Raw genomic sequence first — 70,999 nt, 5'->3', positions numbered from 1 at the left:
GGCGGTGTTCGCGAAACCGGCCATCCGCAGACCTAAGCGTACGCTCGTGAGGAGCATAAACGGAGGGCGGTGTTCGCGTAATGGGCAGGCCAAACAGCTGCGCTTTCACTAGCGAGGCGCTTGAGAAGGATGTAGAGGGAGCAAGGAGGACGAGGAGCAACGGAGAGCCCGAGGTCCAACTGGAGGGCGGTGTTCGCGTAATAGGCCCTCCGCAGACCTCAGCCTACTCTCGCGAGGAGCATAAACCGAGGGCGGTGTTCGTGTACTAGGCAGGCCAAACAGCTTCTCTTTCACTAGTGAGGCGCATGAGAACGAAGGAGAAGGAGAAAGGAGGACGCGGAGCAACGGAGATCCCGAGGTCCTCACCGAAGGGGGTGTTCGCGAAACCGGCCCTCCGCAGACATAAGCGTATGCTAGCGAGGAGCATAAACAGAGGGCGGTGTTCGCGTAATGGGCAGGCCAAACAGCTGCGCTTTCACTAGCGAGGCACTTGAGAATGATGGAGAGAAAGCAAGGAGGACACGGAGGCACGGAAAGCCCGAGGTCCTCACCGAAGGGGGGTGTTCGCGAAACCGGCCCTCCGGAGACCTAAGCGTACGCTAGCGAGGAGCATCTGAATGATGTAGAGGGAGCAAGGATGAGGAGGAGGCAAGGAGTGTCTGAAGTCCAAACGGAGGATGGTTTGGACTTCAAACCATCGAGGAGCAGACGAGGAGCAACGGAGAGCCCGAGGTCCTCACTCAGGCCCATTTACGCGTAACCCAAGGCCCATCCGGCAAAGCGCTCACCTGCGAGGAGCAGGAGAACGGAGCAGAAGGAGTTCGCAGGACTAGGAGGCAAAGAGAGTCCGAGGTCCTCACTTAGGCCGGTTTACGCGAACACTGCCGAGAAGGAGACGACGATGATGATGATGATGATGATGATCTAAAGTTGAGAGTTGTTTTTCTCCGGCGGTTCGGGGTCCTTCCAGACCCCAGTGTTTGTCATCGTAACTTACGAATGTGCATTGGGGTTGCGAAATACCCCATCGCCATTACTAAGGGGTCACAGTGTACCCACGGAGTAGAGAGCACTACCGGTCCTTACTTAGGCCGGTTTACGCGTAACTTGGGGCCCATCCGGCAAGGTGCTCGCCTTCGAGGAGCAGGAGAACGGAGCAGAAGGAGGAAGGAGGACCAGCAGGCAGGGAGAGTCCGAGGTCCTCACTTAGACCGGTTTACGCGTAACCCGGGGCCCGTCCGGCTAAGCCCTACCCTGCGAGGAGAGGGAGAACCGAGGAGCAGGAGGTAGGAGGACTGGGATGCAGGAGGCGTCCGAGGTCCTCGCTTAGGCTGGTTTACGCGAACACTGCCCTCTGCAAAGCTAAGCGTACTCTAACGAGGAGCGTGACAAGGATGTAGAGGGAGCAAGGAGGACGAGGATGCACGGAGAGCCCGAGGTCCAACTGGAGGGCGGTGTTCGCGTAATAGGCAGGCCAAACAGCTGCTCTTTCACTAGCGAGGCGCAGGAGAATGATGGAGAAGGAGCAAGGAAGACGAGGAGCAACGGAGAGCCCGAGGTCCTCACTTAGGCCCATTTACGCGTAACCCGAGGCCCATCCGGCAAAGCGCTCACCTGCGAGGAGCGGGAGAACGGAGCAGAAGGAGAGGTCGCAGGATGGAGAGGCAGGGAGAGTCCGAGGTCCTCACTTAGGCCGGTTTACGCGAACACTGCCGAGAAGGAGACATTGATGATGATGATGATGATGATGATGATGATCTGAAGTTGAGAGTTGTTTGCTCCGGCGGTTCGGGGTCCCTCCGGACCCCAGTGTTTGCCATCGTAACTTTCGAATGGCGGTTCGGGGTCCCTCCAGACCCCAGTGTTTGCCATCGTAACTTACGAATGTGTATTGGGGTTGCGAAATACCCCATCGTGGGTACGCTTTGACCCCATAGTAATCGTGGAGTAGAGAACATCCCTGCTCCTGTCGAACGCCGTTTTACGCGTAACCCGAGGCCCATCCGGCTAAACGCTCCCCTGTGAGGAGCAGGAGAACGGAGCAGAAGGAGGAAGGAGGACTTGGAGGCAGGGAGAGTCCGAGGTCCTCACTTAGGCCCGTTTACGCGAACACTGCCGAGAAGGAGACGACGATGATGATGATGATGATGATGATGATGATGTGAAGTTGAGAGTTGTTTCCTCCGGCGGTTCGGGGTCTCTCCGGACCCCAGTGTTTGCCATCGTAACTCACGAATGTGTATTGGGGTGGCGAAATACCCCATCGTGGGTACGCTTTGACCCCATAGTAATCGTGGAGTAGAGAACATCCCTGCTCCTGTCGAAGGCCGTTTTACGCGTAACCCGGGGCCCATCCGGCTAAACGCTCCCCTGTGAGGAGCAGGAGAACGGAGCAGAAGGAGGAAGGAGGACTTGGAGGCAGGGAGAGTCCGAGGTCCTCACTTAGGCCGGTTTACGCATAACCCGGGGCCCATCCGACAAGGTGCTTGCCTTCGAGGAGCAGCAGAACGGAGCAGAAGGAGGTAGGAGGACTAGCAGGCAGGGAGAGTCCGAGGTCCCCACTTAGGCTGGTTTACGCGAACACTGCCGAGAAGGAGACGATGATGATGATGATGATGATGAAGATGATGATATGAAGTTGAGAGTTGTTGCCGTGGCGCTTGGGGGTCCTTCCAGACCCCAGTGTTTCCCATCGTAACTTACGAACGTGCATTGGGGTTGCGAAATACCCCATCGCCATTACTAAGTGGTCACAGAGTACCCACGGAGTAGAGAGCTAACCCAGTCCTCACTTAGGCCGGTTTATGCGTAAACCGGGGCCTATCCGGCAAGGTGCTCGCCTTCGAGGAGCAGGAGAATGGAGCAGAAGGAGGAAGGAGGACCAGCAGGCATGGAAGGTCCGAGGTCCTCACTTAGGCCGGTTTACGCGTAACCCGGGGCCCGTAAGGCTAAGCCCTACCCTGCGAGGAGCAGGAGAACCAAGAGGAAGGAGGTAGGAGGACTAGCAGGCAGGGAGAGTCCGAGGTCCTCACTGAGGCCGGTTTACGTGAACACTCTCGAGAAGGAGACGATGATGATGATGATGAAGATGATGATGTGAAGTTGAGAGTTGTTGCCTTGGCGCTTGGGGGTCCCTCCAGACCCCAAGGTTTGCCATCGTAACTTACCCGATCGATGGAGGGTTACAGCCGATTAGGTGCCTTTGTCCGACGCTGTGACGAGACCCGCAATAGCAGGGGGTCCACCTGACCCCCATCCGCCCCCACCCCGAGCCGGGGCCCTGTTTCGCGACGAGACCTGGGTCTGCGCTGCCGGGGTCTGTGTGACCCCCCCCCCCCCTCCCTTTTTTTTTTTTTTTTGGTCCAGGGCGCACAAGGGTTAAGCACCAGTTCAAGCACCGTTTAACCACCAGCACAGTTTCAAAATACAGATTTGGCACCGGTTTCGGATAAAACCTAAACGATACCCACCCCTAGTCATGGTGTAATTATTTTACATGTAGTTGTTTTTTTCCTGTGTAATAATTTTCAACATTGCTATCAATACATCTTTCAAAAAATGCCTCTCTGTGCAAAATGGGTTCAAAAACATAAACAACTGTGTGATACTGTTTGTCCGTGATTTGGAAAGGGGGGACAAATGGTGGCAGGATCACCCTGATATTTTTTGTATCCCACTGTAACTTTACTGTATAAAGAGCTAACATCTCCAAAATGTTAGGAGTAGTTAGTCATTATAAGAAGCGTTTGTGAACTAAAAATCAAGAAGGTCGGGTACAGTGTGTCCGTGATTTGGACAGCCCAGCGTGTGCTCCCAATGCAGGGGAAACAAATTCTGTCGGGGAGACCTACCTTGACATTTGTGCACATGAAGCCAAAGGCAAGATATGCTTCATCACATTTTCTAGTGTTTAGCTTGGAAGGAAGTTGGTTTGGAAACAAATCTGGCGATGTTTCATCTTCTCCATTGTGTTTGTGTGGGAGCCCCGTCAAAAACCTGTCCATTATGCCAGCAGTGTCCAAGCATTCTGTTTTTGTTTTTTTTTTAATCATACCGGGCACATACAAATCGACCTTTATGAACTACAGATAAAATATAGTTTTTTAACAACTACCGCTGTTTATGCTTTTTAACATCTTTATTATGGAATACAGTGGCTTGCAAAAGTATTCGGCCCCCTTGAACTTTTCCACATTTTGTCACATTACAGCCACAAACATGAATCAATTTTATTGGAATTCCACGTGAAAGACCAATACAAAGTGGCGTACACGTGAGAAGTGGAACGAAAATCATACATGATTCCAAACATTGTTTACAAATAAATAACTGAAAAGTGGGGTGTGCGTAATTATTCAGCCCCCTGAGTTAATACTTTGTAGAACCACCTTTTGCTGCAATTACAGCTGCCAGTCTTTTAGGGTATGTCTCTACCAGCTTTGCACATCTAGAGACTGAAATCCTTGCCCATTCTTCTTTGCAAAACAGCTCCAGCTCAGTCAGATTAGATGGACAGCGTTTGTGAACAGCAGTTTTCAGATCTTGCCACAGATTCTCGATTGGATTTAGATCTGGACTTTGACTGACTCCAGCATCATCGCTGGCCACGTGGCCGCCCACCAGAACTGTTAGTCAGCCACTGGCCACGTGGCCGCCCACCAGAACTGTCCCATCTCAGCCGCCGGCCACATGGCCGCCCACCAGAGCTGCCCCTGTTTGTCCCAAGCAGTGAAAGATGAGAACACCAGTTCTCATCTTTCACTGTGAGTCCTGCGTTTGGGTCCCTTCTTCTCGTCCTCTCATCCACACATGACACTCCCTGACAGTAAGCAAAAAGTAAAGCTTTTCTTAAGTCTTCCTCAAAACCATATGAACCAGTCTTTATGTTTGGTTATTTTCCACCAAAATCTCCTCATGCAAACATGTAAAAACTTAGGTTGTGGTGGAGCAGTCGCTCGTTTTATAATGGATTCAAGATGGCAAAAAAATAAATTAAATTAAAAAGTAAATAAAAAACATAGTTAAAGAGCTTTGTGTATTTCTGCAATATAATCCAATTAATAACTCTAAAAAAGAGATAATGTCCTAGCAGAAAATAATTTTTAATTAATTCATTCATTTGCTTATATTTACACTGTACCATGGCAGCAAGATATTAACAAACACAGGTTTACTGTTAAGTGTGAGTGCCAAAATATACTGCAGGATTACCTTTCACACCTGCTGAATCAAGTGTCAAGAATGCAGTTTGGCACAGCCTGTAATAATAATGAGTTAACACACCTTTTCACAATCACGCTTCAGCCCTGCAGCGGTTTGTGTTGAACAGCACTTTGTAGGAAGTGTCGCTGGGATGCCAACCACCAACAGACACGTCCAACCTGATCCTCAAGTTCACTCTTGCTTCTCATAAGAGTACGAAATAGAACCCTATTACAATAGCATATTGTAGCAATAGCTTTTTGTTGAGTGTCCTCAAAACTAAACTCCACTGCAGAGGTGAAAAAGTTAGATTGAGACTTTGGCAAATGAGGTGAACACAAACAAATTCTGTGGTGATCAAATGAACTTGAAGTCTGTCTTTACGTAGGAATGAGTCCTTTTCATTAAGACATGTGGACCTGTTTTGGCACAGCTCTGTCCCCTGGGGAAGGTGGTATATCGTGCTAATGAAAGATGTCATAATATCTTTCTATATGCCAGAGGTAGGAACCTCCAGGCCTCGAGTGCCGGTGTCCTGCAGGTTTTAGATGTCACTCTGGGTCAACACACCTGAATCAAATGATTGGTTCATTATCAGGCCTCTGGAGAACTTCAAGACATGTTGAGGAGGTCATTTAGCCATTTAAATCATCTGTGTTGGATCAAGGACACATCTAAAACCTGCAGTACACCGACACTCGAGGCCTTTAGTTGCCTACCCCTGGTATGTGCTCTTCATCAATTAACTTAAAAGTTGAATGAAACCACGATATTTGTAATGTAGTCTGCACCTCATGTGTTGTGGTGGTACTTTTAAGAAGTACCAATGTGAAAGTTAGTGACGTTAGCCCCCTCAGTGTTGTCCAGTGTCCAACATTTCAGCAGTTCAGCAGCCTGATGGCTTGTGAAAGTTTCCCTGAACCTGCCGGTGCAGGTCCGAATGCTCCTGTACCTTATGTGTGACAGCTGGAGCATGAAGGATGTCTGGCCAGGATCAGAGAGGATCCTCTGGGCCTTCCTTCTAAAGCGCTGTCTGTAGACGTCTTGGATGGCTGGCAGTTCAGACCTGGTGATTGTTGTGCTTCTCTGACCCCCCTCCTTAAAGCTTTGCAGACCAGAGCATTACAATTGCCATACAGGGTTACCAGACAGGCAGACAGAATACTCTTGATAGAGTGGCGTATCATGCTAATGAAAGATGCCCTAATATATTTATATACGCTCTTCAACAATGAACTTAAAAGTTGAATGAAACAATGATATATGTAATGTAGTCTGCACCTCATGTGTTGTGTTCTTATCTTTATAATATAACCAAGTCTTTTTCTAAATGAAGTGTAGTTGTTTTTCAAGTACCACAGTCCTCTTAAAACCATCAACATCTTCGTCCTTTCTGTTTTTAACCTCAGTTATTGTTAAATGCACCTGGGGGAAATCTGACAGCAGGAAGTTTGGATATTGCTGCTCTTGCATAAGATTACTGTAAACAAAGAAGAATGTACCAAAGCTTTGAGGATAGTGGCCATGGATAAACATTGGCAACAACAACTTGTTAGTTGGTATGTTGAAGTTTGGGTTTCTCTGGATCTCTAATCAGATGATCTTTTTATCTGTCTAAGCGAGTGACTGCCAAGAACCGAGACCTCAGATGCTCAAAGCGCACGTTCTACCAAGATAAGAAGAAAAAAATATAACTGCTATGGCTCAGGAACAAGTCAAGATTCAGCTGCATAAGGAGATGCTGATGTGAAGATTCCCATACTTCATGATGAGCCTGGATGGAATTATAATGTTGAAAGTTGAGCTGTAGTCAATAAACAGCATCCACACATGTGTTGTTATGGTCCCGGTGAGAGAGGGCTAGGGTTGCCAACTGTCCCATTTTAGCCAGGAGGTCCTGTATGATGAGCAAAAATTGGTTCCCTTAGTCAACCTTAAATCTCCCATATATTGACCGTTATCTGCAATGTCACATACATTGTATATTTACATTGTACCCAGCTGATTGCGCATTGTGCTTCTGGCATGCCAGAGTGTCCCTTATTTGATAGTTAAAAAGTTCATCTGTGAATCTATTTGGCCTGTATGAAAACTGAAAAGGATCAAGTGTAGCAGGCAGTGAAGATGTGATGTGAGCTTTGACTTTACACTCAAAGCACTGAATAACGATAGAGATGAGTGCTACTGGGTGACAATCATTCAGTTAGCTCACATTAGGTTTCTTTGGGACAGGGATGATGGTCGTCCTCTTAAAGTATGAGAAGACTACAGACAAAAACAGGGAGAGGTTTTTTAAAGTATTTACACACCTCTGCCTGAGGGATCTGAAAAGGACAGCTGTCCTCTTCAGACAGAAATATATATATATATATTGCAAATCTTGCATCAGCTGGAAAACCCACAAGAGTGTGATGCAGCTCATAAAACAGTGTAATATTCCATTCCCGTTTTTTTCTTGAAATAAACAATCAATTCATTGTATCATATGTACTTGGGGATTTTCACAGCTCAGCATCCAACATCAAAACCTGCTGGGGCAGTCCCGGCAGCACACATTTATACACAGACATCAACAACCTTTGTCTCTCAAAACTAGGTGCCTGCTGATCCCTCGCTATCTCCTGCCTCCCTATCTCGTGTCCTTGCTGCCCACTTCTTCGCACACTATGTTCTCCTGGCTTTGGCTAAGAATTTATTTTATTTTATGTATTATTCACATTATTTTATTGTATAATGTTTTCAGACGAAAATGCCGTCAAAGCTTTTTCGTCTGAAAACGCTCCGCGTCCACACTAGCGTTTTCAGTCTTATTCAAAGAGTTGCGCGTGCACACTAAAACGGCTGAAAACGCTGACGTTGCAGTTCCGCGCATGTGTGAAACGCAAGACGACTCGACCTGCGTCATTTCCCTCTGCCGTTTATTTACATTCCGGCTCTTTGAAACGTGGCGGCGAAATGGCAAGACAAAGCCCCGCATTTTTCAAGTGGACTGATAATGAGGTGGAGTTGTTGCTCCGAGTCACCAACGAGTACAAGGTTTCCAAAGCAATACGCCGAAATAGTGGACCGCCTCAAGGAACACTATCCTGCAGATGAGACGGCCTACCCCCACAGTAAGGACGACCTCACCAAACTAGTAATAACGACAAAATTGAAGGCTGTTCGACTCAAGTACAGACATGCAGTAGGCTCGGGAAAAAGAAGCGGGCATGGAAGAGTTGTACTGCTGTATTTTGAACTATGTGAGCAAATCTGGGGTGGTTCTCCAGCCGTCACCACCATAAACGGTGGCATCGAAACGAGCGACATACACGAGTACAGCAGCACCACCGATAGCAGTTGTCCGCGGTCAGGCTCACACGAAAGTACTTCTCCTTCGCCCAGTACTTCAGCTCCATCTCCATCTACAAGCAGTCGGGACTCCGACACAGATGGACGGTCCATGGAGACTCAACAAAGACGCGACCGGCTGAACACAATGCTTTCATCCTACAGGCACGAGAGGCTCAAAAGAAAGCTATCCAATGAGGGACAGCTCATAACGCTTGCACAGGAGGATCTAAAGCTGAGGAGACAGACATTCGAGAGAATGGAAGCTGCAAACAAAGAGTTTTCAGAGAACATTGGCAGATTGACCTCGAACATTGAAAAACTCACAAAGAGGTATTTCTTCTAATGAGACAATCATTAGGCCCAGGAGGCCCAGACTCCATTTGCTACGACTATGGCTGTATCCCAATTCAGGGTCTGCAGCCTTAAAGGCTGCATTTTAAGGCCGATTACGTCACAGCAACGTGACGAAGGTTGTCCCAATTCAAAGGCTGCTCGAAATGCGGCCCTCAAATGCGTCCTTCATTTCCCTGAATTTTAAGGATGGGTCGGTGTAGCCTTCATGGCCCAACATATCCCAGACTTCATAGCCCGGCGGTGGGTGTGGATAATTTTGCTGAAAAAAATGGTGGAAGAGGGGGGGCCGAAGAGTAAACTTTTAAAAGTACTGAATATTATGTCACTTATGTGCAAAGGTTTAATAACGAAGAACATTAAAACATTACTGTTGGCCACATGTTGGGAAAGTTATGTGCCACTAGCGATGTTAGTACTAACTTGGTTTTAAAGCTTCACTTTAAAATATACGCCGTTTAACAGTCGACCTTAATCTGAGAATGTGATGATTTTATGGATAATTAAAGTCAGTCATATATCCACAAACACAACAAGCTGAAAGTCAGTGATGCTGCTCGGTTTGCAGTCCTGAATATCACGGCACAAGCAGCATTGTTAATGTTAGCTATGTTATATTGCTGCCTCTGTTCGGTGGTGTCAAGCCAAACGGACTTCAAACGTGTGTTTGAACGAGCTGACGGTTCACTCGTTAAGCTGAAAGAAAGATGCTTTAATCACAGGAGTCACACATGTGTCCACTGTACCATCTGGGAACTCTTCTTGTTTAGCACTCGTAATAACACAAACACGAAATCCTCCTTCTCTTGTGCTGTTTTGTAGCAGTGTATACACCTGAGACTGTCACCTGTCTGTCTGTCCTGCACTCTCTCTCTTTTTCTTTCTCTCTGATTGTGTAATAAAAGTATGAACATGTATTTATAAGTTACACTTGTGTTTGAATCCTGCAGCTTATCACACATTTGATTTCCATGTGTGACAACTGCAAGTGTCCAGAGTGAGGACAGACTGATGGACGCACTGCTGCACATCATCTGTGAGGCTTTGCACCCCTGATGATCCACCAGGACAAACTCAGCAGTGTGTGAGGAAGAGGAGGAGGAAGAGCCAGCAGCAGCTGACAGATGGAGAGAATAGACAGACTGTTCCCTGTTTGTGAAGGACTGCTAGGAAAGTTTAATATAACTAATTGTCTGTCCTGAATCAGTCTTATTAGGTAATGTTCAAATAATTTTATCATTCCAGTGTTTTCAGTGTGGGAGAAAGTACTCAGGGCCTTCAGGTTACACACTATGAAAGGCAGAAACAAGTTTAATGTTCAGAAACCTAAAGTATGTATCAGCAGCAGAATGGAGCTAAAAATAAATGTTTGTTTCAGTTCTATGAAGCTTTGAGTATTTTGGATTAGTAGTACTGCTGTGTTTGTTGCATCATATTGCTGTAATTGTTTATATTCTTTATATATTCTGAGGTAAGTTGATCTATAGTGTTACATCATATTCTATAAGGATGTTATGTGTTTGTATACTTTCTGCTCAGTTTGACCCATTTAGCAGAAGTCAGCCTGTTTAAGGCTCTGATATCTATTCTGTATGACTTAAAGCAGTTATGACATGGTCTGATTTTCTCACCCAATAAAGGAATATTTAATATATCAGTCTACTCTTCATTCTATCAGAAACAGTTATCACAGCTCGTACATTTTCTTTTTACACATATATGTCAGCATTGAGCCCAATTTAGTAATGCCAACATATTAAAAGAACAATATTTGTCTCTTATATAATACATCTATATATACAGTTTCAAAGAAACCTGTCTTTGAGTGAAGATTTAAGGTGATAGGAAATCTAAATAACTGCAACTTGAGTCTTTATAAAAGTTATTATATTAATCATTATTAGTTATTACAGCAGTGAACTTGAACTCTATTTCATATACTTAGCTTCAGTATTGGCCATATTATATTTACATTACCAAAGTAAGATTACTTCAGTCTCGTGAACAACATTAGGTAATTGTTATTTACTAACTAATCTTAAAATGACTGTTCAGTACAGAAATGAAGCCCAACAATCATGTTTTGACAGTCCCGTGGTCTCAGCCTCAGATACTTATCAAATCAAAGCTCATGTAGAAACAAACAAACAAATGAACAAAAGATTTTTTCCTTCATTTCTGTCAAACAATGCTGTATGAAACATTTCCAGCAGTTAGTATCATGGTTGCTAGGTCTTTGAGTATGCAGCCCTTGTGGACCGTTAAGGCTGCATACTTTAAGGCTGCAGACCCTGAATTGGGATACAGCCTATCACATCACAGGGCACAACTTCAGCAGCATGGTTATTTCTGTGCTCCAGTTGTATCCTCTCCCCCTTCTTCTACCGCAACTAGACCAACTACACCAGAGCACCCTGAAGATAATCATTCGTTTTCATACAATGGGTATCTTTACTCCGACAGAGACTAGTCATGTCCGTGATATGCCAAATAGCATGTTAAACAGAGCATTTCTTGGTTATTGTCCTGTTTAAGCCTGTCTTGTAACCAATGGGCACTACATTATCTCTGTGTTACAGCTGTTTTATGGCCATTTGTGGTAATGCCCCTTTTTCTTTTCTTGTTGCTTTCAGACAGATGTTTATATTTCACATAAAGGTTATAGTTTCACATATAGCTAATAAGTGTATTTTTCAACAATAAAACATCAACAATAAGTATTTATTTACCTCTGCTGCATATGATGATCTCCATCAGAGATAAAGTTCACAATAAATGACGAATGACTATTAACCAAATACAGTTTAATTAGTTATTCTGTGTATTTCTTCATACAGTTAGGATACGGTTGTTACAGGACTGAATTAAAAATTTCCAGTGGCATAAAAAGTTAGCTGTAGTTTCATGTTCACAGCAAACTGTACATAGAACAATCAGGAAGTAAAGGTTAATCACACAGCTCAATGTCATCCTAACAAGATTTTGCTCACTAATTTTTGACTTGAGTATATAATGTGTGTAGTATACTATCACAGTCACAAGTCACTTTATTATGCTGATCTTTCCATACCAAGTCCCAAAAAAATGTCATTGTGAATGACTAACAGCATTTGGTGGCATTATATTCTGAAAAAACAAACAAACAAACAAACAAAAAAAACAATACAGGGGCATTCAGGGGTCCAGAAACTTGGTAAGCACATTTCTCACTCGTCTTCCCTCAGTTTCATTGCATTCTGTTCGTATATTGTGGTGCTGTGTTGGTGGCTGAAAGTCCCTATCATACTGGACAGCTGCGGCAACAATTTGGTCAGGAATGTTAGCTTCACAAAAGTTATGCAAAACAAAACAGGCATTGATGACGAAAGGAAGGTCATCCAGATTGATGTCCATCGCCCTCCGTAGTGCTCCAAATCGCCCTTTTAAACGTCCAAAGGCGCACTCGATCACCATTCTGCATTTACACAATGACAACCCAAAATACTGTTCCTGAGGAGTAGCTCCTCCACTAGCATACTCTTTCATCACAAACGGCAGCAGAGGGTATGCTGGGTCACCGAGGAGAAAAACAGGAACAGGATCTTCGCCCTCCACGATTACTTTTGGACAAGAAGAAATCTTGCCGTCTCTCAAGTAGGCACTGATGTTAAAATTAGCAAATATGCGGGCATCATGAACGCTCCCTGGCCACTTAATAACAACATTAAGCGAGTATTTGCCTTTCCTGTTAGTGTAGTCTGTGGAGTTTGCTGAAGGCTGTTTTATCTCGATATGCGTATAGTCAATAGCTCCTAGACACTGCGGCATGCCATGTGTTACATAGAAGTTTGTCACAAGTGTCTGTACCTCGCATTCGGTGAATGGCAGAGAAAAATACTTGGGTCCCAGGTAAAATGTGATAGCCCTGCACACTTCTCTGATTATTTTAGACATGGTTTGTTGGGCTAATCCAAACGCATTTGCCGTTTTCCGCAGTCTGCCTTCGTCACTCAGATAGTACAGCGTGCAAGCAACCTTTATAACAACGTCCACTGGTGATCTTAACCGTGTTGTCTGGCCTTGAATGTAAGGTTGTAGCTCTTCACTCAGATGATACAGAGAGTCTCTCGACATTCTAAAGTTTGCCAATCCTCAGGTACAACAGTTCCACACACAAAGTTATCCCACCAGGCACGGCAGCGTCCAGGTCTCACCCAAAATCGCTGATCAATTTATGGTCTAAAACGCAATTCTCGTCAAGATCTGCCGCTGAACAGCAGCTCGGAGTAAACACTCCGTGTTCTTTGTAGAAAAGCTATCTGGAGCATGTGCAAACTAATATTAATCCTCAATAGGGTTACCAAAATTGTGAGCAAACAAAACAACTGCTGCCCAATGCCATCCGCCATCTTGGTTTAAGTGGTTACATGACTGCATCATATGACCAACATGCGTCATCGTTTTTGAAAGTCTGCGTTTTCAAGCATCCACACTGCGACGTGACAGCTCCGTTTTGAAATGTATGCACTTTCGAGAGCGTTTTCAAAACGCTGCGTTTTTCCTTGGGAAAACACCATCTCAGTGTGGACGAGAGGCCAAAACAGAGAGAAAACGATGCATTTTCAAACGAAAACGCATTAGTGTGGACGTAGCCTAAGAGCCATGCTAGGCTCAGGGAGAGACTCTACTGACCGTCTGCCCCGCGATCAGGCATGCTCTCCACCAAGCTTGGTTTCTGTCTTTGTGTTTTGATTAAAGAATGTTAGCTCACCACTTGTCTGCAGGCTTTATTTAAATTGAAAACTTCCACAACAAGATGGCTTCACGAACAGGATGGTCCGTGTGGTCGCTGAACAACAGTTCCATGGATGGGCTGATCTGAATGTAAAGGGAAGCTGGATCCAGTAAGGCGGCAGGCCTTCCAGCAGGCGGCCAGGGACAAAACTCATTGTGACTGTATGGTAAGAACTGGGTAAATGTGTGGTGTGTAAGATTGCAGAGAATTGTTGTGTGAGAAAGTGTTCCCTGAGCATGAACCAGTTGAAAGGTAGAAGAATAGTTGGGGAGAAAGGAAAAGAAATGTTGAACAAGTGAGTTAATAGTTTAATGTGTGGGTGTAAAAACTGTAAAACAGTGGGGTAAAAGCAATGAAAACGGGGGGGGGGGGGTGGAGAAAAGGAAAATAAAGAGAGAGGAGTGTAGAAATGTGTGTAAAAGTCATTGTCTCCAACTGGAGACTGGAGAGGTGATACTGCAGGTCACCTTCTGCCCTTTGTGGAAAAAAAATTGGAGCATTGCTGATGAAAATAAGCAATAAAAATAGGAAGAGGGTTTGGTGTTTTTCAACATAGGACAACTACAGTCTCACTTTCTGGGTTTTTAAGAAAGGAGAGTTCAGAACCAGAGAGAGGAGATGTGTATGTATTATGTATGTATTAGTATGTTGAGAAGTGATACATAGACTAGTGAACTAGAATTATTTTGGGGAAAGATGATTGAATCATAGCAGGGGTGAACAGAATGCTGCAGGGAGGTCAGATAAGTGGAGACTAACAGATTATTGAGTTTCTTGTTTCTGATGTGTGGGGGAGGTCTTATCATGGCACACATCTGGTTACATGGGATGAAACTCATCATCTAACAGAATATTGCTGTTGTGTGAGGTGTGTGACTGGTGGATGAAAATTTTGGGGATTTACTTGGCTGATGCATTTTCTTTTGGTACCACTTTGAACCTGCAAATTAGTTTTGTTTTGATCAATCATTGTAAGAGAGTATGCATAGATAAGTCCTAAAACTAGGCCTTCATATTTTTTATCTTCAACAGTGCACTGAGATTTTTGTTTGGTAATCTCTCTTCTTTAAGCAGGCCTGCATGATCGGAACTGAAAGCGCTACACAACATGTTGTGGGGAACGATCACAAGTGAGCTTCTCCACATTAATATGGGCTCTGGAGAAAGCCACTTATTTGGGACACAATCAGATAGCAAGTCCCTGTCTAAAAGGATTCAGAGAGCTAATCCAGTCTAAATTCTTCTTTTTTGTTTTTGAAATGATGTCATTGCTGGCACTAGAAACTTAATGCGAGACGAGAGATTCTGCTATCAGCAATAAACATGGAGACTGACTGGACTGACAAAAGCTTGACTGACTTGATGACTTGCCACTGAGGCTCAAAATTGCACCTCCACCCAGATGTGGCCAAAGGGTGGATGTAAGTTGTATGTATGTTCAGTGGCGTGTCTAGAAAATTTTTGTTGGGGGGGCCAGGTAGGGGCACAGATTTGGAGAAGGGTGGCAGATGTAATTGGCAGATAATGTTAAAAAAAAGATTCTACCAACTGTTAACCATAATTCAATAACCCTATAAACCTAATAACTGAATGCACTTTTAACTCTTATTAGAATGAGATTTTAACCACTACGGTGCAAAGTTTTTAGATACTGCGTTGATAAAGTACAAGAGATACAATCAGTGCTTTGTCAGTGTTTATTCAGCATTCAAGGACAGCAATATTTGCATAGTATTTTTACTGACATATAGTGCACATATGTTTTGGGCAAAAACATTTTTGAATATTAAAATACGAACATTTTTAACATACAATTGGCAAATTAGCCAATGCCAATGCAAAACTTTACCTGCCTATTAAAAAAAGAAGATAATTTTCTTACAAACTGGTGTTTGATTTTCAAACAGAAAAAAGTGGGGAAACAACTGAAAAGACTAACATTTGAATAAAACCTGAAAGCAAGCAAATACTTTCTATGCTGCCTTATGGTAAACTTTGGTAATATTGATGTATAAAGAACAACACTGGCTGATGATGAAATACAGTCAGCTGGCATGGTGACACTGCCAGTATTAACCTGCAGGGCTGGACTGGGACAAAAAATTGGGCATTTTGACTAGAGACCGGCCCACCAGGTATTAAAGCCATAAAGCCTTTGAATGAAAACAAACGCTGTTGTGACAGCGATGTACACTGTCTTGTTGGTATATGTATGATTTCTATACATTTTACATCAGATAACAACTTTGTTCGCAAGATTCAGATAATTATTTAATAAAAGCTAGATATTTTAAATGAGAATAATAAAGAAAAGTATTTCTTTGTGCCCCCCTTTCCCTCTTAATGCCCTACCTGGCCCCCTGGCAAAACTTTCCTAGACCCGCCCCTGCAGAGTTACCAGCTGTCAGCTACACAGAAAAGGATCCTGGTGTTATTTGTCTCTCAGAAACAGTCCATAACTTCCCTTCAACTCATTCATGTCACCTAAAAGGTAAACCTGTTTCTACATCACCTGCTCAGCTCTGATGATTCAGTAAGGACATCTCCTGGTTTCATCTTCATGTTTCCCTCTCACCACATATCCAAACCGACATCATGACCAGCAGCTTTTACAGCTGTGGCTCCAGCAAACATCAGCTGATACTAGAAATTAATATTAAATAAATTCTAACAACATCTGATCAAGCTTAAACGTGCTGCTGTTGTTTAGCGCGACATCCGCTGGTTTCCTCTTTCTGGTGCAAAGTGGGCGATAAATAAACAAGAGAGAAAAGCCGATCAGCTGATCATTGATCAGTTTCATGATTGAAGTAGGAACAGGAGAGAGAGGGGGGAGAATGAGAGAAGAAGAGGCAGCTGTGCAGCGTAAAGACAGAATAAATCCAGCTTTGTCTTTTTTTCATTATATCTAAAGTATGGGACAAACTGGTCTCTTCTCAGCTCAACCATTCCATTTTTTAAGAAGCCATTGGCAACTCTACTAACTAACCTTATGAATAAACAAAGTTCACTATCAATAACATCATAGCACCCACCCAGCTGTATAGAAACTCTGTCATGCTAGCTAGCACGCAGTACGAGTTATTGTAACTGACTGTAAAAAGTCAGCACAACGAAAATAAACTACCCCTAAACTTGGTTTATATCTGACCCAGATAGACTGCAGGTCATAACTTCTTACCTGAAGTTCAGTTCACCTGACACTCGGACCTGCAGCCGCCTCAGGTCTCTCCTCCTCCTGCCTCCCCTTCCCTCATCCACCTGCTGGCCTCTGTGGAAGCTCCGCCATAGCCACCACCAAACAACTGAGTTATTTTTACACATCGGCCAGCATCTGGCCAATCCACCACCTCTCATTGTTCATGCCGTTACAAAAATAAATAAATAAATAAGTCATCAGCCCACCAGGCAAATGCACGGTATGCCCGATGGCCAGTCCAGCTATGTTAACTTGTTAATCTTTCGCCGAAAAATTGTTTTCTGCGGTGCTGTCTTTCCTGCTTGGCTCTCCTACCTTTGCTATCATGATGCTCATAGTGCTGCTGCATTCACTTACACTCGGATATCTGAGCTTCACTGTGAAAACATAATCGTACATTTGATATTTCATTGACTTTTATTGTTTTGGCACCTGGGGTGGCCAGTCTGGTTGGGGCGGTGGCCTGTGCCCCCCCAGGCCACCCCGCTGGACACGCCACTGTGTATGTTTCCTTTTACAGGAGCAGAAAGGTGACAGCAACATCCTAGGGTTGCATGAGCTTTTGGGCCATGCCGACTTAACTTTTTAAATGCCACTTTCTGTGTCTGTGAATTTATCAGCGGTGTGTTATTCATGACCTTGTATTGTTTACAATGCAAAGGTCACTGTGAGAAAGTGTGCATACAGATGCGCCGCACTAACATCTACACCATTTTTTCCACAGCAGAGTGTTAATCATGTGATTTACAGCAGGATACACCTCTGGCTAATGTTTTTTCCTATGACAGGGTTACAGGCCTGGAGTGGAGCTACTCCAGGGGAGAATCCCTGGAATTTTTAAGAGACAATGCACAACTTTATTGCGCATGTCTAATTGTGTTAAGACACATGGCAAAAGAGGGTTTCCTGGGGGAGTTGTCATTTTTAAATTGCAGGGACCATGACATGAGGGATACAGAAGGAGAGACTGAGGTGCAGAAGACCAGGAGAGCAGGCTTCAAGAGGACCAGTGAGAAGCAGGGACCATTTCAACTGACAACCCAGAGAGGAGTTAAGGCAGAGGGCTGCATCACTTGGCTTCCTAGAGATCATCGAGAGGAGATTTTGAACAGCAAAATCCAAACTAAAGTGAAAGAGTTTCTACGTTAATGTTAAGGAAGACTACAGGAGTGTACGACTTGCTCTGCTCCTAAATCTACAGTGGCGTTGGAACAGAAACTGAGGAATGAAGGGAGCGTACCAAGCTCCAAGAGTGACAGCGCAGAGGGAGATCAGCGATGGAATTATGACTCTGTAAACAGCACAGACACCAGGAGCCATGACCGTGACCGGAAATTACTGACAGCAATTTCCCATGATTAACTACCTAATGCTGTTTCACTTTGTCACTTTGTCCAGAATTTGACATTCTGGAGAGGAAGTGACAAAGTCTTTCCTTTGTATCATTGTTGTTGTCATTTGCATGTCAGAACTTATATTGTGAGGATGATTAAAGATGAACAAAGGGTGGTGAGAGAACAGCGAAGTGAGGATACAGTGTGAAACTCCTTTAAGTGTACAATAATGTTGATGTGACATACAGAATGTCAGGAAAGAAATTCTGTTATTGATGTGATTCTTAAGGTTTGATTTAAGAATCAAAGGAAGTTTTCAATTTAAATAAAGCCTGCAGACAAGTGGTGAGCTAACATTCTTTAATCAAAACACAAAGACAGAAACCAAGCTTGGTGGAGAGCATGCATGATCGCGGGGCAGACGGTCAGCAGAGTCTCTCCTTGAGCCTAGCATGGCTCTCAGTTAAATACCTTCTCTAAGAACAAAAGGCAGTACACAGCTGTTTCACACCTTAAGGTTCACACTCCCTTGCTACTTCCCAGAGTCATCAAAGAGACAAAAGACTCTTCCTGTGGAGTTGTCTGCTTCCCCCCAACTTCCTTACCAGAGCCCCACCATCTGTATAACTGTATGAGCGTGAGACATGCAAAAATCCAGTGGTACCAAGGCATTATACAATAAAATAATGTGAATAATACACAAATAAAAGAAATTCTTATACACATCCTAGTCAGATGCCCGAACCACTTTCAATTCTTGCAACGTGGAAGAGCAGTGGATCTACTCCGAGCCCCTCCCAGATGGCCGAACTTCTCACCCGATCTGTAAAGGAAGAGGACAGCCACCTGTTGGAGAAAGCTTGGAGGTGCTGACTCTGTTGAAAGATTTAGAGGTGCTGATTCTCATCCTCCCTGCTTCAACCGTTCTAGTGTGAGCTGGAGGCCGTCACCTGATAAACTCAACAGGACCACATCATCTGCCGAAAGCCTTCTGCCACTTGGCTACTGTTACGGTCGCAGACCTCTAGTGGCTCTCCCTCTGGGAGAGAGTTTTTTTCTCCCTTTCCTGTGTTCCAGGTCTGCCTCATGAGCCGCAGCTGAGGTGTGTTGCAGCTCGTCAGCCACGGCATATAGACTGCCATCTCAAACTGCCACGCCCCTTCCACTTCCCCCATTTTCCCAGAGCTGTGAGCTACAGTGGTTTGGGCAGCAGGTTTTAGCTCTGTGTGTGTGTGTGTGTGTGTGCGCGCGCGTGTGTGCGCGCGCGTGTGTGCGCGCGCGTGTGTGTGTGTGTGTGTGTGTGCGTGTGTGCGTGTGTGTGTGTGTGTGTGAGAGAGAGAGAGAGAATTTAAACTCTGGGTAACTTTGGTTTTCTTTCTTTATTGTGAGCAAAGGTGTGCCTTTACAGTGTTAATTGTCCACCACAGTGGAAGCAGGTAGGGGCTCTCTGCCATTTTTGTTTCAATCGTTTTCTCCTGTTTTTGGCTAGACAGGGAGCTCAGCCATTGTATTTTGTTTTTGGCTAGGGAGTTCTTGGTTTGTTTTTTAGTTAAAGGGGGTGTTTTGTTTGTTGTTTTGGCCTTGGAGACCCTGAAGAAAAGAGCTTCCCTGTGTTCATTTTTACTTTAGTAGTTTTGTGCAATAAATCATGTTTAATGACATCTATTTTTCAGTAGTTTGTTTTCTTTTTCACTTTGTGTTACCCCCCACCCCAGATAACACTTCGTTTTTAAGTGGGGCGTAACATAAGTCGGGGCTCGTCCGGGATTAATTTTGAATATGGCACAGTTTAGCATGATTGATTTTATAGCTAAGCCTAACATAGACCAGCTTGCTGCATGTGGGAAAGATGATTTATGTGCTGTTGCAGCGCATTATGAAATCACTGTGGCTAAATCTATGAAGAAAAGCAAGTTAAAGGCTTGTGGTCAGTGGGTTGGTGGGGAAAGGGGTGTTCCCTTTGGATGTGGACACTAGGGAGGCTGCGTCAGTCTTTGTAACCTCTGATCAGCCTGAGGTTTGCGCTGAGGAGGGGGCGGGGACACCTAGTGTTGTCAAACCAGGTGGGGGAAAGCCACCAGCCTCTCTTCCACGGTTTGAGCCCTTCTTTGTCGAATCCAGCAATCCCAGTGTTGGTGCACGCTTAAAGGTACGTTTGGCTCGTCTTGAACTTGAAGCCAAAGAAAGGGAACGTAAGGACGAGCTTGAGTTCAAGCTAAAGTGTCGGCAGCTAGAAGCTGAGACATCCATTAGGTTGCGTCAGCTGGAGTTTCAGGCTAACAAATTGTCTCCTGAGACTTCTGCTCCACCTTCAGTGAAGGACGAAGATAACATTAGTAATCCTTCAGATGAATCTCCCCCTGCTTCTGCACCTCCAACATTTGATGTAGGCAAAAATATTGCCCTGGTTCCACCATTCCGGGAGACTGAGGTGGAGGCCTATTTTAATGCGTTTGAGCGCATTGCTGTGGCTTTACATTGGCCCAAGGAATTTTGGTCCCTTTTGCTTCAGTGCAAATTAATTGGTAAAGCACAGGAAGTATGCGCAGCTCTCACTATTGAGGACAGTCTTGTGTATGACAATGTCAAAAGTGCTATACTCAGAGCCTATGAGTTGGTGCCTGAAGCATACAGGCAGCGTTTCAGGACCTTGAGGAAATCCACTGCTCAAACATTTCTTGAGTTCGCAAGGGAAAAAGGGATACTATTTGATAGGTGGTGTCAAGCAAGCAAAGTTTCAGAGTTTAATGCACTGCGTGAACTGGTACTGTTGGAGGAATTCAAAAACTGTGTTCCTGAGTGTACAGTGTTGTACCTGAATGAGCAAAAAGTTGCCACTTTGCAAGAGGCTGCTGTCCTGGCAGAGGAATTCGCTTTGACGCACAAAAGCGTGTTTGCGGGTATATCTAAATCACCCTATCATGAACAAATGAAAAATGACATAAAGCCACACCCTCAACAACCTAGGGGTTCCTTGGGTTCCAAGTCTGATAGACAATGTTTTTACTGTCACAAACTGGGGCATATAGTTTCTGACTGTTTGGCTCTTAAACGTAAACAGGTGCCCCAGCAATCAAAACAAGCTAAAGGGGTTGGCCTAGTCAAGTTGCTAAACTCCCCCTCTCATGTGACCACGAGTGAACCTGATAAGTGTTTTCAACCCTTCATTTTTGATGGTTTTGTCTCCTTAACAGGGTTTCCTGGGGATCAGAAGCCCGTGAGAATACTAAGGGACACGGGTGGCTCACAATCATTTCTGTTCGCCGATGTTTTACCAGTCAGTGATGAGTCATCCTGTAACGCAAGTACAATAGTGCAAGTGTAACAGGGTCATAAATCACATTGTTATAATTACACAAAATGTGTTCTAAACCCCCAAACCGTTCCTTTTATACCTGACTTTTAGGACCTCCAAGCCTGTAGTTATATTCATTATCAGTTAGAGCCCCTCCTCATTCTTTTCTTCTTCTTCTTTGGTGCAACCCTATAAATACAGTGTACCCCTTTGGCTTCTCCCCTTTTCTACAATTTCCCTATGGGAGAGGTGGGTGTCATTTCTTTCCAACACTTTAAAACACACATATAATTCATATTTAGCCACCCTGATGTTTCTGATTGCGATTTTAGTTTAATTATTGTCATTATTAGGCCTGTTTTTTGTTAGATGTTATAAGTGTGTAGTATGTGTGTATCATAAATGTGTTTTAGGTGCCATAAATGCTAGCATGAATATATACTTCTTGCTAGCTTGCAAGTTGTGGTGGGTTGAGCTAACCCTCTTCCCCACTGTTTGTATTTGGTCGTAGGAGCTGGAGTGGGCAAGCTATTTACTTGGAGGTCTTTCTTTCTTTTACCTTTTATTGTCAGGCACAACGCAGAACCACACCGGTTACACAAGGTATTGGGATGGCCTACATACCAGCACCGTTACATTGTGTTCATGTGCAGTCGAAGTTAGCCTCTGGTTTTTTAAAGGTTGTGGTGAGAAACTCATTTCCTATTCAGGGTGTTGAGTGTATAATGGGAAATGATATTGCTGGGGACAAGGTACTCCCTGTTCCTGAAGTGCTGGATAAACCCAGCTGCATCCCAGAAGAGGATGAGCTGTTGAAATCCCACCCTGATGTGTTTTCTGTCAGTGTTCTTACCAGGTCGCAAGCTCGTAAGCTGGAGGAAGTGAACTTGAGTGAGACTGTTCTTGGATCAGTTCTAACTGAGGACAGATAGCTGGCTGCTAGCCCTTCTAAATCAGCATTCGATGAACAGGGTCTTACTACTCTGTCTGAGGTTCTTCCTTTGCCAGTCTTACGTGAGTGTTTGAGCCATGCTCAGGAAAAGGATGAGTCACTCGCCAAGTGTTTTAAAGAGGTAAGCGAGATAACAAACTATAAAAAGGCACACAGGTTCTATCTTGAGTAGGGATGGGTACCGGTGTCCGGTGCCATGATGGCACCGGTTCTGACATAAACGGTAGTAACCAGACCGAAAAGCAGCGCACATTTCGGTGCTTTATTTTGGTGCTTTTTTTTTTTTCCTGAGCCAATTCTAGCCAATCATTTTACGTTTCCGAGGATAGTAGGCGGGCCCAGGTACGTACGTTCTTTTAGAGCAGAGCTACAGATTAAAAACGCCCAAGATGAAGCGGTCAAAAGTCTGGCTGTACTTCACAGCAAAATATGCAAACTCGGCTGCCTGCAACAAGTGCTTTAAGGTGATACTGTGATACTGTCAAAGGAGGTAACACCTCGAATCTGATGAAACACCTGGCGACGCATAGCGGGTTTTTTTTAAAGCCGAGAAATGCACCGTATTTGATAGCTTGCTGCGAGACCTCACACCGAGCACATCTTCTTCGGGTGTGGTGCCTGTTATCGGACCTGGAGTTAGCAACATCCCCCAAAAACTCGAAGAGGAGAGTCCTGGCCCCTAGCCCTGCCAGTGTAGCAGAAATGATGATGGATGATGATGGCAGTGAGTAGCTTAATTCTCTGCGTGAGTAGCTTAATGTTGTTCGTGTGTAATTTACATTGAGTAGGCTAACCACATTATTAAATTGATGCATGTAAGGTGAATTAGCAAACACTGTCGTAGTTACATGTGGCTGTCTTCTTGTTTGATGGCAGATACTCCCTTCACCCTGGCCAAAAAGGCTAAAATGACCAAAGAAAAAGTGGAAAACAGTTAAACATGAGAGGTTTTTGGACAAAGTTTGTGTTTTTTCCATTGTTTAAGCACTGCTTCCAGCCAAGAGTGATACCATATATGCCCTATAGCTGAAGAAAAGGCTTACATTGTTATCTTTTTACAAAAAAAAACAGCTAAACATGAGAGGTTTTTGGACCAATTTTGTGCTCTCCATTCTTTAAGCACCGGTTTGAGCACCGTTTAAGCACCGGCACCATTTCAAAAGTACCGGTTTGGCACCGGTATCGGATAAAACCTAAACGATACCCATCCCTAATCTTGAGGATGGGTTACTGCTGAGGCAATGGGTCTCAACTTGAAGTCTTGAGACTCTCAAGACCTGCTTTACAGGAGGAATGTGGTGATGAGGGTAGGGGGTGGTACGCCAAATAGTCATTCCTAGAGGATACCGTGGTGGCATATTGCAGCTTATGCATGAACACTTGTGGTCAGGTCATTTAGGAATCACTAAAACCTATGACCGCGTTCTTCAGCACTTTTTCTGGCCAGGTCTGAAGAAAGACGTTGCCAAGTTCTGCAAAAAATGCAAGGTTTGCCAAATTGTGGGTAAACCTAATCAGACGGTGCCACCTGTTCCTCTTAAACCCAACCCGGTAGTTGGTGAGCCTTTCAAGCGTGTCTTGGTGGACTGTGTGGGTCCTCTACCCAGAACAAAAGCGGGTAACCAGTTCCTCTTGACAATCATGTGTGCCGCAACCAGTTTTCCTGAAGCCATTATACTTCGAAAAATCACCGCTCCCACCATAATTAAGGCTCTGCTTAAGTTTTTTCAACATTTGGTCTGCCTAGAGTTGTTCAAACTGACCAAGGCAGCAATTTTCAGTCAAAACTGTTCAAGCAGACTTCACAATCACTTGGTATCAAACACATCCCTTCCAGCCCTTACCATCCCCAGTCACAAGGCGCACTAGAAAGATGGCACCAGACCATAAAGTTAATGATGCGAAAATATTGTCTGGAGACTGGCAAGAACTGGGATGAGGGACTGCCATTCCTACTCTTTGCAGCTCGTGAAGCAAAACAGGAGTCCCTGGGTTTCAGCCCTGCTGAACTAGTTTTTGGGCATAGTGTGAGGGGGCCACTAAAAGCTCTAAAAGAACAATTTTTATCTGATGTGCAGCCGCAATCAAATGTGCTCGAGTTTGTCACGCAGTGTCGGGAACGTCTGTACCATTCTTGTGCAATAGCCAAGAAGTCTTTGTCAGCAGCCCAAGGAAAAATGAAGCGGCAGTATGACACAAAGGCAGTGCAGCATTCTTTTAAACCTGGTGATCAGGTACTCATGGTGGTGCCCACATCTGGTCCATCTCTGTCAGCCCAATTTGTGGGTCCATACGAGGTAGAGAGCAAAGTCAATGACACAGACTACATTGTTCGCACTCAGTATAGAAGGCGAAAAACACGGCTCTGCCATATCAATATGCTGAAACTGTTTCACTCTAGGGAAGATCGTGATCGTGAGGGCTCCATCTCGCTCATTTCTGTGCCCATAAACCATGATGATGGTTTGGAAAAGGGTAGTGAAGGTCAGCAAAGTGGTAGGCTTGCGAACTCAGAGGTTCTTGATGCCTTAGACACGTACCTTTCTTATCTTCCCCATGACGAGAAAGATGATGTGAAAAATCTGATCCAAGCGCACCCTAGTCTGTTTGGGGATGTACCCTCTAGAACCCCAGTGTTAAAGCATGATATTAAGGTGGGTGATGTGTGCCCTATTAAGCAATATGCATACCGGTGCCCCCCACTCAAGAGGGAGTTAATGAAAAAAGAGGTACAGTACCTGCTTGAAAATGGTTTGGCGATACCCAGCCATAGCTCTTGGAGCTCTCCATGTCTGCTGACACCAAAGTCAGACGGTTCTCCTCGTTTTTGTACTGATTTTAGGAGGGTAAATGCAGTCACAGTCCCTGATTCATATCCATTGCCTTGCATGGAAGACTGCATAGACAGCATTGGAGCAGCCACCTACATAACAAAGCTAGATTTGTTAAAAGGGTACTGGCAGGTTCCTCTAACTAGTAGAGCCTCTGATATTTCAGCATTTGTTACTCCAGACCATTTCCTGCAGCACACAGTGATGGCATTTGGTGGAAAGTGGCTGGTGCATTCCGCACCAGCCACTTTCCAACGACTTGTGAACTCTGTGTTAGCAGACATTAAAACTTGTAATGTGTATTTGGATGATATTGTGATATATTCTTCTTGCTGGACTGATCATGTTAGTACTCTGAGGGATGTTTTTGCTCGTTTAACCAGAAGACTGGAGCTCAGACACTTCTTGGGTCTAGTGGGCTACTACAGATGTTTCTGCCGGAATTTTTCGACAGTAGTGGCTCCTCTGACTCATCTGTGCAGTCCAAAGGAACCCTTCGTATAGATTGCTGAGTGCCAACATGCATTTGACTGTGCCAAGTCTCTCCTTTGCAGTGCCCCTGTACTGGCTGCTCCGGACTTCAGCAAGGCCTTCAAGCTGGAAGTGGACGCAAGAGCTACTGGCGCTGGGGCAGTACTGCTACAGGATGGAGTTGATGGCATCAGTCATCCGGTTTCCTACTTCTCAGCTAGGTTCATGCCTCATCAACTCAACTATTCCACCATTGAGAAGGAAACCCTGGCCATGTTGCTTGCTTTGCAGCTACGCCTAGAAATTCTATCCATAATAATAATAATAATAATAATAATAATAAACAGAAACGGTGACAAAGGGCAGCCCTGGCAGAGTCCAACACCCACCAGGAAATGACTTATTGCTGGCTATGTGAATCAAGCTCATGCAATTGTTGTATAAGGATTGAATGGCCAGTAGCAGCAGGCCAGACACTGCATACTCCTGAAGAACCTCCGACAGGGTGCTCCGAGTGACACAGTCGAATGCCTTCTCCAAGTCCACAAAACGCATGTAGATTGGTTGGGCAAACTTCCATGCACCCTCAAGTATCCTCGAGAGAATAAAGAGCTGGTCCAGTGTTCTGCAACTGGGATGAAAACTGCATTATTCCTCCTGTAACTGAGGTTCGACTAACGGACAGACTTTCCAGCACCCTGGCATAGACTTTCCTGGGGAGGCTGAGGAGTGTGATCTCCTAGAGTTGGACCACCCCCACCCTCTGGTCCACCTTCTTGAAGATGTAAATCACCACCCCAGTCTGCCAATCATGAGGTACCACCCCTCATCTCCAAGCCACATTGTAGAGGTGCGTCAACCAAGACAGCTGCAATGTCACACACAGTGCATATTTACATTGTACCCACCTGGTTGTGCATTGTGCTTCTGGCATCATCTCTGGATCTATTTGGCCTGTAGGCAAACTGAAAAGGATCGAGTGTAGCACGTAGTGAAGATGTGATGTGAGCTTTGACTTTACCACTAAAATGGCAGGGTTACAAGAGTTAGCAATTAATAAAAGATCATTAAAACTTTTAAAAGCACAGTTGCAGTGCTATGTAGCGTTTTGAAACCAGACTGAAATGTTTCTGAGATGTCATTAATTTCCAGAAAAGCCTGGAGCTTAAGGAAGAAATTTTTTTCCAGGAATCTGGACGGGAAGGGGAATTTAGTGATCAGTCTAAAATTTGAGAGAACTGTTGCATCAGGATTTGTTTTTTGAGAAATGGGTGCACTATGGCATGCTTAAGATCAGCTGCAATGGTAACAATATCAAGAACATTTGAACAAGTGGCATTGAACAAAGTGAGCAGATTGTCAACACGTAGCGTAAGGGAGTAATTATCCAAGGAAGGGGCACCAATATTCTGATGAACAGCAGAGAAATGTCCAGCAGTAGCAGGAGTGATGATGTGGAATTCATCCACAGGCAAAAGAGGTTTAACTGGAGGACATGGCGTTGAAATTTGGATTATAACAGGCATGTGATCAGAAAAGTTGAGCTTGCAGATTTGAATGTCACATAGGTGCAGACCACAAGATAAAACTAAATCCAAAGTATGTCCAAACTCATGGGTGGGACCCCTGACTGATTGAACAAGATTAAAAGAGTCAATAAGATTCAGGAAGTCTTTCACAAGTGGTTTTTGGTAGCATCATCCAGGAATAAACCCCAAGGATTAAAACGCTGTCAAATCTTGGTAAGATCCCTGATTTAAAAAAAAAAAAAAAAAAAAAAAAAAAGACAGAAAAGTCTTGAATAAAATCCTCGTTAAACTTCAGAGGACGATAAAGAAGTGCACACAGCACAGGCAAATACAGATCCCACAGAAGTGACTGTAGTTCAAAGCTGCCATAAATATCAGCGGTGAGCTGTTGGCATTTAAAACAGTTTGTAAAAACAGTTGCAAGAAAACAAGCCAAGCATAATTCGAAGATAGACTATCAAGGAAGCAGCAAGGATCAGATGTCAAAGAAATGGTTACATAGTTTTGCCTCTCTGAACTCCTCCCACAGCCAAGTTTTTGCTTCAGCCACTGCCCAAGTCACGTTCTGCTTGGCCTGTCGGTACCTATTGGCTACCTCCGAGGTCCCAAAGGCTAACCAGGAGATTCTAGGATACCTGCACCTCTCACCAAGATCAACTCCAGACTGAGAGTTGCCCAGCTACTAGATGCTCGCCCTCGGGCACCCTCCCTGGGCCTGGCTCCAGGGCAGTGATATGTGTGCACTTACAAGGCTATGGCTTACACAGGGGTTGGGTCAGATGCTGTGTGGAGAAGTAGGTGATCTCAAAACACATGAATACATTTACCCACTTTTTGTAAACATTTTCTGGTTCCTATGAAATGTATTATTTAAAGGCCCAGTGTCACCGTACTGCGTTTGCGCCCCACTGTTTTGTGTATTTTAGTTTCATTCCTTCATTATTGCATTTTCTCAGTGTTACATGGTTTATTTTGAAAGACTCAAGTATGTATTTGTCATTGTGTCTAGGTTCACTTCCCCCATGACGACGTTAGGTTCATTTGTCTCAGCTGTTTCCTCATGTGTTTCCAGTCCCCCCGATTACCCATTGTGTATTTACTCTGTGTGTTTCTGTGCCATCATTGTCAAGTCGTCTGTTATGTCACATCATAGTTATCATAGCTTTTATAGTTTTCACATTTTCATCGTTTTTCAGCTTCTGTTCTCAGTTTGGTTGTTGTTTTCTGTTTTTGCCTTAGCGTTCATGTTGTTTCTACCATAAGCCCACATAAAGGCTCGTTTTTTGTTTGAAGCTGAGTACTGTCTCCTGCAGTGTCTGCTCCTGGGTCCTACATTCACACAACATACAGTCAGCTTCTGCCTGACTGTAACACCCAGTCACAGATTATTTCAGCAGACATGCCTTGAAGTTTTCCTTAAAAAAATATGTTGACTTTTAGGTCAAAATTGTTGAATTCCCACACATGAAATTGCATCACCTGACAAATAAAGACTTGTTTTACCCAGAGCTAATCATGCAATTACTTCTTCTTGGTGACCAGAAAAATGGATGTAAACACAATAATGTCAATAGAGATTGACAGATCACGTGACTTTCGCGCAAGCATTTGCAGTACCACAAAACGTTCATTCGCCGGTTTCAATACCTTCTTGCTTTTTCTTTGCCCCCCAAAAGAGGAATGTACAAAACGAAGGAGAACAATGCCGGACCGTACAAAGACAGACTCGACGAAAAGGCAAAGAAAAGGTACGAGGAAAAAATCAAAGGAGTGAAAGGGTCAGACCCTTAGGAGCACACAGAGTGGACAAAAGACGTTAGCGTGCTGCCCAACTTTCACCACGCTCAGATTTATAATTATACGGTTCTTGGAGTGAGTGCATACACTCATGAAGTTTTTAGTAACTTCAGGTCACTGCAACAAGCCCAGGTACAGTTTACCGACGAATGGGTACAGGACCTTGAAATGCACCGTGTAGAACACAAGACCATCGTACGTATCGTAAGTTTACCAGTCTCACAAATCGTCTTCATGAATACAAATTCGTTAACCGTTTATTAATATAACCTTTGAGCTCAACGGTAATTAATTAGTAGTGGAAATAATTTCTGGTACGCATTACAGAAATGTAGCAGTGACAATAATATTGTATGCTGTAATCGTACTGGGCAATTAGTGATACAAAAAACAGTTTTATCCTGTGAATAAAAGTATACATTTTTGTCAATGTACCGTGGTAATAACAGAAGCGAAACGCAATATTCTGTCAGTACAATTCACTATTTATGCACAATAAACAAAGGAGCATAGCGCGACAATTTCTGTTCAGCGCCAGACTTGCTTGTAACCTATATCACCAATTATGTTATGAAAAATGACGTATTAACTACTACAAAACACTTACCTTTGTGGAAATGCTTGGAGCAGACTAACATGTGAGCTGGAGTGTTCTGGGACATTATATTTGGTCTTTGAATGGCTGCAATCCAGGCCATCCGTCGGCTCTTTTTTACTTCAGAAACATGGCTTGAACAATTTCTCTTCAACGACGTAATCGGATAACAACCGATCTCTTTACCCGTCGGTTTCCCGTGGCTGTCATGCGACCGGCTATTGCAGTTAATAATACAACAGCTTCTTGCCATTTTTTGTTTCTTTTTATCGCTGTGTAACTGATTTCAATTGAAAGCCTGCTTGCGCTAGTACCTCTTGCCACGGATACCCACAATCCTTTGCGGTTTTACCCCTCAATGACGTCACATTTTCAATCTCTATAGCAGGAAGTTTGCATATTGTGCTTTTTCACCAGCAATGATAAGTTTGGGATCCTGAGGAGTACAGTTTTGCTGAATGCAATGTGGCTTCTCAGGAATGTGGTCAAGTACAAACTTTGGCATCAACAGCTCAGCTGTTTGTATATCTGTGTTGAAGTTTCAGTTTCTCGGGATGTCTTATCAAATAATCTTCTTATCTGTTTGAGCGAGTGACTGTCAAAGAACCAGATGTCACTTTCTTAAAGCTCAAATTATGTGAGGAGTTCATTTTTATGCATGGATTTTACCCTCTGGCATGACATGTGTGAGTTAAAGTTACATACCGGTAAATCTGATTTAATTAATTTTTTAATTTAAAGGTTTAATGATTGAAATCCAGCGAGCAGATTGTTCACTTAAACAGCACTCAGCCACCTTTTAAATTAATAAATCTGATCCCACACTTTACAATACCACAGAGTTATTTCATGTTTGAATTAAATCATATACATATAAGCAAAAAAAGACTAACGCTTTTCTTAAGTCTTCCTCAAAACCGTATGAACTGCCCTTTATGTTTGGTTATATCCCACTCAAATCTCCTCAAGCAAACATGTCAAGCAAGATATTAGTAAACACAGGTGTATTGTCAAGTGTGAGTGGCAAAATATGCTGCAGAATTACTTTTCACACCTGCTGAATCAAGTGTCAAGAATGCAGTTTGGCACAGCCTGTAATAATAATGAGTTAACACACTTTTTCACAATCATGCTTCAGCCCCGCAGCGGTTTGTGTTGAACAACAGTTTGCAGGAAGTGTCGCTGGGATGCCAACCACCAACAGACACGTCCAACCTGATCCTCAAGTTCACTCTTGCTTCTCATAGGAGTAAGAAATGGCCCCCTATTACAATAGCACCTTTTTGTTGAGTGTCCTCAGACTAAACTCCACTGTCGGGTGAAAGAGTTAAATCGAGGTTGTTGCTAATGATGTAACCACACGAGTTCTGTGGTGATCAAATGAACATAAAGTCTGACTTTAAGTAGGAATGAGTCCTTTTCATTAAGACATGTGACCTGTTTTAGCATAACTCTGTTCCTGGGGAAGATGGTATATCATGCTAATGAAAGATGTCATTATGTCTGTGTATATGCTCCTTATCAATTAACTTAAAAATTGAATGAAACCATGATATTTGTGATGTAGTCTGCACCTCATGTGTTGTGGTGGTACTTTTAAGAAGTACCAATGTGAAAGTTAGTGAAGTTAGTCCCCTCAGTGTTGTCCAATGTCCAATATTTCAGCAGTTCAGCAGCCTGATGGCTCGTGAAACTGTCCCTAAATCCTTGCAGGAGTCCACTCTGCAGGTGGGGGAGAGTCATAGGAGAGGTGGAGAATTAACTCAACCTGGGTGTCTATTGTCTTGTGTAGTCTGGGAGATGATTGAATGTTGGGGTGGGTACAGTTTCCTCTGCGGTGGGGTCGGGTGGGCTGCCCCGGGTCCTGTGGGGCTGGGCAGTCCTGCTGCCATAGGCCCCGATCTGGATGTGCCTGGGCTCCCTTGCCTTGGTGGGTGCCGAAGGACAGGGGTGCCTACTGGGCTCAGTGGGGGAGCTGGCCCCAGGGAGGGGTATCTTGCTCCTCCCTTCTTTTCCTCCCCATCCCCGGCTGCCTCCCTCTTCCCGCTCCAACACACCCACCCACACAAGTAGGGCCTTGGGGTGCGGGTGTGTCACCAGGGTGCAGGGGAGGCACCCCCCCCCCCCCCCCCCCCCCCTTTCTGGCCACCTGTGCCTCAATTTTATTCCACAACTTAGACATCCACATTACTCACACTCTCATAACACATACATATAGGGCCTTGAGGGTGGGCACGTTAACGGCGTCCAATGGACGGTCTGTGTATTCAACCCCACCTCTGGCGCCAGTGCCCACCTCTCAATTTTAAATCCATGTAGACATTGAGGATTCTCGGGAGGGGCCGTGCTGACACCTGCTGCTCTCTGGCAGCAGCACCATGCTCTCCCGTGTTTTAAATGCACCTTAGAACAACACGCAGCAACACTACACATGAGCGAGAGGAGGGAGGTATGGGGTCTTCACACACCCCTGTTCTCTGCTGGCCATCGGGGCGGGGGGGCTGGGAGGAGGTGTTGGCCGTCCGATCGGGATCTGGGATGCGGGGCCTCCCTGCTGCTGCGGAGTCTGGGGCGGTCTGCTTGCCTCCACCCCAGGGGAAAGGGTAACATCTCCTGGGTCTAGGTGCCGTTTCCCCCTCCAGGGGCGAGGGTACCTGGACCTGGGGTATAGAGTATGTTTGGGGAGTGTGATTGTGTGTACAGTGTCCATGTATGTCTATCCCTACGTTGGGTGAGTGCTGAGTATTTGTATAAGTGTGCATGCGGGTGGGAATGCATGTTTGTGTCTGTGTGTGCCTGTTTGTCTGTGTTTATATGTCAGGTCGGGTCTCTTACTCCACCTCTCTGGGAACTCCCAGGCCCTCCAAAGGCCTATCTCCCCTCACCACACTCCCTGCCGGTGATTGATGCTCTCAGGGGTCGGTGCGTTGGTGGTTCTTGGTGTCCGGGGCTGGGCGCTCAGGTATGTAACAGCTCACTCCTGGTGACTACTTGGCGGGGCCTGGTGCCTGTTGCTTGGTCAGGCCTCTTCCAGGGCAAAGGGGGCCCTCCGGCCTCTGGGCCTGCGGCTCGGTTCACTCTGGCACAGCTGGCTGCCAGCAGAGCCGGCGGGCACGCCAGTGCAGCCCCCTCTGGCTTCTGCTCCGTGGCTACTGGGTGACCCCTCATCTGGGGCTCTCCTCAGCTCTTCCCAGGAGGGTGGCACGGATGCCCCTCCGGTGGTACTCCTTGGGCTCTCGCACTCTGGGACCTCTGGATGTCTGGGGCCTGGATCTCCTCCATGCCTGCTTCATGCCCTGGGGGACGGGGCTATGGCTCCCTACACCCTCTAGCAGACCGTTACATGGGGAAACCTTTTGAATACAAGCGCACTGATCCACACAGGTGTGCACACGGGTGTTCACTGTTCATAGACATAAACTACACCTTTACTGGCTGCTACTTCCAAGCACATTGTGCGCTGTCGGTCCTGCGTGCTGCACAACAACATTCAATATTTAGTATTTACTGATGTTTACACTTAGCTAGATTAACGTGATGTTTAGTATATTGCTTTGTTCTGGGGGGTTTTTGCTTGTTTTCTCTTCTTTTTCTCTCAACAGGTGATCCAGGAGATTTTTTTCTCTCTTCTTTCTCTTTTTAAGTGCCCTTTCTCACTGTCCCTCTTCCCTTCTGTTTTTCTTTTTCTTCATCTTTCTTTCTCCCTTTCCTATCCCTCAGTCATGTCTGTCCCATCTGTAACAACTGAAAATAAAATAAAATAAAATAAATAATAACAACAAAGGTTGATCAAATGGACCAATACGGCAAGGCCGTGATGATCCATTTGGCAAAGTAAATCCATTGGGTATCCTTGTTGGTCTTCAGACAACAATTCTGACGGCTAAAGAACCAAATGGGACAGACAAAAAAAAAAAGCACTAAACCTGTTATTAACTGTAACTCATTTACAATAATAACTACACTAAATGTTGTCAGGTGACCACTTTGAAGATGAATTTGAATAAACAGTATGACAATAGTGTACTGATGTACATAATACAGTTTACCATATAGAAAAGATGGAAAACAATATTGTAAAGTGAAGAACTGCAAAGTTATGTTTTTTAAAAGCCAGGCTTATAGGACGTTGCTCCACACTGGGTACAGCAGATCGTTTGATGAACTACAGACTTTTTATAACTTTGTGAGGGATGTCAGCTTAAACACCTTGACTTGAAGCTATTGAGAGAAAAGGCCTTTCCTCCTGAGACTGTGGCACAAATTTAGTCTTTGGTTGTATATCTGCACAAACTCAGATATGAAATATAAAGGGTGTCTCCATTTTGCCATCCCTCAGTGGATGGAGACCTGCTTTCACGGACAATCATCATAGTGCTGCAACTTGGAAAAACCAGAGTTGTGTGGTGCAAGTCATTGGAAATGTTTCAGAGCACCATAGTGAGGCTGTCACATCCTGTGTAATGGGCAAGCAAACACAGACAGAAGGAGGAATAAGTTTAAGGTACTAAAACCAAGGCCATAAGAAGACCGGAGCTGCTATATGATATGAAACCCCCCTTTTTTTAAGGACACACTACTTCAGTGTGTTTCCTGCTTCTTCCTGTGTGATCAGTATCTGCAGAGAGGTGTTAAACCACACGACACAAGTGGCATTTCATTGCCCATTTGTGTATTTGTATCTTATTGTTAAACATCTACAGGTAGATAAACTCCTATAGCCTTAGAGAGAGTGTTTTTCTTAAAGGCACATACAAAATATATTTGAACTCACAGATCTGCAGTTTGTTTCTGACAAAATTAGCATACAAATTTTTACCGTCTGTTTAAATCACAGTTGTGTCTTATTGCATTTTTGCCTCAGAAACCTTCATTTGACTCGACTAGCATCACTGCATACAACAGGAAAAAACTTCTTTTTTTTTGTGCAAGATCAATACATTTTTTTAATGCTTATCAGTTTTGAATTTAAAAGTCAGACTGAAACTGAAGTGTTGCTTTGCACACATCAAAGAAGAAAGCGAGCTTGTGAAAGTTTCCCTGAATCTGCCGGTGCAGGTCCAGATGCTCCTATACCTTCTGTGTGACAGCTGGAGCGTGAAGGATGTCTGGCCAGGATCAGAGCTGGGGTTTCCTCCTACAGTGCTGTCTGTAGACGTCTTGGATGGCTGGCAGTTCAGACCTGGTAATTGTTGTGCTTCTCTGACCCCCCTCCTTAAAGTTTTGCAGACCAGAACATTACAACCTCCATACCAGGTCGTGATACAGCCAGACAGAATAGTCTCGATGGTGCATCGATAGATGTTGGTAAGTATTCTGGAGTCCACGTCAAACCCCCTCAGCCGCCGCAGAAAGAGCCACTGTTTCGCTCCTTTTGTGATCATATCCACTCGATGTGACCAACTCGGATCCTTACTGATGTTAATCCCCAGTAACCTGAAGTATCTAACTCCCTTCTGCTCTGTCTCCTTGATGTAAATCGGGGTGTGCCCTCCGCCCTGCAGTCTCCTGTAGTACACAATGAGCTCCTTGGTCTTACTGACACTGAACAGCAGGTTTTTGTTTCAACAACATGATATCAGGGCTCTCACCTCTGCTTTGTAAGCAGACTTGATGGTGGTATCGTCTGCAAATTTAACTATGGTGTTGGAACTGTGTGTGGCCTCAGAGTCATGGGTGAACAAGGTGTACAGCATGGAGCTGAGTACACATCCCTGGGGGGCACTGGTGTTGAGCGTCAGTGTAGATGACATGGCACTGCCGATCCGTACCACTGTGGTCTGTCTGTGAGGAAGTCAAGATCCAGCTGCATAAGGAGATGATGTTGTGCAGATGCCAAAACTTCATGATGAGCTTGGATGGAATTATCATGTTGAAAGTGGAGCTGTAGTCAATAAACAGCATCCGCACACATGTGTTGTTATGGTCCAGGTGGAAGAGGGCAGTGTGCAGAGCCAGTGCTATGGCAGCATCTCTGGATTTATTTGGCCTGTATGAAAACTGAAAAGGATCAAGTGTAGCAGGCAGTGAAGATGTGATGTGAGCTTTGACTTTACACTCAAAGCACTTAATAACAATGGAGATGAGTGCTACTGGGTGACAGTCATTCAGGCAGCTCACATTAGGTTTCTTTGGGACAGGGATGTTGGCCATCCTCTTAAAGCACCAGAAAACTACAGAGAAAAACAAGAAGAGGTCGAAGAAGACCTTGAAGACAGCTGCCACTTCATGTATGCATGCTTTGAGAGCACGACCCAGGATAATATCTGGTCCGGGAGCTTTCAGTGTGTTTACATTTTTTAAAGTAAACAATTTCAGTAAAATTGAATTGAATTGAATTGATCCCTGGCTTCTGGTTGGATTAAGTCCGTACAGTAACCCATTATACGGAACTCATTGAATTCATTGCTGCCTGTTTTTATTTACATCTTACACCTTTCCTCAATATTTTCAAAATTGCAGTTGTAGTTTTTAAAGTGGCATGGAAAATTCATCAGTAACATATTTTTGCCCTTTCTCCTTTTAGCATCAGTTATCGTTTTAAAGTCTGTGGGAAAATTTTCTAGTTCTGAGTAGTTTAGATATTGCAAATCTTGGATTGACTAAGAAACCAACAAGAATGTGATGCGGCTTCTAAGGACAATGGGTAAGTATAAACATTGGAAAGAACAACTCATCAGTTGGTACGTTGAAGTTTCGGTTTCTCTTAGTATCTAGTCAGATCATCTTTTCATCTGTGTAAGCAAGTGGCTGTAAAGAAACCAGACCTTGCTTGCTCAAAACTCAGATTCTACCAAGGTAAGAATAAAAAAATATTATGGAAGAAATTCATTTGTATGCATATATTTGAGAATCAGGATACTTTATTAATCCCTAAGGGAATTATGTAACTCTGTGCCATCATGTGTGTGTAAAGCTCTTTTTAGATATTAAAAAGGCTGAATGATTGAATTCCACTGAACAGACTCTTCAGTTAAAGTACTCAGTATCAAACATGAGTCATGCAGGCCTGTAAAAGCTACATGGTGTATAATATAGGAAGATATTTAGTAAACATGGCTATACTAAAAAGTGTGAGTGGCAAAATATGCTGCAGGATTACTTTTCATACCTAATGAAATAAAGTGTCAAGAATGCAGTTTAGCATAGACTGTAAGTAGAAAAAGACCAAGACCCTCCATGCTTAATAACTGCAGGGATAAATGAGCATAATATTTTACCTACGAGAGTGGACGAAATTATCTAAATTGTTGCTGTATGACGATAAAAAGTGAAAATGTCTATCTTAGTGTGCCACTTTTTACATAATTTAGCATTTAGCACTTTTGTAACTGTCTTCTTACACATTAATACAAAAATAACACCCATTAGTCGATACCAAAGGATACAAGTGTTACACCTTAAGAATCTGCATACCCAACCTATCTCCCCGTACGTGATTTTTTTTTAAAAGCAGTTCATTTACATGACAAAAACATTTTTTTCACTTTATTCAAGCAAGCAGAAATTTGGACAATCTCAATTCAAGCTAAATTTGTAACACCTACAGAATATCTGAAGGTGGAGTTAGCCATGTAACACTTCCCTATATAAAGCTGGCTGCTCTTCACTTTATAGCATTCAGCTACAAGAGCTCCAATCACTAAGCTGTAAACATCTGCAAGAATCCATTTACCAGGTGAGTATTTTACATTTTATTTCAGTAATAATTTCAGAATCTCACTGTATTGTGAAGGTTAACAAATCTTTAAAATGTAATTCTTAAAACCACCAGAAATCACTTCTTTTTTTTTTCTTTTTTCTTTTTTTTTTGCATCTAAAAGCATAATTTTGTGGGGTTTGGGGTTTTTTGTTTTTTGACAATGGAAAGTGTTGTTTAAAATTCTTCAACCTTGCCACAACCAGATGCAGGTCGATTACCTGTTCATGAACATTGTTCAAAATCATTGTGCAAGCCACTATTTTCATAGAAATTGTAAACTGAAGATCCCAGATATTGTAAAAGCTGATCTAATTATGATATTTGCACTGAACACTACATATTTTAACGCTGTATCTAAAACATATTCTCCTGCCTCTACCATAAACCAGCTGAAGCAGTCTTTCAATCTAACCTTCATATTTAGGAATGGCTACAAAACATGTAGTTATGCTATGAGAGAAAGGTTTTGAGAGTGTGAAAAGAAAAACAGTGTATTGTGTTTATTTAAAATATTTGTAGTTTTCTGTGTGTTTGCCTCTTTCACTCCATCTGACAACTGAGATAGGCTCCGGTTAGACAAGTGGTCAAAAAATGGAGGGATAGATGGTGCCAGTTAATGTTAGAGGAATGAGGTGTGCATTATTAGAAACAATCACTCTTCAGGTTTGAATCCTGTGGTTGAACACAGGATGATGAAGAAGCTCATCATTGATGTGGATGCTGGGGTGGATGATGCTATTGCCATCATGATAGCCCTCTCCACACCTGATGTGGAAGTTTTGGGGATCACCTGCTGCTATGGCAACACGTCTGTGGAGAATGTCCTCAGAAATGTCCTGCGTGTCCTGAAAGTCTGCGACAGGCTGGACGTAAGTTTGTGTCACGCTGTAAGAGAGCCCTTGTACATGAATATGTTCGTAGATTTGTTCTTACATCCAGCGTACAATACGTCATACAGATTCCAGTGTACCGTGGCTGCTCAAAGCCTTTGGTGGACCATGAAAACCATGCAGATAATTTCTTTGGATCAGACGGGTTTGGGGACGTTCCAGATCCAAACGCACCAAGCCTGGATCTGGTGCAGCAGAAAAAAGCCAAACAGGCCATTGTTGACCTTGTTAATGCGAATGATGGAGAGGTGAGTGTGTGCACCATTAAGCTTCTTACATGAATGAAAATTGAGAGCATCATTTTCCTGTGATATGTGTACACTAAGAACGTTATAGCTTACACAGGGGTTGGGTAAAAATGCTGTGTGGAGAAGTAGGTGATCTCAAAATACACTTACCCACTTTTTGTAAACGTTTTGTGGTTCTGATCAGATGTTTTATTTAAAGCCCAGTCACAGATTATTTCAGCAGAAATGCCTTGAAGTTTTCCTTAAAAAATGTGTTTGTTTGTTTTTTAGCTGAAAATTGTTGAACTCCCACACATGAAATTGCATCACCTGACTAATAAAAACTTGTTACCCAGAGCTAATGATGCAATTGCTTTTTCATGGTGACTAGAAAAATGGATGTAGACACAATGATCTCATCTGTTGGTTATGGATGGCAAAGGGTACAATGCACTTGATGGGAAAGAAGCCAACTTGTTGCAAAGTATCACAAAGTTGCCAAACACACATAAAAAAGCATAACTTGAGGCTTTAATGCAGTTTAAATTGGGAAGTCATAAAAAATTATCTGTCAGTTGTCTTGAAGTTTCAAGTGGTTAATAGACAAACTGCACCACTGGGCCATCCCAAACCAGTTTAATTCTCAATTCATTCTAAACATATTTACCAATAATAATTCTTTTAAAAACTTGATGCATATATATTAAGAATTTTTCAAGGAAAATTATTATTTTGCATCTGAGGGTTTGTTTTCAGCTCAAAGTTTGGTTATGGGGCAATAAAATCATCAATACAACTCTGTCTCCGGCCTTCAGGTGATCCTCATATCCACCGCCCCCCTCATGAACCTGGCTGCCGCAGTGCAGTTGGACCCTTCCTTGCCTAAAAAGCTTAAGGCGCTCTACATCATGGGGGGAACCATTGAAGGTGGTCTCCTCACAGAGTATTTCTTCTGTCTCTTATTATCCATTCGTGATTTTAGTCTTATAAATATCTGATATATGTAAGAATGAGTGTGTGACTGTGTTTGTTTCTGTGTGCAGCCAGGGGTAACGTCACAATATGTGGAGAGTTTAACTTTGTGTGTGACCCAGAGGCAGCTTACATCGTGTTGGACCGCTACACCTGCCCAACCTACATCGCTACCTGGGAGTTCACCTGCAACAATAACCTGCCATGGGTGAGGAGAGAAACAAGCTGAACGAGGGCTTCAGTTCTGTTTCAATGAATAATGTCTGAACAGTTTTAAAGTTTGAAAGGATCTCTGCTAACACTGAGTTTGTGTATAAAGTAGTATTTGAAAATATCTTACAGTCTTTTTTTCCCCTTAGTCTTTCTGTGACACCTGGTTATCCGTACATACTGAAAAATCAGACTTTGTGGAAAAGATTTTACGCATCTCAAGACAGGTAAGATTAATTGACATGAAGCAACAAGCATTTAAGTCTTAAGTCCTCACTTTGTACAAGAAAATAAGCTCCAGTTAGCAATGAATTTAACCCATCTTCAGTATTGTGTAAATATGCTCCCAGCCCTTTTGCTTAAATCTCGGTGCCCCACTGGTGACAACTTACAGAATATTATAAGATGTCTAAATACCTCTGACATACTGTGTGAACAGAAGTGTGAACAGAAACATGAAGAATTTAATCCCTGTGACGCCTACGCCATGGCTGCAGCCATCAATGATGCAGTCATACCTAAGAGTGAAGAGGTAAGTGACTGCAACTTTTTTTGTCAGGTTACAATGTAAAACATCTTAGCTGAAATCATTGTTTAATGAATTCTTTTGTTACTCATTCAGGTTGCAGTGACGGTGGAGTTGCAGGGGATCTACACTCGAGGCATGATGGTGCTGGACCGCGACGAGAAGCTGAAAAAAGAACACAAAGTCTTCATCATGAAGAACGTCGACTTGGAGAATTTCAAGGAAATGTTGATTAATGCAGTCAAATAGAGTGATGCTGTACGCTCTGAGACCTGAGTGTTATGTTTCATAACAACAAATAAAAACTTTTGTGTTGCAGTCTCACAAACCATGTACAACATTCATTAAGAAACAGTTTGTCCAGATTGGTGTTGAAGAAGTTGACCAGTTCTCAACTGTGTGGTAGTAAATAAAGTTAATGCTGTGACCCAAATGTATCTGCATAAATGATCAGTATTTATTCAGGTTTAGGTATATGCATTTGCAAAATAGTTTTATGTGTGGTCAAATTGCTTTGTATTTGTGTGTGGACTGAAGCGCATGCTAGTGAGTCCTCAAAAGTTACACACAAATGACTGCACACACATTTGTAAACCTTAGTTTATACTTGTGAATTATACTGTACGCATTTGTCACGTTTTTGAGACATATTGCTCTCCATATGAGATGGTACTACCACCACATTACTTATATCTTTATGTACATTTACAATGTAAACACAAAATATAATAAGAGACAAAACTGCAATAAGTACAGATTTTATTTTTCTGCATACATACAAAAAAAACACAGTAAAATGAATTTACAGTAAATGAAAAAAGGACCAGTAGCTCATGTGACTTAAGGGGTTTTGCAAGGCCAAGTTGCCCAAGATCATAACTCACCAACCTTAACTCCTGACCAATGAACCCTAACCCCTAGCCCATTAAACTTAACACCCTAACAGGCCACAAGCTATCAGCTTGATGTCTGTACAAATCTGACAGGACAAAATGTCAGACTTTTGAAGCAAATGCAAGATAAAGTGACTGAAATAAACCAGGAAATGAAATTGGTACTTTTGCATTGTCTTATACATCAGGAGGTACTGTGTGAGTCAGCGTTAAAAATTACCTGTGTTTTTGATGTTGTAACTAAAATAGTAAACATCATCAGGGTATGACCGCAGAATCAGAGCCAACTCAATGTACAGAATTCAATCACAGAATTGGAACAAACATTTTCATTGTTGAAGTTTAACAAATCCAGATACAGATCGACTCTTGATGTGATGATCACCTGTCTGCTGGCCTTCACATTTCCACTTCAGACCCTGAACCTAACTTTGAAGCACTCATATAAGTACACATCAGACGGGATTTCTGTCACTTTTCTTATCAGATGATCTTCTTATCTATTGACTATCAAGGAACCAGATCTCACTTGCTCAAAGCTATAATTATTTGAGAAGTTCATTTTTATGCATGGATTTTACTCTGCGGCATGAAATGTGTGAGTTAAAGCTACATAAATCTTTCTGGTTTTAGTTATTAAAAGGTTTAATGATTGAACTCCACTCATCAGACTGTTCACTTAAACAGCACTCAGCCACCTTTTAAATTACTAAATGTGGTCCCACACTTTACAATAACACAGAGTTATTTCATTTTTGAATTAAATCATATACATGTAAGCAAAAATAAAGCTTTTCTTAAGTCTTCCTCAAAACTGTATGAACCAGTCTTTATGTTTGGTTATTTTCCACCAAAATCTCCTCATGCAAACATGTAAAAACTCAGGTTGTGGTGGAGCAGTCACACATTTTATAATGGATTCCAGATGGCAAAAAAATAAATTAAATTAAAAAGTAAATAAAAAACATAGTTAAAGAGCTTCATGCATTTCTGCAATATAATCCAATTAATAACTCAAAAAAAGAGATAATGTCCTAGCAGAAAATAATAAATGCATTTTCATTTTTTTAATTCATTCATTCATTTGCTTATATTTACACTGTACCATGTCAAGCAAGATATTAACAAACACAGGTTTACTGTTAAGTGTGAGTGCCAAAATATGCTGCAGGATTACCTTTCACACCTGCTGAATCAAGTGTCAAGAATGCAGTTTGGCACAGCCTGTAATAATAATGAGTTAACACACTTTTTCACAATCATGCTTCAGCCCTGCAGCGGTTTGTGTTGAACAGCAGTTTGTAGGAAGTGTCGCTGGGATGTCAACCACCAACAGACACGTCCAACCTGATCCTCAAGTTCACTCTTGCTTCTCATAAGAGTACGAAATAGAACCCTATTACAATAGCATATTGTAGCAATAGCTTTTTGTTGAGTGTCCTCAAAACTAAACTCCACTGCAGAGGTGAAAAAGTTACATTAAGGTTTGGGCAAATGAGGTGAACACAAACAAATTCTGTGGTGATCAAATGAACTTGAAGTCTGTCTTTATGTAGGAATGAGTTCAGTGTCCAACATTTCAGCAGTTCAGCAGCCTGATGGCTTGTGAAAGTTTCCCTGAACCTGCCGGTGCAGGTCCGAATATTCCTGTACCTTATGTGTGACAGCTGGCGCATGAAGGATGTCTGGCCAGGATCAGAGAGGATCCTCTGGGCCTTCCTTCTAAAGCGCTGTCTGTAGACGTCTTGGATGGCTGGCAGTTCAGACCTCGTGATTGTTGTGCTTCTCTGACCCCCCTCCTTAAAGCTTTGCAGACCAGAGCATTACAATTGCCATACAGGGTTACCAGACAGGCAGACAGAATACTCTCGATAGAGTGGCGTATCATGCTAATGAAAGATGCCCTAATATATTTATATACGCTCTTCAACAATGAACTTAAAAGTTGAATGAAACAATGATATATGTAATGTAGTCTGCACCTCATGTGTTGTGTTCTTATCTTTATAATATAACCAGGTTTTTTTCTATCTAAATGAAGTGTAGTTGTTTTTCAAGTACCACAGTCCTCTTAAAACCATCAACATCTTCGTCCTTTCTGTTTTTAACCTCAGTTATTGTTAAATGCACCTGGGGGAAATCTGACAGCAGGAAGTTTGGATATTGCTGCTCTTGCATAAGATTACTGTAAACAAAGAAGAATGTACCAAAGCTTTGAGGATAGTGGCCATGGATAAACATTGGCAACAACAACTTGTTAGTTGGTATGTTGAAGTTTGGGTTTCTCTGGATCTCTAATCAGATGATCTTTTTATCTGTCTAAGCGAGTGACTGCCAAGAACCGAGACCTCAGATGCTCAAAGCGCACGTTCTACCAAGATAAGAAGAAAAAATATAACTGCTATGGCTCAGGAACAAGTCAAGATTCAGCTGCATAAGGAGATGCTGATGTGAAGATTCCCAAACTTCATGATGAGCCTGGATGGAATTATAATGTTGAAAGTTGAGCTGTAGTCAATAAACAGCATCCACACATGTGTTGTTATGGTCCTGGTGGGAGAGGGCTAGGGTTGCCAACTGTCCCATTTTAGCCAGGAGGTCCTGTATGATGAGCAAAAATTGGTTCCCTTAGTCAACCTTAAATCTCCCATATATTGACCGTTATCTGCAATGTCACATACATTGTATATTTACATTGTACCCAGCTGGTTGCGCACTGTGCTTCTGGCATGCCAGAGTGTCCCTTATTTGATAGTTAAAAAGTTCATCTGTGAATCTATTTGGCCTGTATGAAAACTGAAAAGGATCAAGTGTAGCAGGCAGTGAAGATGTGATGTGAGCTTTGACTTTACACTCAAAGCACTGAATAACGATAGAGATGAGTGCTACTGGGTGACAGTCATTCAGTTAGCTCACATTAGGCTTCTTTGGGACAGGGATGATGGTCGTCCTCTTAAAGTATGAGAAGACTACAGACAAAAACAGGGAGAGGTTGAAGATGTCTGTGAAGACAGCTGCCACTTCATGTGTGCGTGCTTTGAGAGCACGACCTGGGATGTTATCTGGTCGGGGAGCTTTTTGTGTATTTACTTTATAAAAGTATTTACACACATCTGCCCGAGGGATCTGAAAAGGACAGCTGTCCTCCTCTGACAGAAATATAGATATATATTGCAAATCTTGCATCAGCTGGCAAACCCACAAGAATGTGATGCAGCTAAGGACAATGGATAAGTATAAACGCTGGAAAGAACAACTTATCTTTTTTTTATTTATTTATTTATTTTTTTTATTGTTTATTTTATTTTATTTTTATTTTTTTTACTTGCTAGATACGGGACAGGGGAAAAGAAAAGGGAGAAAGAAAGAGGGGGAAAAAAAAAAAAAAAACAGCGGAGAAGAGGGACGGGGATAAAGGGCAAAAAACAAAAACCAACAAAATAAGCAGACAAAAAATACATATATCGATCACCTGGATCACCTGTTGAGAAAGAAAAAAGAAAACAAGCAGAAGAAAACGAGAGTAATAGAATAAACAACATCACAATGATATATGGGAATATAACACGAAATACTTAATATTAAACATTATTGTGCAGCACGTAAGATCGACAGCGCACAGTGTGCTTTGAGGTAGGAGCCAAAAAGGGTGTAGTTTGTGTGTGTGATCACCTGTGTGTACACCTGTGAGCATGAGCGCGCTTGTATTTAAAAGGTTCCTTAATGTAATGATCTGCTAGAGGGTGTGGGGGGCCACAGTCCCATCCTCCAGGGCATGAAGCAGGTATAGAGGAGATCAATACTCCAGACATCCAGAGGCCCCCAGAACACAAGAGACCAAGGAAGACCAACAGAGGGGCAGTCGCGCCACTGTCCCAGAAAGAGCTGAGGAGAGTCCCAGATGAGGGGTCACTCAGCAGCCGCGGAGCAGAAGCCAGGGGGGGTTGCAGTGACGTGCCCGTGAGCTCCGCCGGCAGCCAGCTGTGCCTGAGTGACCGAGCCCCAGGCCGAGAGGCCGAGGGCACCCCATCCCCGAAGTGGCCCGAGCGAGCCCCAGGTTCCAGGCCCCGATAAGCAGCCACCAAGGAGTGAGCCGGTGTGTACCCGGACGCCCACCCCCAGACACAAAGAACCACCAACGCATCGATGTCTGAGGGCGTCTGCCACCGGCAGGGGAAGTGGTGGGGGGAGATAGGCCTCCAAACCTTGGAGGGCCTGAGATGTCCCCAGAGAGGTGGCGTCTGATACCCAACCTGACATATAGACACAGACATACAGGCACACTCAAATACAAACATCCATTCCCACCCTCATGCTCTCATAGGCAATTACTCCACACTCAACCAACGTGGAGACAGACATAAAGAGACGCTGTACACACAATCACACTCCCCAAGCGTACTCTAAGAACCGGGTCTAGGTACCCTTGCCCCTGGAGGGGGAAACTGCACCCAGACCCAGGTGGTGTTACCCTTTTCCCTGCAGTGGGGAGAAGCAGACTGCCCCGACTCCGCAGCAGCAGGGAGGCCCCACACACCAGACCCCAGTCGGACGGCCAACTCCTCCTCCTAGCCCCCCCGCTCCAGCAGGCCGCAGAGACCGGGGGTGTGAGAAGACTCCAAACCTCCCTCTACCCGCTCATATGTAGTGTTGATGTATATGTGTTCTAAGGTGCAATTAAAACCCAGGAGGGCATGGAGCTACCTGCCAGAGAGCAGCAGGTAAGCGCATAGCCCCTCCTGATAGCCCTCAATGTCTACGTGTATTTAAAATTGAGAGGTGGGCAACGACGCCAGGGGTGAGGTGTACACCCTGATGGTAATCTGGAGTCCGTGTTGTGAGCCCACCCCCAAGATCCTATATGTATGTGTTATGAGAGTGTGAGTAATGTGAATGTCTAAGTTGTGAGATAAAATTGAGGCAGAGGCAGCCAGAAGGGGACAGAGGGGGGGGATGCCTCCTCTGCACCCTGGTGACACACCCCTACCCCAAGGCCCTGCATGTGTGGGTGATTGTGGTGGAGCGGGAAGAGGGAGGCAGCTGGAGATGGGGAGGGAAGAAAGGGAGGAGCAAGATACCCCTCCCTGGGGCCAGCTCCCCCGCTGACCCCAGTAGGCACCCCCATACTCTGCAACCCGCCAGGGAAAGGGGGCCCAGGCCCATCCGGACCAGGGCCCAGTGCAGCAGCGCCGCCCGGCCCCACTACAGAGAAAACTGCACCCACCCCATCATCCACTCATCTTCCAGACTACACAAGACAATAGACGCCCAGGCTGAGATCTTCCTCCACCTCTCCTATATCTCCCCCTCCTGCAGAGAGAATTCCTGAGGAGAGGAAAGCTCCTGCAAGATGTGACAACCTCCCCCACCAGTTGAAGAGTCCCCCAGGTGGCTCGATGCACTGGCGGCGCCCTGCGCCAGGGCTGGGCCCCCATATACCCACCCGCCCACAACCCCAGCAACACACCAACCAGGACCCGAGCCCCCGAGGCCCGGCCAGGGCCCCAGCCCAGAGACGGAGCGCCCCCAGAACCTCACGCCCGTCCCGGACCCACCCAGGGGCAACCAGGCTACCAGGTCAGTAACCCACGTCCGTCAGCACAGACCCTCCCCTAGCCCCGCTGCACGCAGCCACGAGGAAACCATCACCTAAGAGCCAACAGAGCCCTTAATTGGCCATGACCGCTACCCCGGGTTGAGCCCCCCAAGGAAGATGCTCCTGGGGAACCCCCCGACGCCCTAAGCCTGTCCCTACCCCCACACCAATCACAACAGTGAAGGTGGGACCAAACTATGACCCCCCACCCCCACTAGGTGATGGAGCTGATCAAAGGAGCCCAGAGCAATTGATCTGATGTGGTGGCAGAGGCTGTATCAAGACTAATGTAATCTAATAGATAATTTCTATACTGGTTAGAATTAAGATTATTTTTATTTTTCCAGTTCATGAGGACTGTTTTCTTGGCTATGCATAGGGCAGTGAAAACCATGTGGGCTATATTCTTTTCTGAAGTGACATTATCTAAGCTGCCCAACAAACACACTAAAGGAGAAGTTGGAATGTTACATTTCAGACACTTCGATAAGTCTTCACATATCTCACGCCAAAACTTCTGAACTGGTGGACAGAACCAAAGAGCGTGGATATAATTGTCCGGTGAATTGGTTTGGCAGTGTGAGCAGTTGTTGGTAGACGTAAAGCCCATCTTGAACATCCGATGACCTGTATAGTGCACTCTATGTAGTATTTTGTATTGAATTAATTGAAGACTGGGATTTCTAATTAGATGAAAGGTTTTTAAGCAAATCTGAGACCAGAAGTTTTGGTCTAAGTTAACTGATAAATCCGCTTCCCATTTTGCAATAGGAAGTGATATTGATTCATCTATTTTAGAAAGCATTCTGTATATTTTGGATAGTAATTTGGGGGTTTTAAGAGTAAGAAATTGAACCACACTTGGTGGTGTTTGTAGTTCAACTTGACCCGGTTTAAATTTCTTTTTTACTATGGATTTAATTTGTTGATATTCTAAAAATCTTTTCTTGTTGATCCCATATTGTGTAACTAGTCTGTCAAATGAAATAAATTCTGTTCCTTCTAGTATATGTTCTAAATATTTGATTCCTTTACCACTCCAATCTGAAAAGTTTATCATATTATTGTTTTGTAATATGTCAGGGTTGTTCCAGATAGGTGTACGTTTGCATGGGATTAATGAAGACTCTGTCAACTTCAGAAACTCCTTAGCCTGTTGGCTAAGAAGTAGTGCTGAAAGTTAGGTAGTTCTAATCCTCCTTTATCCTTGGTCTTTTGTAGTGTTTTTAAGCTTATACGTGGGGGCTTATTTTTCCAAAGGAATTTGGACATATATGAATCTAGAGATCTGAACCAATCTTGTGGCGGTTTAGTTGGAATCATTGACAATAAATAATTTATTTTTGGTAAGACCATCATTTTTATAGCGGCAACCCTTCCCATGAGTGATATGGGTAGACATTTCCACCTAGCCAGATCGCCTTCTACTTTCTTTAAAAGTGGGATATAGTTTAATTTAGTTAGATCTGCAAGCTTGGGAGAAACATTAATACCTAAATATTTTATATTTCCCGATTGCAGTGGAGTAGAAGAGGAATTATGGAAGGAGCAATTAATCGGAAGGACTGTAGATTTTGACCAGTTAATTGAGTAATCTGATATTCTTGCAAAAGAGTTTATCAATTCAATCACCCCAGAGATATTGGTTTGTGAATTTTGGAGAAAGAGTAGCACATCATCCGCATAAAGGCTGATTTTATGTTCCACGTTCTTGCATTTTATGCCCTTAATTACTGAATTCTGTCTAATTGCTGCTGCTAGTGGTTCAATAAAAATTGCAAACAGTGAAGGGGAGAGTGGGCATCCCTGCCTGGTGCCCCTCAGGAGACAGAAGCTGGAGGATGTCTGGTCATTTGTTCTGACACAAGCTGTTGGGGAATTATATAATATTTTTAACCAGTTGATGAAAGAAGATCCAAAACCAAATTTGTGTAAAGTTGCAAATAGAAATTTCCAGTTAACTCTGTCAAACGCTTTTTCTGCATCTAAAGAAAAGAACAACTTATCAGTTGGTATATTGAAGTTTTGGTTTCTCTTAACGTCTAATCAGACCATCTTTTTATCTGTATAAGTGAGTGGCTGTCAGGAACCCAGACTTCACTTGCTCAAAACTCAAATCTTCCAAAGTAAGAATAAAAAAATATCATGGAAGAAATTCATTTGTATGCTGTTAAAAACCCAATTCTTTGATCTTCGGGCTGAAGGAAGAACAACACTCTGTGTTTAAATGCTCAATCAACAATCTCTTTAATCAATACAATTCTCTTTATTCCATACAACACTTTGAGCAAACGTCCGGACGGGAGATGTGCACACTGCAAAAATGGCTAGTCTACATTTAGGAAACAAATACTACATTTGATACAAAAAGCACTGAAAACAAGTGAAATTATCTGTCCATGCAGCAAGTTTATTTTACTTAATAAGAAATCTTGAAATAAGATTTTTTTAATCCAGAAATAAAAGAACACATTTGAGAATTGAAGAGGGTTAAAATAAGCTTTAAAAAGCTCAATTTTAGTACTTGATATCAAGTCCCAAAAATAAGTTAAATATGCTAAATTACAGGTTTTTTTATGTTTTGAATTCTTACTTGCAGCAAATGAATGCACTGCAATGAGAAAAATAGTTCTAATACTATGAAAAACTACTCAATATTAGTGAAGTATGATTAATTTGTTTCTTGATTCTGGTTGGCTTATCTTAAAATATAGCCTAATCTATATGAAATCCAAGCAAAAAATGAACCAGGAAATGAAACTGGTATTTTTGCATTGTATTATACAGCACTGCGTGGGTCAGTGTTAAAAATTACCTATGTTGTTGATGTTGTAACTAAAATAGTTAACATCATCGGGGTGTGACTGCAGAATCAGAGCCAACTCCATGTACAGAATTCAATCACAGAATTGGAACAAACATTTTCATTGTTGAAGTTTAACAAATCCAGATACAGATCGACTCTTTATGTGATGATCACCTGTCTGCTGGCCTCACATTTCCACTTTAGACCCTGAACCTAACTTTGAAGCACTCATATAAGTACACACCGGACTGGATTTCTGTCAATTAACAAGAAAAAACCTGCAGATAAAATAATTAAACTAAAAGCAAAATGGCAATGTCACTTTACAAACAAGTACAAACTTTTACATCAACAGTTCATCTGTTGGTATATCTGTGTTGAAGTTTCAGTTTCTCGGGATGTCGTATCAAATAATCTTCTTATCTGTTTGAGTGAGTGACTGTCAAAGAACCAGATGTCACTTTCTTAAAGCTCAAATTATGTGAGAAGTTCATTTTTATGCATGGATTTTACTCTGTGGCATGAAATGTGTAAATTAAAGCTACATAAATATTTCTGTTTTTAGTTATTAGAAGGTTTAATGATTGAACTCAAGTGAGCAGACTGTTCACTTAAACAGCACTCAGCCACCTTTTAAATTAATAAATCTGATCCCACACTTTACAATGAGACCAAGACCAGGATCAGAGAGGATCCTCTGGGCCTTCCTCCTACAGTGCTGTCTGTAGACTTCTTGGATGGCTGGCAGTTCAGACCTGGTGATTGTTGTGCTGATCTGAGCCAAATGTATGCAAACACCTGAGAGCCATGAAATGGGGCTACTGCCACATTACATGTATATTTATTTACATTTGCAATATAAATTTGATGATAAAAAACATATGAAGACTCTTTAAAAAGTACAGATTTTATATATATATATATATATACATATACATATATATACAAATAAACAATTACAATAAATGAAAAAGAGATTGATAGCTCATTTCAGTCAGGGAGTTTTGTGAGGCCAAGTTGCCATGTCCACATTGTGCAATTGCTAAAGCAATTCAAGACTCTAACCTCTAACCCATTAACCCTAAATCCTTAAAAACAAACCCTAACCCCTAACCCATTCATCCTAACATCCTAACACTGACACCATAATTGCAACAGGATATCAGGATGATGACCATGACAATGAATGCTAAAAGAATTGTAAAATAAGAAAATGCTACATTGTTGCTTTCAAATTAATTAACTACAAGCAAAGTAGAAACAGCACTTCATATAAAGTTAAAAGGTGTTGCTGAATAAATAGTGATAAACTTTAGATTTTATCACTTATCTATTTATATGAGAAGCATAATTCAGGGGATAAAGTGTACAGTGTTCAGATACTATCAATTGATGATGAGAACTTATTCCCATTAGTTCTGATGTGTATGCATATTACTGGAGATACTTGCTAAGTCCCTAATGACAATATAATGTCATCCCACAGTCTGTTTACATGCTGAACCTTTACTTTAGCTGAACTCAAGCTGTTGCATTTAGTTTTGTAGCATACAATCTCTGCTCATCCTGTGAGGTTAACTGACCCCCTTTGACCCTCTTTTAGTTGTCATTCCCATGATCTAGTCAAGGTCCAGGCTAGATAAAGCAGCAGTTGCAATACATAAATGGAATATCTCAAAGACGAATACAGTTTTTGCTCAGTTTTTAATTCAATTCAATTATATATATTAGCACCAAATCACAACTAAAGTTGCCTCAAGGCATTTTACATTGTAAGGTAAATACCCTACAACAATACAAAGAAAACAGAGAAAACCCCAACAATTATATTTAGGGAAGGTGACAGTAGGAAGGAAAACTCTCTTTTAACAGGGAGAAACCTCCTGCAGAAGCAGACTCAGGGAGGGGAAGTCTCCTGAATCCAAACTGGAAGCTGGTTCCACAGAGGAGGGGCCTGATCCCTCAATACAGCTCCATAACTAAGAAGGTCAAACGGCATCTCTACTTCCTGCGGAAGCTGAGAAGAGCCCATCTCCCTCCATCCATTCTCACCACGTTCTACGGAGGGACTATCGAGAGCGTCCCGAGCAATTGCATATCTGTCTGGTATGGTAACTGCACCGTATCGGATTGCAATAACCTACAACGGATAGAGAGAGCAGCTGAGAAGATCATTGGAACCTCTCTCTCCTCCATCACGGACACTTATAGCACCCGCTCCATCTGCAAAGACCCCACACACCCCTTACACACACTCTTCACCCTGCTGCCATCTGGAGAGAGATACCAGAGCATCCGGGCCCTCACTTCATACACGTCACTACCAAGCACTTATCTGCAAAATCTCAAATGCACACCTTCAGACACCAAGATACTTTTGAACCAACTGTCAGTATTTTGCACATTTCCATTGCACTGTCTTGTGTCTGTATCATCCTGATATGTCTAATGTTGCACTATCTTGTCTTGTTTTTTGCAATTTTTGCACATTGCACTTTACGTAGTCCTGTGCTGATTGTCTGTCATATGTTATATGCAGCACCAGGGTCTCGGAGGAACCTTTTTTCATTTTACTCTGTACTGTACCACTGTACATGATTGAAATGGCAATAAAAAGCCACTTGACTTCACTTGAAAGCTGAATGCTCTTCACAGTTTCTCATTAAATTTATCTGCTAGATAAAAGTACAGCTACTTTATTTCCCAGTGAGAGAAAAAAAAATGCACACTGAGAGATGGAGAAAGGTGTATGAAAGACAGCAGAGGAAGATGGTAAGTAATTTTCAAAGGTTAGAACTGTACATTCGAGAGAAAAATTAAATTTTATAAGCTGGAAAATTAACTCATACACATAATGTGATTAAATTGTGTTTTTTGTGAAACGTCATGCAAAATTTTGTGTTATTCAAAGACTGCATGGAAATATTGTACCAGGCAGTTAGATACAGTTGAGTGCACACAAAACTAGTTCGTTTGCAGAGCTGTGGTGAAGATTACAGTGATGCACAATATTGGACTGGTACAGAGCAGGCTTTGGTGTTCATGGTCATCAGGTTAAATCCTAGGAAACGTCAAATATATTTAAATATTTAAAGTGACGGTGCTGATTACATTCACACACTGAATTCTACATTTAATACTATCTTCACACAGCCCTTTTCCATTAGTATCTACTCGAGTCGACTCAACACCAATTTAAGGCTTTTCTAATAGGTGGCAGCACCTGGTACCAAGTCCTTTTTTAGCACCTATTGAGCCAGGGTTCCAAGCGATCCAAGGAAATCCAAAAATGTGGCGTCATCAGACTGCGTGTCACTCAGTGAGCGATGAGAGCGTGGGATAACAAAAGAGTTTGAGATTACAGAAAAGCTGGCATCAATGCACTCAGTGAAATGGATGACAGCAAGTGATTTATTCCAGCGGTCCCCAACCTTTTTTGCGCCACGGACCGGTTTATGCCCGACGATATTTTCACGGACCGGCCTTTAAGGTGTCGCGGATAAATACAACAAAATAAAACTAGTACCGGTACCGAAAAAAAGAAGATTTATTCATAACACAAGTGAAAAGACCCAAGAAAACCGAGTTAACGATAAAAACGATAACAAAATAACGCTGAAAACCGATAAAACCCCTGAAAACCATACATTTCACACCTGAGCCTCAACTCTCGCGGCCCGGTACCAAACGACTCACGGACCGGTACCGGTCCGAGGCCCGGGGGTTGGAGACCGCTGATTTATTCACTTTTGTTACTGTCAGAGCACTTCACACCAGTATCACTGCTGGACTTTAAATCTTTTCTGAAAAGTTAGACATGCTGAGAAGATGTTCCTTGGAGCTACCTTCATGTGTGCATTTCTGTTACTGTTACAAGGGGAAAAAACTGCAGATGAAGTAATTCAACTACAAGCAAAATTGAAGTTGCACTTTGTATAAAGTTAACCGTTTTTTTGCAAAAATATGTACTTTTTGTTCTGGGAATGTTGATTAAATAGCGATAACATTTTAACATGCCTATTTTACCTTTCCATTGCCTAATTGTAACATCTGCTCTTACCAACAGCCATTTATGAAAAACTAAAATTAATATTAAGCAGAACTGAGTTCAGTTTATTGGTGCGGCATTTGGGAAAATCAATTTCTCACTCCTGGCATTTAGAATGACGCCGCGCTGACATGCACACACAGAAAGGCAAACATCCCATAATTAGTGAAATTAGTTGAATGATTTCTTTAATGCGTGCAGGCTGGATATATTTTCTTAAATAAAATTACATTTTTATGGACTTTAAGATACATTTTCTACATCCAGGGCTATTTGTTTATCCCTACTGGTAACATAACTTTCATAAAGTTAATAAGACTATGTTAATTTTCCATTTAATTTAGAACATCACAGGATAACACGATGCCTATTTTACCCTTTTGTGCTTTGTATCAACAGTATGAACTGATGGGACACACTGAACACATCTGCTAAGATCTTCCAGCCTTTGTAATAGTCACTCTTCATTTACACAGAAAGCAAAAGCATCAGCGATGCTTCAGCGAGTTTCTCATTTGTGATTGCAACTGCAACAGCGACACCGTGAGACTGAAGCATGTTACTACAAAAGCAATCCAGAGAACATCAAAACGCTGCTGTTGCTGCTGGGAGCTTTAAACTAAACTGTGCTGAACCTGTGCCAGCACATAAAACCGAGGCACCTTAAGTTAAAACCTTTTATTGAAAGTGCTTTGGAATGTACACTTTTAGAAAAGAAAAGAAAAGAAAAGAAAAGAAATTAAAAAAGTTTGCATCCCATGTTTCTCCACTTTCCTTTTTTTCCTTCTTCAATAAGCAGGATTTGATTATTTTTTTAAGAAAACTCAAAGAAACAAAGCAAACTCATCAGAAACAAACCTCTGTGTTTATATTACAACCTGCCAGAGTCATATTTACAAATCATACAAAAGAACAACAGTAAAAGCTGCGTCTCATCCCCACCCCCCGTCTTTTCTGTCACCAGTCTGAACACATCACCATTTACTGACTTTGTAGCCGAAACTCAACATCACAGCCAAACAGAAAATCAAGAGAGAGCTGAGCAGTGTCACCCAGCTCGGCATCAATCAACCAGTTTACTGAGAGTCCACCAGAGGTCCCTCTCAGCCAAATCCTGTCTGACAGCAGCTGGACGTGGAGTCGTTGTCACGTAGAGATGAGCTGAAAACAGATTTTGCGTCAGCCTGGAGCCAGCTAGTGTCCAATCTCAGAGGCAAGCCGGTCCTACATGACTCTGTACTTGTAAAAAGTGCAGAGACCCTGAGTGAAGTTCCAGCCCAGTGATATGGAGAGGATGTAGAGGAGGCCGAGCAAAGCAAAGGGGTAGAGCAGCACCACGGTGTTCTTCAGGAAGGGTAGAGCTGTGAGGATTGAAAGAGAAGACTCTTTACATGAACCACAAAAACTGACATGACATGACAGCAAAAACTGCAGTCACACTGAAACACAAACTACATTTCTCTCAAGGTATACGTGCTCCATGGTGATCATGCTGCTTTATAGCCAAAAAGAAAATGAATCTCTAATAAGTTAAACCCTTCTCACTTTACTTTAGCGAAAAAACCTGTAGATGTGTGTAAATTCAAAGTTTAAAGTCTGCTGCACTTGTGTCAATGTCACCAAATGGCCACTAGATGGTAGCAAAATCAAGATCACAGTTTAGTGCTGTATTACATTTTGTTATTGCACATCTAAGCCCATAAAATACTAATAATGTTGAAAATTAGGGCTGATTGGACTTTGTAAATTATAGCAAAATTATAGTTGTTAAGTTACAAAAATTTATGAAAAATTTTCATGCACAGTAGAAAATGTTATGCTACTTTTCTGATCACCTTTTGCCGTTAATCACCAATTTACAGCAGCTTTTTAGTGATAACAAGGTGACACATTGTTGGAGAAATCAACAGTAGGTATTTTCACAGATTAAGACTAAGAAAATCAACAAATAATGAACCTGAAAATTCATAAATTAAAAAAAATAAGATTTTTTTTTTCATTTCTAATGTAACTAAGATATAATGAAATTGAATTTTCAGCAATAAATCAAAAACAGATTTTTAAAAAATGCATGCAGTTTAATTTACACCAGTTGTGTGCATTATGATGTGCAGGGTACTTACCGTTGTACCCTAAGAAGGTTATGTAGAGATAATAACCAATAGCAATCAACCATAGAGTGTTCCCGACAAAATATCCCAGGAACCAATCTGAACTTATCATCACAAGATCTAAAAACACACAAGAAGAGTCATCAGTGCTGTAATGCATCTATGGAGAAATTATCAAGCCTAAATATTAGCAACCACCATGGTACAAAGTTAAAGAAATAAGAAATGAAAAAGAGAAATGTAGTGAAGCAAGAGCATCATAAACATTTCTTTAGCCCTTTAAATATTATTTTAACTGCACTGAAGAACATTTGTTGGTTTGAATCAGATGATTTAATTTCACACATGCTGATTAAACTCATACAGATCTACAGGCTACTCACGGTTGATGAAGAAAAGTTGCAGGAAGTGCAGGATGACTAAAAGCGGGTAGAAAGCATTGAGGTGAACGTCAAACGCGTAGCCCCACTCCACGTCAAAGTTTCTGCTGGGTTGTTTCAGCAGGTACCTGTTGGTGACCACCCTGGAGAAGAACACATAAGATTTGGCATGCAGTAAAGAACAAACAATACGTCTTAATTAGAGTAAATAAGAGGACATCTAATTAATTTATTCAATCCTACTGCTCACCACATTATAGTTGATATGAGCAGACCGACTCCTATACAGTCAACAAAGACGACCCAGAGCAGCAGCTTCAGCGTCTCCACGACTCCCATTTCCAACACAAGACCGAAGCCTATTGTTGACACTGTACAACAACACAGGGAGTGTTTAGGTATCATAGCAGAGAGCCAACATCGGGGTTTCACTGGCAGGACAAGTGATTGTTTAAATGTAGTCAAACAGATTAGGTTAAAGGTAAAATTCACAAATATCCTCATCAAACCTTGACCACAGTGCTCTTTAATTATTTAGGGAATGAGTATTGACTTACCACATAGCCAGATGCTGAGCAGGACCAGGAAAGCAGGATCATCTCTGGCCCACTGATCTTTAGTCTGTTTCCTGTACTGAAAGTTGCGATACACCCTCTGAGGAGAGGTAAACAGGTAAAGCATCTGCCACAGGGCGAACTCAAAGTCCATTTGTCTGAAATGAAGCAGCCGCCGCAGGTACTTGTAGCGCTTCGCACCCGCTGTGTGGCGTGCAGCGTCCCTGGAAGCCAGGGCACCGTTGCTGTTTGTGGTCGGCAACATGGTGCTGAAAATCAGATGAGAAGAGTGAAAAGTGAAAAGGACTCTAACCTGAGACAAAATTAAGATGAACCTATAACTATACTGTATTGTGCCACTTTATGCCTACTCGCAAAGCTTCCAGAGCAATGATGGATGATTTACGTGCATTTCCACTCGTTTTTATTACACCTGACATGCTCTGTGTGATACATTTGCCATATAAATGTGCTTAGATGCTTAGTATGAATGATTTGGTGCGTGATTGTAAAATGGATAAGGAACCCACAATAAAGCCATTTTGGAAAACCATGGACAGCCATAGGGAAGTTCATCAAGCTTAACTCCTAGACACGATGCCCTACAGCCTAGTGTAAGTTATATATAAGCTGTACCTTAGCTGTAAATTCGGGTTTCAAATTTGGCACAGTCCTGCAAAGCAAACTTGTACACTATATCTTCTTAACCTGTAATATTATATATGTCCTACAGCAAGTTGTGATTGATAAGCATTCTTGGCTTTCTTCAATAAAAAAAACAACTGCTTAAAAAGAACAGCACAGAAGCAGCTATCTGGTGCATTTTCACTAAGTTGGATCAAACATCTACACATTATGTAAAGGCATCTCATACGTATCAATTAAATAGGACACATACTAAATAATAATAGTGACTTCCTGCATAAACACTGATATGTTTTAATCTCCTTGTCGCTTTGTTTGCTAGCAGACACAGTTAGCACGTTGCTAGCTACTTTAATAAGATGAGACGGCCCGTTAAGTCTCACCAGCAATAACCATAACGCAAATTGAACAGTAGCTATTTAGTTTTTTGGTAAACGACTGAAATTCCTCACTTAAAGACAAAATTACCTGTTTCTCTTGTAGTCCCTCACATGAGAAAGCCCAAACTACTGCTCGTTTTCTGTAGCTGTTTGCATATGATGCTTCCTGAACTGTCGCGAAAATGCACACGTAGATAGTTCCGGTAACGTTCCCTTCCTCATATGGGAAATGTAGTCAAAGGTGAAGTTTGAACTTTCATACGGTGAGAAAGTCTCCAGTGTGGAAATTTAAAACGCCGTGTAGTTATCAGTGGGTTTTTTGTTTGTTCGTTTGTTTGTTTGTTTTGTTTTGTTTTTTCCCAAAACACAGACCAATATATCATTACTTTGTTCCATATTATTAATACATTTTATATTCACAAGATGAAATTTACAAACCGAGTTCAGTTTCTTTTTTTTCAAACACCGTCATTTTTTAAATAATTGAGATTTCAAATTTTATTTTACATTTTTAATTTACTTTACTTTAATTTTTTTAAATTTTTAAGTCGGGGACATTTTGTTGCATTGAAGCTACTGTAAATAAAAACTGCAATTTATGCTAAATATTTGAACGAATTTAAGACTTTTATTGTGAAAATTGTGACCTCGTATTCAAGCGGAAACACGATATCCTGCTATTTCCGCTAACGCCATAGCCGTTTCAATTGGTGGTATAACTAAGATCACCGCTGTTCTGGTCAAGAAGGCCAAATAGCGAAAGGTAAGAACCAAACAAATGTGATGCATACATGAACGCATCGACATATATGTGTAATTAAAGGGAAGGAAACGAAAAAGGAAATATTTGAGCTTATAACTTCAGTTACCCTCTACGAACATGCAGCGTCTCTGTGTCCTTGAGTAATACTCTTAGCTGTCGCTGTTAGCCCGCAGCTCATTAGCACATCCACATAAGCAGAGTATTATTTAAAGCCTTTGTGCTGTGCTGTTTGATGTTTTGTTGTCTCGATATCATTTGTAAATTCTTCATTTCTCTGCATTATTTTGTTAAAATGCTGAACACTGAAATCACGGCCATAACACTTGTTATTGTTGACAGCTGCAAAGCCCAGAAGCACTGGGTACCGTGGCTCAGGAGTAGGAGTTTGTCATCTAAACTAGACTTACTGAATCCAACATAACAACCATGTAATAAATCCTATATTTAATGTGTAAAATGTGATTATGTAGTAATTTGTCCACCCTATGAAAAAGAAAGTCTCGTGAGGAGAGTTTGTACAGTTTGTAATAAAGTAGGAAACTTGTATTACAAACTTGTATCGCTGCAAATATCTAATTATTTACGTGCATGACGCCACTGCTGTTGACCTCAGGTGTATTACAGATGTAGGACACTGTAACTTGCCTTGTGAGCGACATGATTTTGCATGTTTCTTTTATTGGTCGCCAGCATTTTCAGAATATAGATGGGGACAAAAGTGGCAACAGCAGAGCCCTTTAGTGCATTGTCGTTTTTCTGCACTGTAGTGATTGTGTTATGAAAACAAAAGTAAAGATCTGGCATTTATGCTGGCTTTCTCCTTTGCAAACACTTGTGTACACTTTAAGTAATTATGATGACTTCAGCATTAGCACATTGAGTAGCGCTCATATGTTTTCTCTCACAGAGTCATGTTGCGACTGCCGACTGTTGGCCGGGCTCTAGCCGGAGCTGCCAAGGGCAGCCTGGCTTCTTCCAACCCAGGTATGGTCTGTGAGTTAGAGTCAAGATTACATAGCAGTTAATGCAAGTTTCTAAATATAGCACCTACTGTATGCATGTAACAGGCATAAAAATGTGCCTGTTGATTGAGTAGGATCTTTTCTTTCTATGTGCATGCACTTCAAGTGCGTACCCCAGTGCGTGCAGCCAGCAACATGGTGGAGGTGTTTGTGGATGGGAAACCAGTGGAGGTGGAGCCTGGAACTACTGTGCTGCAGGTACGAAAGCTTCAGTACACAATTTTACTGCAAGCTGTTGTAGATGTCACCTAGTGTTGCCAGCTCATGCTGTGTAGTACTTTGTGGTATCTGTGTTTTCATGACAGTAATTTCGTGCATCAATGTGAATCAAAGTGAATCTGAGCTTCATATTCAAAAATGGGCTCAAATACACTAATTCTGTATCTAACAGGTAGCCAGGGTAGAGTAGCGAGGATAGGGGTGATGAACAAATGGGTCAGTTTTAGGTAGCTAGCTAATCTCTGGATTAAGTTTTGGCCTAGTTTTCAAACACTGTGAAATAACACCACGCAGTCTGGATTTATGATTCCTTCAAGCACCAGTCAACTGGGCAGTAACCACTAAGGACAGATCAACTGACATTTAGTCACTTTCCTGTTTTATAAAGGTATATTAGCGCAATAGGAATGTGCATATTTTAGCAAAGCTTTGACTCATCTGTTAGTCATTTTCACATTTTAATTCTAAAGAAGGCAGACCACAAAATTAGCAAGAAAACGTAAAATACCTGGCAATCTATTCGCCAAAGCCTGGATTGTAATTTCACATCACGTATATTAACCAAACTGTCTTGTTTCTTTTCCTGGCTAGGCCTGTGAGAAGGTCGGGGTTCAAATCCCCAGGTTCTGTTACCACGAGCGCCTGTCTGTGGCAGGAAACTGCCGCATGTGTCTGGTGGAGATTGAGAAAGCACCAAAGGTAACGTCAGGCTCCTGTTTATACTTGATGAAAAGGATTTTAGCTGAGACTGAGTTTAAGATGCTTTGGGACCAATCTCAGCATAAATGATTAGTAATTTATTTGTAATGTATGCGTGCTGTGTCATGTGCCCTCAGCCAGTAGCAGCCTGCGCCATGCCCGTCATGAAAGGCTGGAACATCCTCACCAACTCAGAGAAAACACGAAAAGCCAGGTAAAAACTGTAGCGGTCTCTGGTTCTAGCTTAATGTTATTCAAACTTTGGGCACACTTTGAAAACATCAAGTCAAACTAAGGAAAACTAAAGGCGTGTATTCATGTGTTTGTGTCTCATCAGAGAGGGAGTAATGGAGTTCCTGTTGGCCAACCACCCACTGGACTGCCCTATTTGTGATCAGGGAGGAGAGTGTGACCTGCAGGTAACCTTGCAGAAGTGTAATTGAAGTTATTCTCATGAGCGCATTTAGATCAAAGGATCAGCTTTTTTCCTGTCTTTTTCTCCTCTTTTCTCAGGATCAGTCCATGCAGTTCGGTTCAGACCGCAGCCGCTTCTCAGAAGGAAAGAGAGCAGTGGAGGACAAAAACATGGGGCCTCTCATTAAAACCATCATGACCCGCTGCATCCAGTGCACGCGCTGCGTCCGGTGAGTGTCATGTACGCGTCAGTCACGAATAATGTAATAATGTGGCATTAACAGCGATGTAATGTGGCAAAAGACACGTTACATTCATGGAAGGTCCACAATTCCTTTATAATTGTGTTTTAAACTACCTAGAAACCGAACATAAGGACATAATAAAGACAGATAACACACTTATTCATCTAAAACGCACACATACATGCACAGTGCTAGACATCAATGTGTGCTTCAAGAGGGAAAGGTCACAGTAATTAAATAAAATATTGCACTTCTGTAATAAAGGGTGAATAAATAACTAAAAGCAGTGTTGAAAGATTTGATGTACAGTGATTAAAACCAGTTCATGCTTTGATGGACCTGTAACATTTGGATGGAGGTGGATATTCAAACAGCTTGCCCTGCCTGCGTGTGTTTGTAGTTTTGCCAGCGAGATTGCCGGTGTTGAAGACCTGGGAACGACAGGAAGAGGCAACGACTTGCAGATCGGGACGTACGTGGAGAAGATGTTCATGTCGGAGCTGTCGGGCAACGTTATCGATGTCTGTCCTGTGGGGGCGCTCACCTCCAAGCCCTACGCCTTCACTGCAAGACCGTGGGAGACTAGGTAGGAAAGGGTCTGATGCTCGATTGTATTTATTTAACACGAGTTCTCTTGAACTTCCCGGAGCAGTTTTACGTCATGTTGTTCCGCCGTCTTTGCAGGAAAACCGAGTCAATCGATGTGTTGGACGCTGTCGGTAGCAATATTGTTGTGAGCACACGCGGAGGCGAGGTGATGAGGATACTGCCCAGGCTCCACGATGACATCAATGAGGAATGGATTTCTGATAAGACCAGGTAATACAGAACTGAAAATAAAGTCTCACACTTTATAATCATCTTTAAAACAGTTGGGTTTGGGTTTTTTTTTAAATATATATATGTATTCCACTGTATCTGAACTAAACTGTATCTGCAGGTTTGCATATGATGGGTTGAAGAGGCAGAGGCTGATGCAACCAATGGTGAAGGATGAATCAGGTCAGCTGACCCCGACCACCTGGGAGGACGCTCTCACTCGTGTTGCTGGAGCAGTAAGTGCTTTTGCTTCTTTATTGGCTCTTGCTTGGTAATTAAATTAATCATAAATAAATTCTGGGAAACTTTAAGGTTTGTTGTTGTTTGTAGTCAGGAAGTTTGGGGCCATCGTCATGCGTAAATGTTTGTTTGTGCAGCTGCAGAGCGTGCAGGGGAGTGAGGTGGCAGCCATAGTGGGAGGGATGGCGGACGCTGAAGCTCTGGTCGCCCTCAAAGATCTCCTCAACAGACTCAACTCAGAAAACCTGTGCACTGAGGAGCTGTTCCCCATGGCAGGTGCAGGGTAAGGAAGAGCCTCCCATCATCCCTTAGGTGCTAAAATACATGGCTTTATTAGCTGACAGTGTTATTTTTTACATTTTTTTTTTGCTTTCTGCAGAACTGACCTGCGTTCCAACTACCTGCTAAACTCTCGCATTGCTGGCATTGAGGACTGTGACCTGCTGCTGCTCGTGGGAACAAACCCTCGCTATGAAGCCCCGCTGTTCAATGCCAGAATCCGCAAGAGGTAAACACATATCGCAGTTAATGGTTTGTTATTTAAGTTGTTTGTTTTTTTAAAAAGTTTGGTAATTGTTATCGTCTCACTCTGTCAGCTGGCTCCATAATGAGCTGCAAGTTGCCATGGTGGGCCACAAGGTTGACCTGAGTTACACGTACGATCACCTAGGAGAAGACACTTCAGTCCTGAAGCAGCTGGCCAATGGCACACATGCTTTCTGCAAGGTAATGGACACACACATCGTCCAGTGAGATTCAAAATGGTAAATGGCCTTAAACGCTTGAATATATAGAGAATGAACTCCAACAATCAGATTGCCCGCTATGAGTGAGCGCTTGAAGACAGTGGGAAGGAAAAACTCCCTTTTAACAGGAAGAAACCTCCAGCAGAACCAGGCTCAGGCAGGGGCAGTCATTTCCAGACTGAATATCTTTTTTTTCCGTTCTCTCCTGGCAGGTCCTTTCAGCTGCCAAGCGTCCAGTTGTGGTTGTGGGCAGCGGCGCTCTGCAAAGAGAAGATGGAGTTGCAATTTTGAGCGCCGTCTCCACCATTGCTCAGAACGCCCGAGCCAGCAGCGGAGTGGAGGACGGCTGGAAAGTCCTTAACGTCCTGCACAGGTACAGCTAAGCAGCTGATTTCAAGTAACCCTAATGCAATGAGATACAGTAGATGCTCATACTGTGTGTGTGTGTGTCTGTGTGTGTGTGAGAGCAGGGTGGCGAGTCAAGTGGCTGCCCTCGATCTAGGCTACAAGGCCGGAGTGGATGCCATCAGGAAGAATCCACCTAAAGTGCTTTTCCTGCTGGGAGCTGATGCGGGCTGCATCAGCAGAGCTGACCTGCCCAAAGACAGCCTCATCATCTACCAGGGTATACACACACACACACACACACAGAGATTTTACAAACCAAATGCTGCTAATCTGGGGACGTGAATGAACATCAATTTGCAACCCCTTCAGGTCATCACGGTGACGTAGGAGCACCAATGGCAGACATCATCCTACCCAGTGCTGCATACACGGAGAAAAACAGCACTTATGTCAACACTGAAGGCAGGAGCCAGCACACCAAGATAGCCGTCACTGCTCCTGGAGTCGCCAGAGAGGACTGGAAGATCATCAGAGCTTTGTCTGAAGTAAGCAGGAATTGTTTTGAGTATTCCGTACTGATGTTCAATATTAACACGAAACCAGTCATCTTAACGTCTCTGTGCGTTTACAGCTGACGGGTGTAACGCTGCCCTACGACTCCTTAGATGAGATCCGATCCAGGCTAGCCGAAGTCTCTCCTAACCTGGTCCGTTACGACGATGTAGAGGAGGCGAACTACTTTAAACAAGCCAATGAGCTCGCTATGGTACAGAAACACTCACAGTTAGTTGGTCTGCCTCTGATTTACCTGACATCTTTATTCAGCTGTTTATCTCCTCACTCTGTTCCTCTTAGACAGTGAACCAGGAGCTCTTAGCAGCTCCTCTGGTGCCGCCTCAGCTTACAGTAAAGGACTTCTACATGACAGGTACGTTTGTTTACTTATTTTTTTAGTATATATAATAGCTGTTTTTTGTTTTTTTCAAAATAATGTACAAGCAAATATGTATCATAATCTGTGCTGCTTCTTTCTGTCTTCAGACTCCATCAGCAGGGCTTCCCAAACAATGGCGAAGTGCGTCAAAGCCGTCACAGAAGGAGCCGCCGCCGTCGACGAGCCATCTGTTTGCTGAACACTTGATATGACGACAGCTCTGCCTTTTTCCTCTGAAGCAACACACATCTCTGAACTTTGTGTTGCTCCATAAGTTGAAGTCGCCCTCAATGCTTGTGTATACTGTTGAATCGTTTTCGCTGCTGAGAACCAGCTTTGTGGAATAAATCTGAGAAACATACAAAATATAAATAAAATCCTAAAAATGTCTTTACTCCAGTTTTAAGGTGTTTTTTTTTCTCCGTTGCATTATTTTAATAACATTCAAATGATATCACTTATGACGCCTTCCAAATGCTTTAAAATCAAACAAGTCCTCATATTCTTCCCTTTATTTTTGCAATGTATGCTTTTTAAAATATGTATTATATTACTAGACTCTAGAAATGAAGTAATAAGTCAGAATTTGGACTCCTGTAGGAGCTCTGCATGTTCCGAGTTTAAAATAATCTTTACTTACACTGAGCTACAGTGCGGCTCCTCACTTGATCCACTGTTGGAAACAAGTTTTAGCTCCTCTCCCTTCCTTTCTTCTGAAAGGACGGGAGAGACTGCAGGTGCTGTGACTGAGATGACCATATAAGGACGTCCTATCTCTATGGCATGTAGATCCAAGTGCACAAAACAATATGTGAAGCCTGAGCTTTTGACTCACAGAGTGACTTCATGTTTTATATGAGCATCCAGCATTGAAGCAGTATATCTGCATGGCAGAAGGTAAAGAAAAGCACGATGGGTTTCACATCTTCCGTCTGAAATGTAGCTGTTTAAAAGTTTTTTAATATTCATTCTAAAACAGACAGAAAAATAAACTCTAAGAAACACTTGAGCTCCAAAATACGCTCTCGGCCCACTTGACATTCTGAAATTGAAGTATGTGCACTCAGAGGCACTCACCTGGGTCTCAAAGTTATTATAGTGAGGCTTGAGATCATTCTGGACTCTGGGTCAATATCTGGTGTCAAAGAACTTCTGTAGATCGAGGCGAGCTTTTGATGTGATTAAGTAGTTAAAGGAGTGCCTGTGTGTTTGTTCTCAATGGATCCAAAATAGGATTTGCGCTCGGAGTTGGATGCCATTCCCACAGACAAATGGCTCCTGTCATATGCAGTTCCCTAAGAGAGAGAGAGGGGGGGGGGACACAGGAGAGAAGAGGAGACAGTCTCATCTCTCCACTCTCTGTCTGCTCAGTGTCTAAGACCAAGCAGCGAGTTCATTTATTTTTTTTTTTACTACTCCCCATATCTGGAGTTTATTTTCACTTTATGGTCAGTACTATTGCAGTAGTAAGTTTTCTATTCAGTTTCTAGCTTCATTGTCCATGCTCTTTCTCAGTTCTTTGAGACTGTGTGCAGTTTTTATTATTTTGACATTTACTTTTGTTTTGTCTCCCAAAGCTGGCTCAGCATCCTGTGCTCTTCCCTGCAGGGCATCAATCGGGGACAAACAGCAGGGCACACGCTGGACTAATTTTGGCTACAACAGGAAAATGGTTCCAGTTAAACTTCTCATTCTGGGAGCTCAGAACACTGGGAAAACAGGTAAGCTGGAGACAAAGCACAAAGCAGCTGAAACCCACAGGCACGCAGAGAGGGGGACGTGCTTTGTAAGTTCTGAATCAGATAACATCTCATCAGTGCATGAAAGAGGTTAAGTTTAGGGTTAACTGTGAGCTACGGTTTAAAGGTTTTTGCTAAAAATGGAAAACCTAGAGTGTTTATCTTTCATAGCACTGACATGTATGTCCATCACCTCCACTGCTATGTTTTGAATGTCATACAGGTCTGCTACTTTTGTCCAGCTCTAAAAATAGCTCGTCTTCAGTTGAGTGTAATAGACAAACTTGTTGCTTTTCATTTCAAATGTTTGTGTTCTCGACTATGAGCTCAGCTGCTTTCATGCACTGAGAAGACAGATTCATGGCACAGTTATAGAGACATTACAACACACCCATAACGCTTTAATATTACACATATTCCTACGTAAATAACTGAGGAAACATAAGACGTGTGATGAGTAAAAAATTATCATACATTCTTACAGTATAATGACTAATGCGAATAGCAAACTACAAAAATAGCAATGCCAAATTTAGCTGTCAGTACTTTGTCAGTGGTTTAAAGGCTCACACATCAAATTCCATTAATTTCCTTCATATTACAAGGACCAGAGTAAATTTCAGGCAACAAAACATCTATGCACAATGTCAACAAAGTCTGCATGCTGGGATTTGATTGTGACAGTGGTGGGCAGCATGCCTGAAAGTAAACTCAGTGTTTTTCCAGGTGTAAAGGCTCAAGTGTTGGTTTAAACAAGCGTGTTTAACCTTTTAATGCATCCTGCTAAAATACAGCAAGGCCTTAAATAGCAGACATGAAAGTCAAACAGACACGAGCCTTTTGGGCTCTTTCCACCCAAACACAAAGGAAGCACTTATGCATTTATTTAAATAAAGTCACTAAGAGGGTCCTTCTGAAGGCAACACTCACATAAGGAGGCATGACGTGAGCACGGGATGCTTTAGATCAGATTCAAATGGCTAAAAGGAACGTTGTGTGTGTGCGACTGTGCAGAATGTGTTAGAAATATGCTTCTCGCCTTCAGCCACTGTGTCTGTTTTGTGTCTCCAGCGCTGTGTGTTCGTTTCATAACCAAGCGATTTATTGGTGAATACGACCATAAAAAGGGTAAGACTTGGGTAAATATTTTCGCATTGCTGACAGTAAACATTACATAACTTACCTGAGTTCTTCACTGGCAGGATTTTTGAAAGTGACACAGTTCTCTGTGTGTGTCTCTGTGTGTGTGTTCTTCAGAGGTGACCTACAAATGCAGCCGGGTGGTGGATCAGGAAGCTGTCGATCTGGAGATTCTGGACTTAACTTGGAAGGTAAATATTGGCTTTTATTTGTAGCTTTTTAAAAGGCTACACTTTTGCTGTGTCCAAATTATTTGTTATGTTTTTCAAATCAAAGCATTTATTTTGCAAAATTTTCAAATGTTTTTTGTTCTGCCAAGTAAAAGTCAACTTTAGAGGGGGGTTTGTTGTTGCTGTTTTTAAATAATTTGCAAGCAAGTTTTTGTATGGAGGGTCACAAGTGCCAAAATAGATTAACTAATTGCATCATTAAAGAATTAATTGACTGTGTCATTAAGTAATTAAAATTGAAATTATTTTATAAATATGTAATTAATTAATTAAATAGCAATTCATTTCTTTTAAAACTTCAGAAAAATGTTTTATTTATTTCCTATTTTAATTAATTTACTCAATGTTAAATTAATTATTTAATGTTGTGTTTAGTTCATTCATTTTGTCACTCATGGTCCTCCACAGTCTGCAGTGTAGTTGGACAAGTAATGCCATTTGTTTCAGTTGTTACACCCATTACACTTCTTGCTTGTTTCCTAATTCTACCAGTAGGTAGTTCAGTTTCCAGCTCCTGCATCTGTATGTTGTGCTTGGGAAAGATACTGAAGATCCTCTTTGTGGGTGTGCATGAGTGATAAAATAAAAATACCTGTGGATGCAGCTTGGAGTGTAAAAGTGCTTTGAATACTAGCTGAAAGTTAAAAAGACATCATATAAGTTAAATTCCATCACCATGGACTAAGTGTTGGTAGGACACAGAATACTAATTAACTTTCCAAAGATCAAAGGAGTAGGGCTCGATAAGTGTTCAACTTCTACCGCCTCCTGTTCTGATATAGTATGTATAATATGTTCATAGTATATAAACAGTGTTGGGGAGTAACGGAATACATGTACCGCCGTTACGTATTCAGAATACAAAATATGAGTAACTGTATTCCGTTACAGTTACCGTTTAAAAAGGTGGTATTCAGAATACAGTTACTTTGGTGAAATAAATGGAATACACGGCGGTACTTCCTTGTTTCATATTGTCGCGGGTCAGGACTGTTTGGGTTTGTTTGACAGCTACGTTTTGTTGTTCCAGGCGGCAGTGTTACGGTTGCCATGGTTACAGGGTGACGCGCTCTCTCTCTGCCTGTTTCCTGGGTGAGAGAGCGCTTTTTTGTTGTTGTTGTTGTGCTAAGCTAAAAGGCAGAATGCTACAGGCATAGCTCTAAAGAATGTAGCCTGATGCGCAGTGTAGTCCGTGCTGCAGGGAGAATGGACTACCATACACGTTATGTGTCTGTGAGCGAGGGAGGGAGAGAAAGGAAAAGTCCGAGCTGTCACGGAGCAAAAACGGGAGCTGGAAGCATGTAAATATAATAATAACCACTGCAGCCAAGAAGAGTGCCTGACGAGCCCATTTGTAAGTAAGCTATTAATACTCAACTGTACACTGTGTTCGTGTTTTCCTCCGGAAACAATAAGTTCCGTTGGAGCAGCCTTTCATATTGTTGTATATGAAGTCTAAGAATCTTCAGGGATTGTACTTACACCTTTTGTTGTTCTCATTGGACTGTGCCTTTCATTGTGTTTTCTTGTTATTAATACTATACACAGAATTTTTAAAAAATAAAGAAATATTAGCTAGGGAGTCCAGTATTGTATTGGCCACCCCATAGCAAGACGTTTCTAGGTTCTTTTTCTAACTTCGTTTCACTATGGGAATCGCCTTAGCGTAGTGAAACACCTCACTCTGTTATCAAAGAACCAGGGATTACGTTAAGTAACCCAATGTTTTACCCTGTCCGAAGACAAGCTTGTCATGTGAGATAGTGATGTTGAAGTAGATGTTAGTGTGACAGTGTTAGCCTGTTAACACATATCCAGCTATGTCTATTGTTTATGAATAAATCTGAAAACTTTTTGATGATATATTCTCCTCTAGGAGAGCTCTGTAGCTTCTCTGGAGTCTTCCATTCGCTGGGCTGATGGTTTTCTGCTGCTGTACTCCATCACACAGCGCTTCAGCTTCCTGGAGGTCCCACAACTCAAGACGCTCATTGACCAAACCAAGCAGAATCTGGGTGGGGAGATATTTTGATCTGTATGAGAAAACGGCTGCTGAAAACTGAACTAACAGTCTGTTCTTCACACAAACATCAGGCCTCTGTTCTGTCTCTCTTTGATATGTGTCTATTTTCACCTTTACATACACACATAAACACACCCACATATTCACAGATTGAGTGGACGTAGATTCCATGTTTGGTTGTGCCACCCTGTCTTCTGTTAGTAGTGTGCTGACAGAATGACTCCAAACTGCATGCCATAGGGTCATCATGATGGTTTATTGTCACTTCACTTTGTGTGTCTGTGTGTCAGTGGTTCCCGCGGTGCTGGTAGCCAATAAGGCAGATTTGGAAATCGGCAGGCAGGTGACAACAGACGAAGGACAGAGACTAGCCAAGGATTTAAGGTTTGAGTGCTCATGTTTTCATATGTGCATGGTAATACTGTACAATGCTTTTCTTGTCTTTGTTATACTTGATAATGAAATAACTTTGTCATTGATTAAGAATAATGTTAGTTCAGTCAAGCTGGGCTGTAATCGTAAGCTGATACTCTTGTACACAACCAGCTGGCAAATCCCAGCTGAAGCTGTTTTAGCCTGCCCGTCTTTGCTGTCCATCTGCAAACCACTTTGCAACCCCAGTACCTCATTTTATGCTGTTTCTGACTTAATCCATGCCATATTTGCTGTCACTGATTCATGCTGTGCTCTGAGCTGGAGCTTCTGCTGTTACTCCCTCTGACTGCATGTATAATGTACACATGGAGGGATGGTGAGGCACAAAGCATGTAGTCTACTATAAATTATATGGAAACAAGCTTTTTTTGACTACATGGTCAATATTTTATTAATGAATTTCACATTTTTGTTACAGAATTAAATATTTATGTATAGTAGTGTATGTATTGGACATCAATTCTGCTCAGCCTGAATTCCACTATATGGTGCCTACAAAGTCTGAGTGCTAAATAAAGTAAGTAAAAACTATTTCCTTGCATGCTAACTAAATGAGCCATTGATTTCGTTCTGTGTGTTTAGGTGTGGTTTCAGAGAGTTGTCTGTGGCTGAAGCAGTCCTAGCAGTGGAAGCAGCAGTGCTTCAGCTCATCAGGTTTGTTTCTTCTGTGTTTTGTCAGACATGTGATATCCATGCTAGTCAGATTTTAAGCGTGTTTTCAGTGTTTCTACTATGAATGCAACATTTTTATTAATTAAATATACTCAAAACAACAGTCAGTGCTGCTTTTGATGGACTGCGCCCTGTCATACTGCAATAAACAAAGGTAGTACAAAAGATTTTCTTATAGATGGTGATAGGAAAGTTCCTGAACGATACTGGAAAGCAAAAACAATAATTGGAAATCTCTCTTGGGTGTACTATTAGAGCCCAGAGGATTTTATGATTCTTTTTCATGTGCTGTTTGATTGTGTGTGTATGTGTGTGTGTGCCACAGGTTGGTGTTGGATCAGCAGCGCCCTCTGCCTGACCGTCGCTCCTACATGTTGACTGTTCGTCACGCTCTGACCAGGAAACTGACCAGATCTAAGACCATGCAGTGGTGACAAAAGCAAACAAACCCCCATGGGAAAAAACTGTAGTGTATAATGTTTTTTTTTGTTGTTTGTTTGTTTTTTACTTTAGTTCTTTTAGTGTTAGATATCTCCCGTATCTCACATCCAGATTGAGAGTTATCATGCAACGTCTGGGTTTCTGGATTTATGGGTGATGAGACCAGGATTTAAAAAATATAAACTCACCAGACACTTTTTATTAGTTATGCCTTGATACTACTGGGTTGGAGTCTTTTTTTGTCTTCAAAAATGTCTTAATTCTTCA

At 42.5% G+C, this 70,999-nt stretch overlaps 4 protein-coding genes across 4 annotated transcripts; 3 read left to right on the top strand and 1 right to left on the bottom strand.

Annotated features, from left to right (window-relative positions):
- The first annotated feature begins 38,054 nt into the window (after positions 1-38,054).
- LOC134621383 (nucleoside hydrolase-like) lies at positions 38,055-40,439 on the top strand. The gene is made up of 7 exons (XM_063467856.1): positions 38,055-38,234; positions 38,324-38,503; positions 39,298-39,409; positions 39,526-39,662; positions 39,814-39,891; positions 40,104-40,196; positions 40,287-40,439. Exons 1-7 carry the CDS (start codon positions 38,055-38,057, stop codon positions 40,437-40,439), a joined length of 933 nt encoding a protein of 310 aa, XP_063323926.1.
- Positions 40,440-54,379: 13,940 nt separating this feature from the next.
- On the bottom strand, positions 54,380-57,787 carry unc50 (unc-50 homolog (C. elegans)). Its single transcript, XM_063467861.1, has 6 exons — positions 57,692-57,787; positions 56,582-56,847; positions 56,275-56,395; positions 56,028-56,167; positions 55,657-55,764; positions 54,380-54,894 (listed from the first exon to the last, which is right to left on the bottom strand). The coding sequence occupies exons 2-6, from the start codon at positions 56,841-56,843 to the stop codon at positions 54,758-54,760; spliced, it is 768 nt and encodes a 255-aa protein (XP_063323931.1). The 5' UTR covers positions 56,844-56,847; positions 57,692-57,787; the 3' UTR covers positions 54,380-54,757.
- A 482-nt stretch (positions 57,788-58,269) lies between these two features.
- On the top strand, positions 58,270-64,446 carry LOC134621359 (NADH-ubiquinone oxidoreductase 75 kDa subunit, mitochondrial-like). The gene is made up of 19 exons (XM_063467823.1): positions 58,270-58,366; positions 59,274-59,350; positions 59,495-59,586; positions 60,199-60,306; positions 60,444-60,520; positions 60,644-60,725; positions 60,820-60,950; positions 61,366-61,551; positions 61,650-61,784; positions 61,906-62,020; positions 62,162-62,307; positions 62,404-62,532; positions 62,621-62,750; positions 62,983-63,143; positions 63,241-63,395; positions 63,488-63,663; positions 63,750-63,884; positions 63,974-64,046; positions 64,160-64,446. The coding sequence occupies exons 2-19, from the start codon at positions 59,278-59,280 to the stop codon at positions 64,249-64,251; spliced, it is 2,196 nt and encodes a 731-aa protein (XP_063323893.1). The 5' UTR covers positions 58,270-58,366; positions 59,274-59,277; the 3' UTR covers positions 64,252-64,446.
- Positions 64,447-64,939: 493 nt separating this feature from the next.
- zgc:110699 (uncharacterized protein LOC325371 homolog) lies at positions 64,940-70,730 on the top strand. The gene is made up of 8 exons (XM_063467586.1): positions 64,940-64,949; positions 65,630-65,773; positions 66,863-66,919; positions 67,049-67,122; positions 69,038-69,176; positions 69,475-69,568; positions 70,202-70,273; positions 70,617-70,730. The coding sequence occupies exons 1-8, from the start codon at positions 64,940-64,942 to the stop codon at positions 70,723-70,725; spliced, it is 699 nt and encodes a 232-aa protein (XP_063323656.1). The 3' UTR covers positions 70,726-70,730.
- Positions 70,731-70,999: the final 269 nt, after the last annotated feature.

The sequence above is a fragment of the Pelmatolapia mariae genome, linkage group LG23, assembly GCF_036321145.2.
Source record: "Pelmatolapia mariae isolate MD_Pm_ZW linkage group LG23, Pm_UMD_F_2, whole genome shotgun sequence".
NCBI lineage: Eukaryota > Metazoa > Chordata > Actinopteri > Cichliformes > Cichlidae > Pelmatolapia > Pelmatolapia mariae.
The sequence above is the reverse complement of the archived record's forward strand: the minus strand, read 5'-3'. Positions and strand labels throughout refer to the sequence as shown.

Bases quoted from the DNA above. Each gene is read 5' to 3' on its own strand.
- LOC134621383 (XM_063467856.1), top strand. From the start codon at position 38,055: ATGATGAAGAAGCTCATCATTGATGTGGATGCTGGGGTGGATGATGCT. The intron at 38,504-39,297 runs GTGAGTGTGTGC...TCCGGCCTTCAG, and splicing joins TTAATGCGAATGATGGAGAG to GTGATCCTCATATCCACCGC. The intron at 40,197-40,286 runs GTAAGTGACTGC...TTACTCATTCAG, and splicing joins TCATACCTAAGAGTGAAGAG to GTTGCAGTGACGGTGGAGTT.
- unc50 (XM_063467861.1), bottom strand. From the start codon at position 56,843: ATGTTGCCGACCACAAACAGCAACGGTGCCCTGGCTTCCAGGGACGCT. The intron at 56,396-56,581 runs GTAAGTCAATAC...GTTGTTGTACAG, and splicing joins GCTCAGCATCTGGCTATGTG to TGTCAACAATAGGCTTCGGT. The intron at 56,168-56,274 runs GTGAGCAGTAGG...GTTCTTCTCCAG, and splicing joins CTCATATCAACTATAATGTG to GGTGGTCACCAACAGGTACC.
- LOC134621359 (XM_063467823.1), top strand. From the start codon at position 59,278: ATGTTGCGACTGCCGACTGTTGGCCGGGCTCTAGCCGGAGCTGCCAAG. The intron at 62,021-62,161 runs GTAAGTGCTTTT...TTGTTTGTGCAG, and splicing joins TCACTCGTGTTGCTGGAGCA to CTGCAGAGCGTGCAGGGGAG. The intron at 62,533-62,620 runs GTAAACACATAT...TCACTCTGTCAG, and splicing joins AATGCCAGAATCCGCAAGAG to CTGGCTCCATAATGAGCTGC.
- zgc:110699 (XM_063467586.1), top strand. The intron at 65,774-66,862 runs GTAAGCTGGAGA...TTGTGTCTCCAG, and splicing joins TCAGAACACTGGGAAAACAG to CGCTGTGTGTTCGTTTCATA. The intron at 69,177-69,474 runs GTGGGGAGATAT...TCTGTGTGTCAG, and splicing joins CCAAACCAAGCAGAATCTGG to TGGTTCCCGCGGTGCTGGTA.